At 43.0% G+C, this 72,089-nt stretch overlaps 1 protein-coding gene and 1 long non-coding RNA gene across 2 annotated transcripts; one reads left to right on the plus strand and one right to left on the minus strand.

Annotated features, from left to right (window-relative positions):
* Positions 1–1,811: 1,811 nt before the first annotated feature.
* On the minus strand, positions 1,812–48,305 carry LOC115464377 (vomeronasal type-2 receptor 26-like). Its single transcript, XM_030194763.1, has 7 exons — positions 48,253–48,305; positions 40,627–40,918; positions 32,805–33,599; positions 16,694–16,921; positions 15,271–15,397; positions 7,613–8,482; positions 1,812–1,849 (listed from the first exon to the last, which is right to left on the minus strand). Exons 1-7 carry the CDS (start codon positions 48,303–48,305, stop codon positions 1,812–1,814), a joined length of 2,403 nt encoding a protein of 800 aa, XP_030050623.1.
* An 8,233-nt stretch (positions 48,306–56,538) lies between these two features.
* Positions 56,539–71,550, plus strand: LOC115464977. The gene is made up of 3 exons (XR_003941299.1): positions 56,539–56,843; positions 59,932–60,030; positions 70,083–71,550. It is a non-coding gene; the product is annotated as an uncharacterized LOC115464977 (long non-coding RNA).
* The last annotated feature ends 539 nt before the right edge of the window (positions 71,551–72,089 follow it).

A 72,089-nucleotide genomic window follows, 5' to 3' on the forward strand; every position in this document is an offset into this window, starting at 1 on the left:
AGTATTCTGCTCAACATTTTATTTCTTTGATGTATCTTTTGAATAAATGCAATAAAAAAATGTTAGCATGTACTATATAGAATTAGGCCCTACTTATTTTATAAATTAATGATCCTGATTGAAGCCATTTTAATTAATGTAGCTTTAATTGTTACAGCATTTCAAAAAACATTAATTTTTCTGTTTTAAATAACATTTCCTGTTATTCATATCAGGCCTCAATAGAGTAATGTAACATTTGGGGATAGAGATACAACCCAGTAGTCCAGCACTGAATGCTTGGAGAGCAAATATCTCCACTGCTACCATGTACTGACTACCCATGTCTATGCTCCTCGGCTCACTAGAAGGTTCCATTTTATGCTTCCCCATAGACCCAGACCCAAGAAAGGAGGGGGTACTGTCTTGACTGTTCATGCCCCATGTCCCCACTCACTTTGTGGCCTCTGAAGAGGTCAAGATTGGATGCTGTGCTGCAGTTCTGGCACATCGGGTTGCCTTGCCAGCCCAGGCAACTTTCCCTTGATGTCGGTGCCTGCCAATGCCACTTAGTGCTGCTTCCCTTAGACATGTGCACGTATGCACCAGAACTCCTGTTTCCACTCCTGCCTTGTCTCCAGTCCATTCCAGCCTTGTTTCCTGGTCTCCTTCCTTGTTTCCAGTCTGTTTCAGTCTGGTCTCCAGGTCTCCTACCCTGTCTTCAGTGAGTTCAGCTTTGTCTCTAATTGTCTTTACCTTGTCTCTTGTCCACTCCAGCCTTGTATCCAGGTGTCCTGTCCTGTCTCCAGTTCATTACAGCTTTATCTCTGGTTGTTTTGCCTGGTCTCTAGTCCATTCCAGCTTTGTCTCCAGTTGCCTCATCTTCAGTTGTTGTTCTCTTGTCTCCAGTCCACCTCAGCCTTGTTGCCGCTTGTGCCAGCCTTCTACCTGTCTTCCTTGCTATCCTTCTTATTCTAGTGATTCCTGGTCTGATTCTGTCAGGCCAGCTCCCAAGAGCTCTTCTCAGAGCTAATCCCTGGCCCTGTCTCCATCAGCCAAAAAAAGATCTCTATTCAAATAACACGACAGTGGTGTAATGCTTTTTAGGGAGGAAAAGCCTCAAATGGTGATAGGATACTCCTTTGTTGATCACTTATTCAACCTAAAGGAGCTCCATCCATTCATCACAAGCTAAAAAAACCTCCTTGTCTAAACATATGATCCCCAACGAATACTCGATTCTGCATTTTGCTAGTGTTATGGGGTACACTTATCTCTCCAGCTGTCCAGTCTCTTATCACCATCCACGGCCCAACTTCGACCTGAGTTTCGATTCCTGCATCAGGGTCCGTGGTGCCCATCGACTGTCTTCTGCAAGAGAGTAATCTTGTTACACACACAGTCCTCAAAATCTGACCTCTCCCTTAATCCCAAGTCTCTCCTCACATTCAATGCTGGCTCCTCTCTCAAGCCACACCCATCAATTTTAAATCCATCTAATCATATGACGGAAATAACAGGGAAACCTCCTCTGACAGGAAGACGTCACCGGGGGCTAATATCCCTCCTTGGTCGCTCGAGCTGTCAAAAAACTTTTTATCAGAAAAACTGATTCCATTCAATCTTGGTGTTAAGTTCATTCGGTTGTATAGTTTTCAGGCGGTAAATCCATCTTTGTTCCTGTTGTAGCAGAAGAAGTTTTTTTATCTCCACCTTCGATGTTCCATCTGAGTTGTTGTAATACCACACATTTTAGGGATTTAAAGATATGATTTGCACTGACACAGTGTGCTGCTAACGGTGCTGTAATCTTTTTAATATTGATGTTGCTTTTATGTTCTGTGAGTCTTATTGCTAATTTTCTGGATGTCTGCCCTATATATAATTTGTTGCAAGGGCATATAATACCATATACCATCCATTCGGATATACATGAGGTGTTGTGATAGAGTGTGTAGCTTCTTCCTGACTGTGGGTCAATAAATTTTTTATATTCAGCATAATGTCACACATTCCACAATTGATCAACAAAGGAGTATCCTATCACCATTTGAGGCTTTTCCTCCCTAAAAAGCATTACACCACTGTCATGTTATTTGAATAGAGATCTTTTTTTGGTAGATGAGATAATAGTGTGATACTCTATTAGCTCTGGGTTGGTGTTTAGATTTTCTCCTGTCTCCATCAGGCCAGCGCACAGGAGCTCTTTTCAGAGCTACCCTTTGGGCCTAGTCTTTGTCAGGCCTTGACATCTGTTGGCAGCTGAGGTCCCTCCTAGCATTTGGATTGGGTAATTTGCTCTGAGTGCAGTCCAAGGCCTCACTCACCCCAAGCAGTGACACATTTCTAGTACAGGTAGATCTATTACTACTTCTTCCCTAAAGACCAAAGCAAAGAATTCATTCAGTCTGCCCACTATGGCTTTGTCCTCCCTGAGTGCCCTTTTTGCTCCTTCATGAACTAATGGTCCCATGTATTCCCTCACAGGCTTTCTGTTTCTGATGTACCTGACAAAGTTGTTACTATGAGTTTTTGCTTCTGTGATAGTTTCTCTTTATATTTTCTTTTAGACTTCTTTATCAATTCTTTCATCTTGCCTGCCAGTCCTTAGATTGCTTCTTATATTCTTTTTTTTTTTTAATTATTTATTTATACATTTTTCATTTTACATTCATGCATTGAACATAAACATATGGAAATTCTGAGGTATTTCAAATATTTTGCAATATCATTAAAGAAAACTATTTCAATATTAAGTCCACAAAATGATCCAAGTATAAAGAAAAATATACAATATTTCTTAAAGAAAAAAGAAAATAATAATTAGAAGCAGAGGGATATACACTTTGAGCGCAGGCGATGCATAGTATTACCATCCAGGGATTGAAACATCACTCTTTACTAGATATAAATTCAAGTAGCTTCCCAGGGTTAAAAAAAAATGTAATTTTGAAGAATTATATACAATAACACATCTACAGGGATACTTAAGCAGAAAAGTCCCACCTAAATTAAGCATTCTAGATTTCAACTGCAGAAATTCTTTTCTTCTTTTCTGCGTGTCCCTGGACAGGTCGGGAAATATTTGAATCTTTGACCTAGAAAGTTATCATTTATATGGCGGAAATACAATTTAAATATATTATTGCGATCAAACTCGAGAGCAAATGTCACCAACATAGTAGTTCTTTCTGTTATTATTTCTAGTGAGTTTTGAAGAAAATCAGTTAGATTCATATCATGCGCTGTAGAATCCTTTGCATTTCTAACACCCAATATATATTGAACCCTTGTTATGGGTGGAAAACTATCAGAGGAAATAAGTAAAACTTCTGTTAGATATTTTTTAAACACCTCCAATGGAGGAATTAAAGATGACTTAGGAAAATTTAATATTCTTAGATTATTTCTTCTAATTTGATTTTCCAAATACTCAGTCTTTCGAAACTGGAAAATGTTTTCCTTAGAAACAGCCGAGGAAAATTTTTTAAAAGTTTGCATATCATTTTCCAGTACCTCTAATTTGGTATCCAGAGTCTCGAATCGAGTAGTAATCTGTTCCTGTATCTGTTTGATCTCCGCTATTTCTCCTCTCATAGAGGTTGTGTTTTGTTGTAAAGTTCAGGCCCTGAATTGTGTTCCATATACTTTCTAGTGTAATTACAGCCGGTCTTGTTAACCCTTGAACACCTCCGGAAGAAATATCCTGTGATAGAAACGGTAAAGGCAAGGGAATCACACCCTGTCTTTCCAAATCAGTTGGACTCACAGGAGAGGAAGTGGCTACGGGGCCTCTTGCTTCAGCTACCAGGGCTTGGCCATCTCCAGATGCTCCTGGTTGCTGTTCCACCGACGCCGCTCTTTCACCTCCGGGTCTCGGGGGAGGGGGGCTGTATACAAGGGAGGACTCAACGTTACTCCCTCGATACTATGTTCCAGGTCTTGAGTTGGTTTCACCGAGGCGCTCACTGTAGATCCCGGCGCTCGTAGCACCATCGTATCCAGGGTCGCCTGTCGCATGGTTGAGGAGTCTGTTCGGCCCGAGGAGGTAGGCACACCAACTTTCCCCTTCCTTTTCCCCATCACTGGTTTGGAGGAGACCCCAGGCTATTGGCACTTCTCTGGAAATCCGGAGCTACCGCAGTGCACGTCTGCTTCAGGCGCCATCTTCCTTATATTCTTCATTTGGATCCTTTTTCCTTTCTTTGATGAAGGATGCTCATTTGGCTCTAACAGCCTCTTTCACCTCACCTTTTTAACCATGCTGGCTGTCGTTTGCTGTTCTTCCCACCTTTGATAATACATGGAATACATTTGGTCTGGGCTTCCATAATGGTATTTTTAAGCAATTCCCATGCCTGGTTTAAAGTCCTAACCTATCAATTTTCCTAATTTTATCATAATCACCCTTTTGAAAAATTAAATACTGCAACAGTAGACTTCCTTAGTGACTTCGGCCCAGATAGCTCAAATTTGATCATGTTATGTTCCCTGTTTCCCAGCTTACCCAATACCATTACCCCTCATACTATGTCCTGCATTCCACTAAGAACTAGATCTAAAATAGCTCAACCTCTTGTCAGTTCTTGAACCAGTTTCTCCAAGAAACAGTCATTTATTATGTCTAGGAATTTTACCTCCCTAGCGCTCCTTGATGTAACATTTATTCAGTCAATAATGGGGTAATTGAAATCACCCATTATTATACTGCTGCCCAATTTGCCAGCTTTCCTAATTTCTGTACACATTTCTTCATCTATCTGTTTGTTCTGTCCAGGTGGATGGTAGTACAGCCCTACCAGTATACCCCTTCCATTCACACATGGAATTTCTATCCATAAGGATTCCACACTGCTATCCATTTCATGTACAATATTTATTTTGTTTGACTCAATTCCCTCTTTAACATATAGGTCAACTCATCTCTAATTTGATCCACTCTATCATTGTGATATAACTTGTACCATGATAACACATCCGTTGATTGTCCTTCATCAATTTAAAACTATGGGAACAAGGATTGTACTCTATGGAAACAAGTTAATAAAGTTAGCTTTTTTTGCATCCTACTTTAGACACCTATTTATAGAAATAATCCCTAATATACACACATATGCTTGTATCTTGGTAATTTACATATGAATTTAAAAGAAAGAAACATAAAAAAGGCAGATAAAGACCATATGACCTATCAAGTTTGCCAATCCATACCATCTACTACCCCTTCCTTTCACCTAGAGATCCTGTGTACCTATCCCAAGCTTTCTTTAATTCACTGAGAGGCCATTCTATGAATTCAACACCTTTTCCATAAAGAAGTATTTTCTCAGCTTACTTCTGAGTCTATCCTCTTTCACCTTCCTCCTATGCCACCAAATTGGATAGCTTCCTAAAAGAAAAGTCCATAAGCCATTATTAAGATGAAGATCCACTGCTTATTTCTAGGATAAGCTGCATAAAATTTATTGTACTGTTTTGCTATCTTGCCAGGTACATGTAACCTTGATTGGCCACTGTTGGAAACAGAATGCTGGGCTTGATGGCCCTTCCCAGTATGACAACACTTATGTACTTATACACATTGAAGAGCTTACTATCAGTTGAAAGATACACTTGCCTCCTGTGCACTTATGCCTTATCCTTTTTGGTCCTGTCTGTTTGTCCTGATTTAGATTGTAAGCTCTTTTGAGCAGGGACTGTCTTTCTTCTTCATGTTCAATTGTAAAGCGCTGTGTACGACTGGTAGCGCTACAGAAGTGATGTATAGTAGTAGTTGAAAGATACTTGCCTCCTGTGCACTTATGCCATGGAGGTATTTAAAAATCTCTATCATATCTCCTCTAAAACTTCCCTAAGCACCAATGGATATATGTCATCTGACCCCATTGTTTTCTCCACCTTTAGTTAGCTCCTCATGAACACAGTCCTCTGAAAATTGTTAAGGGTCTACCACACTTCCATTCCTATTTGTGTTTGTCTTCTACTGTCTTGCTCCTGGCCCTTCAGCTTTGAACACAAAACAGAAACATTTGTTAAGCAATTCCACCTTATCTTTATCAGCTTCTACATATTTTCTCTCTTTCACCTTTGAGCCTCACAATGACACTTTTGTACTTCTTCCTATCACTAACATATCTAAAAAAAAAAAAAAAAAAAAAAATCTTACCCTCCATTTTACTGTATTAGCTTTTTTCCCTCAGTTGTATCTTTGCATCTTTGCTTTCCTGACTACTTTACCAGCTTCTTTTAGTTTTTTCAGATGTTATCATCTTTTTCAGCCTCTTCCAGTTTATGAAGGCTAATCTTTTCTTCCTTACCTTTTCAACTACTACCAGCATTGGTACCTTCAAAAGAGATTTACTGCATAAATGGAAAATGGGAACTGAGAATAAGAATTTCCTTTCTTTGAAGAAATTTTCCCCTCAACATTTAGTCGGTGGCGGGCAACATTTTTGAAGTGCTAACCATGGTGGGGATGGCTGCTGGGGCTTATATGAGTTCTGGTTAATATTCAGCCAGGGCCTGTATAAGGCAGTTATGCAGACCCCGGCTGAATATTGACCAGGCCCCACATAACTTTTAATGTGTTTTTAATGCCACCATCCCCTCCTTCCTTCCCACCCTCCCTTCTTGCAGTCCAAGCCATTTATAAGCCAACCCAACAAGAAGGACACCAGACCCCAACTCCCAATCCCCCACCTCCAATACCGGCAGTTTACAAAGCCACTCCTTGGGCCTACCTCTGCTACCTGGTGGACCAGTGGATGTTTAGGGGCAGGAATGCAGCCCCCTTGTTCTAGCCCCTTGAGGCTGGACTGAGAAAATGGCTGCTGTGACCTCTCTTGGCAGTTTATGGCCGCTTATGGCTGATGTGACCTTTCATGGCAGATTGGGGGGGGGGAATTGATTGCTTGGTTTATACATGACTCGGGCTGGAGGGAGGGAGGAAGAAAGGATGGAAGGGGGCTGGGAGGGGGATCATGGCAATACAAATGCTTTTAAAAAGTTAATCAGTTGCTGGCCAATATTTCATGCAGGCACCTGTCTCTCTCAGCAGCCTTAGGGAGCAGCTAGGGGAAGTCCTGGGTTATGAGGTGCAGAAATTGAATATTAAATGCATCCTCATAACCCAGGGCTTCTCCCTAAAGCTGCTCCCCATATTGTTCCTAATCTACCTGTTATTAGCAGCAGTCAAAGGTGATATTCAGGGGCACATTCCAGTTTACTTCTACTTAATATCTAGGTTAGGTGGCCCCAGGGGATTTAAAAGGGATTTGAATATTGGGACATAGGAGCGAATGCAAGACTAAGGGATATATGATAGATCTTGATCTATCTGGTTTGTCTCTCTCTCTTCATATAGATATATATATTTTTAGAAAAACCTAAGCATTATTATCCCCCCCCCATTTACTATGTTGTGCTCCTAATGCTGACATAGTCCACTCACTTTGAATGGGTTGTGTAGGCATAGTTGCATGGCAGCTGGTAGTGCTGCTTAGTAAACATTGGGGTATATGAATTGAAATCTAAATCAAAGATAGTTCCACAAATTAGAATTAGCACAGTTTTAACTTCCACGACATTAAAAATAACCATTAATTTCAGTTACTTTTTGTTAGATATTTCCTGCTATTCATATCAGGCCTCAATAGGATAATGCAACATTTGGGCATAAAGATACATCCCAGCAGTCCAGCACTGGAAGCTTGTATGGCAAATATCTCCACTGCTACCATGTATTTTCCTCTTGTGCTCAGATATGTTGGGATAAATGTTACCCAAACGCTGCAGAACACCAGCATACTGAAAGTAATGTACTTGGCCTCATTGAAACTGTCAGGAAGATTTCTTGATAAGAACGCAATGATGAAGCTGATAGAAGCCAGAAATCCTAGGAAACCCAGAACACAGTAAAATGCAAGCACAGATCCTTCATTACATTCAATTAGTATTGCCCCAGTTTCTGATTGCATATTATGATATGGGAATGGGGGAGCAGTAAACAACCAGATGAGACAGAGAATAAATTGAAAAAGAGAGCAGGAAAGTATTATGGCATATGAGATCCTGGAGCCCATCCATTTCCGGAGCTTGCTTCCAGGCTTGGTTGCGTGAAAGGCCATAACCACAGTGATGGTTTTTGCCAGTATGGTAGAGAGTGATATAGAGAAAGTGATCCCAAAGGTGGTGTTGTGGAGAATGCAGGTCACAGGGTCAGGACGGCCAATGAAAATTAAGGAGCACAGAAAGCAGATCAAAAGGGAGATGAGGAGGATATAGCTGATGCCTCGGTTATTGGCTCTCACAATAGGTGTGTCTCGATAATGGATGAAGATTCCCAGAATGATTGTATTGATAAGAGAGAAGAAGATGCTGCTGGTAGTCAAAGCCATCCCTAAAGCTTCTTCATAGGACAGGAAAATTATCGGTTTTGGGATACAGGTGTCTCTCTTATGATTGGACCAGTGGTCCTCTCGACATTTCATACAGTTGTCCATATCTGAGAAAGATGAATATTGTCTCATTATCACTGGTTTGGGGATAGTGCGTGAACATTAAATTAATTTTCTATACTTCAGACTATAGCAGATAATGTTTCTCTATGATATCCTGATGTTTAGATTGGTGAAGTAGTTTTGATTCACATCAACCAGTTAAAAATCAGAATCAGTAAGTACAGTAGACAGACACTTTGAGGGGCATAATCGAACGGCGCCGGACATCTATATGGCCGGCACCGCAAAGGGCGGTCTCGAACCGTATTAACGAAAAAGATGGCCGGCCATCTTTCATTTCAATAATACGGTTGGGGCCGGCCAAATGTCAGAGATGGCTGGGTTTGAGATGGCCGGCATCAGTTTTTGCCGATAATGGAAACCGAGGCCAGCCATATCAAACCCAGCCAAATCCAAGGCATTTGATCATGGGAGGAGCCAGCATTTGTAGTGCACTGGTCCCCCTGACATGCCAGGACACCAACCGGGCACCCTAGGGGGCACTTCTAAAAATAAAATAATAGCTCCCAGGTGCATAGCTCCCTTACCTTGGGTGCTGAGCCCCCCCCCCCAAATCCCCCCCAAACCCACTCCCCACAACTCTACACCATTACCATAGCCCTTATGGGTGAAGAGGGACATCCTACATGTGGGTACAGTGGGTTTTGGGGGGGGGGGGTTGGAGGGCTCCCATTTACCACCACAAGTGTAACAGGTAGGGGGGGGATGGGCCTGGGTCCACCTGCCTGAAGTGCACTGCACCCACTAAAAACTGCTCCAGGGACCTGCATACTGCTGTCAGGGAGCTGGGTATGACATTTCAGGCTGGCATAGAGTCTGGCAAAAAAAGTGTTGTTGTTGTTTTTTGGGTGGGAGGGGGTTGGTGACCACTGGGGGAGTAAGGGGAGGTGATCCCCGATTCCCTCCGGTGGTCATCTGGTCAATTGGGGCACTTTTTTGAGACTTGGTCCTAAAAAAAATGAACCAAGTAAAGCCGGCAAAATGCTCCTCAGAGCCGGCCTTCTTTTTTCCATTATCAGCTGAAGCCGGCCATGTCTTAACAACGCCCCCATCCTGCCTCCGTCCCACCTCCCATACCCTTCTGAAACACCTCCTTTAACTTTGGCCGGCTCTGCGACGGAAAGCAGTTGGAGCTGGCCATAATCGGCTTTCCATTATACCGATTTGTTGGCTTCAGGAGATGGCTGGCCATCTCCTGATTTGTGTCGGAAGATGGCTGGCGATCTTCTTCGAAAATAATCTGGTTTGACAATTTTAATTTCAACTCATCTCACTAAATGGAAAGCATACTTTTCTTTCTTTTGTTTTTCATCTATTTGCTAGAAAATGAGCAAGATTAACACTGTAAGGTTGATATTCAAAATGATTTAACCAGCCGTAAAAGGTTAATGCATCTGTGCAGGGCTATCTGCTGATATTCAGTGGCATTAACTGTTAAGTGTGCCCAAAAAGGGGGGTGGCCATGGGAGGATCAGGGGTGTTCCTTTAATTTATGTGCATTATTAGGCAATAAAGGGGATCCGTGCCTAATTTAGGCACAGGGATTTATAGCAAGTTTGTATTAGTGTAAATGGTCATGGCCAAGTGTAGTTGCAGATCATGGCATGAAGCACTATTCTATAAATTGCACCTAATTTTGTGCGCTGGACCCGATTCTATATATAACGCATTATATCTAGTTGTGTCTTAAATTCAGATGTGGTTTATTAAATACGCTTAGGCCGGGTGGATGAGTATAGATTTATGTGCGGCTTTTACGCTAGTGAAAAGCTGATGTAAATGCCTACGCATAAATCTAAGCCCATATGCCTGAATTCTATAACAACACACATACATTTAGCTGATGGAACAGACACGCCCTAGCTCCTTCCATGACCACACCCCCATGTTGGCTGTGCGTATTAGAATTTACGAGTACCTCTTTATAGAATACGCCTAGAAAGAAGCACGCTTAATTTCCAACTAAGTCCAATTAGTGATTATAAGTGGTCATCATGGGCTCATTAAACAATTTAGTAGCGTGTGTAAATTGGCGGCTACTCTGCGTTCCGTATAAAAAATCTGGCAGTAAGTGCTAATTCTTTCAGCACTGATTTTTTAAAGCAACATTTATAGAATTTGGTCCTATACGCTCCTTTGTTGGCATATACATATAAAATAACTTTTATTAAACACCCCCCAGGAGCTTCATGTTATGATCCTTCTCAAATTTATTTCCCAATGACAAGTTAATAAATAGGAATAAAACAAAACAGAAAAAAGAAAATAAGTTGATATCTTTTTTTATTGGACTAACATTATATTTTTGATTAGCTTTCAAAGGTAACCCTTCTTCTTCAGATCAGAAATAAAGAGCAGACTAACATTTACTCAATGAAAAGTTGTAGTACCCATGCATTCTTTTTACTTTTTCTATATTTGAATGTCAATATCACCATCCTCTTTGGATTCACATATTTAGGTATTTGTACAAGAAGCCCTAGGTTTTCACCAATGACAATTATTTAACAAATTGTACAAAATATGAAATAAATTGACCAGATGGACAATCCCAGTCATAAGCCTGACATTCCCATTCCACAATGAACTGGTAGGTTAAATCCAGCTGAGAGGGAAGATATCAATATAGGCTACCATTATGACAGGTTATTTTCTAGCTAACGTGTTATTTTAGCACAGGTCCCATTTTATGCAATGATACATAGGGGGAAGTTATCAATGTGGTATACTGTTAATCTGGTTATTTTGCCATTATATAACATGGGACCCTATGCTAAAATAATCAAATTTAATTGTAGCCCACATAGATAACTTCCCCCTCTATTTATTAATGGATTAAAATTCCATATATAAAGGGGAAAAGAAAAGTGACAGGACTGTACTACCGTCCACCTGGCCAGGATGAACAGACAGATGTAGAAATGTTATCAGAAATTGGGGAGGCTAACAAACTGGGCAACACAATAATAATGGGTGATTTCAATTACTCTGATATTGACTGGGTAAATGTAACATCAGAGCATGCTAGGGAGGTAAAATTCCTTGATGAAATCAAGGACTGCTTTATGGAGAAGCTAGTACAGGAGCCAACAAGTGAAGGAAAAATTCTAGGCCTAGTCATTACTGGAGCGCATGATGTGGTGCAGGAGGTAATGGTGCTAGGGCTGCTTGATAACAGTGATCATAATATGATCAGATTTGATATTGGTTTTGGTGTAAGTACACACAGGAAATCCTATACATTAGCATTTAACTTTCAAAAAAGAGACTATGATAAAATGAGAAGAACAGTGAAAAAAAACTTAGTGGAGCAGCTGCGAAGGTCAAAAAATTTACATCAGGCGTGGATGCTGTTCAAAAATACCATCCTGGAAGCCCAGGCCAAATATACTCCATGTATTAAAAAAGGAAGAAGGAAGACCAAACGACACCCAGCATGGTTAAAAAGTGAGGTGAAGGAAGCAATTAGAGCTAAAAGAAAATCCTTCAGAAAAGAAGAAGAATCCAACTGAAAATAATAAGAAACAACATAAGGAAAGTCAAGTCAAATGCAAAGCGCTGATAAGGAAGGCAAAGAGGGAGTTTGAAAAAAAGATTGGAGGCAAAAACACACAGTAACATTTTTATTAGATATATTTAAAAGCAAGAAGCTGGCAAAAGAATCAGTTGGATCGCTGCATGACTGAGGGGTAAAAGGGGCACTCAGGGAAGACAGAGCAATAGCAGAGAGACATAGCCATAGAGGAGAGATTAAATTAGTTTTTTCAGTTTTCACTAAGGAAGATTTGGGAGAGATACCGATAGAAAAATGGTATTCAAATCTGACAAATCAGAGAAACCATCAAAATCTCTATAAACCTGGAGGATGTAATGGCACAATTTGACAAATTGAAGAGTAGCAAATCGCCTGGACTGGATGGTATTCATCCCAGAGTATTGATAGAATTGAAAAATGTACTTGCAGAATTATTGTTAGTAATATGTAATTTATCTTTAAAATCAAGCATGGTAATGGAAGATTGGAGAGTGGCCAATGTAACACCAATTTTTAAAAAATGTTCAAGAGGTGAACTGGGAAATTATAGACTGGTGAGCTTGACGTCAGTGCCTGGCAAAAATGGTAGAGACTATTATAAAGAACAAAATTACAGAGTATATTCAAATGCATGGATTAATGAGACAAAGTCAACATGGATTTATTGAAAGGAAACCTTGTCTCACAAATCTATTACATTTCTTTGAAGGGGTAAACAAACATATGGATAAAGGTGAGCCAGTCAATATTGTTTATCTGGATTTTCAAAAGGCATTTGTCAAAGTACCTAATGAAAATCTTCAGAGGAAATTGAAGAGTCATGGGATAGGAGGTAGTGTCCTATTGTGGATTAAAAACTTGTTAAAAGATAGAAAACAGAGAGTAGGGTTAAATGGTCAGTATTCTCAATGGAGAAAGGTAGATAATGGGTGTTCCCCAGGGATCTATGCTGGGACCACTGCTTTTTAACATATTTATAAATGATCTAGAGATGGGAGTAACTAGTGAGGTAATTAAAGGACCCTCTTACTACTACTACTACTACTACTATTTAGCATTTCTATAGCGCTACAAGGCGTACGCAGTGCTGCACAAACATAGAAGAAAGACAGTCCCTGCTCAAAGAGCTTACAATCTTACTAAGGCACGAAGGCACCTATGAGCGTCTAATGCGCTTCAATTTAGAACTACCTGCCGGCTGCCTCGTGCCCCGGGCAGTAATTCCATTTTATGTGCATCCAATACGCATGAAAGAAAATATTTTTTTATTTTTTACTGCGTGGCGCTAACCAGGTGGTAATCGACAGTGTATGCGTGCGCTATGTGCATCCTAAAAATAATTTTTATATTCTGGCATGCGTCAGCTATGCATGTAGGTCATTACCGCCTGGTTAACACATTAGACCTTACTGCTAAGTCAATGGGTGGTGGTAAGGTCGCAGGCCCAAATGGGCGTGCGCCAATTTTTATTTTGCTGCACATCCATTTTCGGCCCAAAAAATGGCCTTTTTTGCAGGTGCACTGAAAAATGGACCTGCAGATGTCCAGTACATGTGCCTTCAACAGGGCAGGCCATTTTTCAGTGCACCTTAGTAAAAGGACCCCCTAAATTTGCTGACGATACAAAGTTATTCAAAGTTGTTAAATCGCAGGAGGATTTTGAAAAATTACAAGAGGAACTTGCGGGACTGGGAAACAGGGCTGGTCAAACCGGGTAAGCGGGGTAAGCACCGCAGGGGGGCACCTGCCTTCAAGGGCACCGGTGCAGTGCTGCGCTGCCATACCATGCCGCCCTTGGGGGTTTAAATCTTTTATTTACCTCAATCCCAGCGGCCGCGTCATTTCAAAGCCTTGCCTGTCTCTAGCCTTCCCTCCCTTCGTGAGTTTCTTCCCACAGGGTCCCGCCTTCTGACATCATTTCCTCTTTTCTCGAGGGTGGGACTCTGAGGGAACAAACTCACAAAGGGAGGGAAGGCTAGAGACGGGCAAGGCTTTGAAATGACGCGGCCGCTGGGACGGAGGTAAATTAAAAAAGACTTAAACCATGCAGGGTAGCAGGAAGAAAAAGGGGGATGTTGGGGGGAGAAGAGGGCGGAGATGGTGGCGGGGGGGGGGGGGGCACCAAGAGACCCTAGGACCGGCCCTGCTGGGAGATTGGGCAAACAAATGGCAAATGACGTTTAATGTGATCAAGTGCAAAGTTATGTATGTGGCAAAGAGGAACCTGAACTACAGCTACATAATGCAACATTCTGCATTAGGAGTCACCAACTAGGAAAGGGATCTAGGCATCATCATTGATGATACATTGAAACCCTCTGCTTAGTGTGCGGTGACGGCTAAGAAAGCAAATAGAATGTTAGCTATTATTTGGAAAGAAATGTAAAACAAAAATGAGGACGTTATAATGCCTTTGTATCCCTTCATGGTGCAACCGCACCTCGAATATTGTGTCCAATTCTGGTCACCGCAGAAGGTGTGGATTGCTTCCTAAAAGAAAAGGCCATAAGCCATTATTAAGATGGACTTATGGAAAATTCACTGCTTATTTCTAGGATAAGCAGCATAAAATATATTGTACTGCTTTGGGATCTTGCCAGGTACTTGTAACCTGCATTGGCCACTGCTGGAAACAGGATGCTGGGCTACTGTCATTGTCACCTTTGTCACCACTGTCGCTGAAAAAAACTGTTATGTTTTGGAACACGCGTGCCGTTTGTTATAAGTAAGGTCATTCCTCATTTGTAGGATTACGACCCATGCTGGTTTTTTCACAATTTTGGTGAAGCTGATCAACATCAATTGTTGGAATATACTACAACCTTTTCACAAGTATCCTATAATACAGTTCATTCAATAGCCCCTGACGCAGCCTTGTTGGGCGAAACATGGCTTGTGTCGGGCAATATTCTTGTTTGAAACACCACCAATAAAGTTTATTTATATCTACTACTGATCTGCTTTTCTGTTTTCCACCTTTTTTTCTATTCCATTTTAGCAGTAAAAACATGCAGATTTAAAGCCCACCCGATCTCGCCTAAATCATACCTCCAACATTAGATGACCTGCAGAATGTAACATCCCAATTCTGAGTTTTGAAAATCGTGATTTAGATATTTTGGCAAGAAAAATGTCCGTCTGCCACGTTGTGCCACTTTTGAGAAGTTTTTCTCTTTTAAAAATGAGCACCATAGCAAATAACCCACAGTCACTGACATGTCACATGACATCACTCACCACTTTGGTTTGAGATTTCTCCCTGTGAACACGGAATACAGTCAAAGCAGCAGATGGGCTCTCCTTTCCTGGTTAATTTCATGAACCCAGGAGGGCAGCTCTCACTGCATTTGGCTTGAGGAGGTGTCTAAGTATTGAAAGAAAAATCTGGATAATTTGATATAACATTCACCTGTGATTGTTAAAATGCAAGTTTCTATATCTGTCTACCTATGGGCCAATTCATATTTCAAGTCTCTTGAATCTGTCGTGTGTACTGATCTTTCTTATTTTACAGGTTACTTTTAAAATTAATGCCCCTCCTTACTAAGCTGTTCACATCCAATTATTCTGCACCCTTCTTTCTTTCTTTCAATAATTCACTACAGTTCTGAGCCAGCAACTTGACTTAAAATGCATCTCTTTCAGCAGTAAAGGACTGGCTATAAAGATGATATTCTTCTCCTCCTCCCCTTCAACTGTCTTGGCTTAGTCAGAAATAGGGATGGACAGCTCACAAAATAGTTTCTTTGTTTGTTTGTTTGTTTGTTTCATTTCCCATGTTGTTTGCACCATTATATATTTTGTTTTCATTTGAATAGTCTTCATTTTTATTTAGGGCAATGTCGTTAAGAGTGTGTATGTTTTGGAACTAGTGTACTGTGTTTCCAAAGAGCGGACACTATTTGTAAGTAAGGCACACTGTTTCAGAAAAAATGTACACTCTTCCCTGATAATGTTGTACATGTGCAATGGTTGAAACATGCACTGTGGTTTTTACATTCCCACGCTATTGGAAAAGTCCAGAGAATGGTAGTCAGGTTGTAGAGAGAGAAGGGGTGCTGCTAGACACTGCTCTTCTCAACAAACTCTTCTACACTGCCCCAGACCTGGTGAAAAGTATCCCTTGGCCGAGAAATACCAAATGACCACATTAACATATTTTTAAATGTTAATACCTGCAATGAAACCATTTTAGCATTGCTTGGATATTAAAAATGTGTGAAATCCACATCAATGCTTTGCGCGTCTGCCCCTTTAGCCCAAACCATCCTTCTACACCACTTTAACCATCCAAAACCTTATCCCTTAGATCCTACAAAAAAAAACCAACATATTTATCTGAGGCAATTTTCATGGACTTTGGTCTATCTAGCTAAGTCTTAGACAAATGATTCCGTTGAAAACTGACCTTCTTCTCTCTAATCTAGTCTCTTTTTGACCTTTTATAATATTCTCTTCCAGAATTGTTCTTATCCTCAGCTTTCTCTGAACATAAATATTCATGCCTTTATCAATTCAAAACCTATTTGCAAGGTCTAGTCCTCTATTATTTTTGCATCATGTAAAATTGTGATAATCCAGTTATACAGCTGCAGATAACATGCATGATGCAACATGGTCCAGTGTCTTCCCTCATTCTCTAATATTTCTTAAATCTGACCTGGGTGAATGTATTCTCCCACACGATTGCCTTCTCATTGATGATGAAATCTTGCCCTTGTGAAGCATAAGGATTATAACTTCCAACAATTTCACGTTGCAGCTCTCCATTGGGTAGATGGACCAGATTTATAATATTGTAGCCAGTGTTCAGGTCTCTATTCTTATTAAAAAATATCTCTTCATCCAGATTGTTCTTAAAGTGGACGTTCTTCAGATAATGATGAAGCTAAAAATTAGAATTTCAATAGTGAATTTATCTGTCAAGTTAACTGTCAAATTATTCAAACATATTTCTGTTCAACTTTATCATTATTATTATTATTATTATATAATTCTGTACACAGTCTACAAGATTTTAGAGACTGGATGTAGATCTCTAGATATTGGTTCAAAGAGCGACCAAAATGATGAAGGGGATGGAACTCCTCTCATATGAAGAAAGGCTACAAAAGTTAGGATCCTTCAGTTTGGAAAAGAGACAGCTGAAGGGAGATATGATTGAGGTTTACAAAACTCTGAGTGGTGTAGAACGAATAGAATTGAATTGATTTTTTTTTTTACTCTTTCAAAAAGTACAAAGACAGGGCAATCAATAAAGCTACATAGAAATACTTTTAAAACAAATAGGAGGAAATATTTTTTTCACTCAGAGAATAGTTAATCTCTGCAACTCATTGCCAGAGGATGTGATCACAGCAGTTAGCATATCTGGGTTTAAAAAGGGTTTGGACAAGTTCCTGAAGGAAATGCTCATAGTCTGCTATTGAGATAGATATGGGGAAGCCACTGTTTGCCGTAGGAATGGTTGCATGGAATGTTGCTACTATTTGGGTTTCTGACAGGTACTTGTGACATGGATTGCCCACTGTTGGAAACAGGATACTGGGTTAGATGGGCCATTGGCCTGACCCAGTATGTCAGTTCCTAGGTATCATCATAGGATATGGTTTGTGCCAAGTAGTGCTGCTTTTTGAAGTTGACAGCTGGAAAAGTTATTAATACCTAACACAAGGGAGGACAACCACAGTCCTCAAGGTGCACAACCTAATTGGGTTTTCAAGATCCCCACAATGAATATGGATGACATTGATTTGCATGTACTGGTTCCACTGTATGCAAATAGATTTTGTGCATATTTGTTGTGGAAAACTTGAAAACCTGACTGGATCATGGTCCTCGAGGACCATGGTTGCCTACCCCTAGTCTGTTGTGTTTAGATAGTTGTCCAGGTTATTGGGAATTGTACCAAAGGTGCTGAATACTACTGGCATTATTATTGCCTTTTTCCCCTATAGATATTTCTCTTTAATGTCACTCAGCGATTCATACCTGCTTTTTTCTTATCTTAAAATCACTGTTAAATCATATTTAATATGTGCTAGGTGCTTGTCCATTTGTATCCTAAAATCCCTTATCACATTATATACCAGACTGAACAGTGTTTGAAAAAACAGGACAATCAGATGTGAATCACTGACATATCGATACCAGGTGATAATATGCTATTATGAAAATATAAAAAAAAATAGAGAGAGAGGGCTATACAAGAATCAGATATTTAAAATCTTATTTCTAATAACCTGCTTATTTAGATTTCACAGTCTGAAAAAATGGAGAGAATGAAAGAAAAATAAAAACAGAGAAATGAGAAAGAAAGGAAAAGAAAGAGAGAGACCAAGCTAGAAATATTGAGGGTGATTGTCAAAGCAGTTTACATGGATAAATACTCATTTACTTGAGTAAAATAACTGAGCTGACAATCACCCTCCTCTAACTTGCAAAATGTTCATGACGAGGAAGAGCTAGGGAGCTTGGCCCAGACAAAAGCTTGGTGTGAGAGCAACAGTGACCATTTTGTTAGAAAACAGCTGACTTTTTCACCAAACATATCAACCAATAATATCCCTTCTTTTCTATCATGGTTGAGTCCAAGAACTCTAAATCCGAAGAACTAGTCCTTGTCGAGATATAGACGCTTATGGACATGCTTAAAATGTAGTTAGAGCTCACCAGAGATATGCAAAAAGAGCTAAAAAAAAATTTAAATTCAAAGCTAAATATTTCTCAGCACCAAATAGATGATCTAGAGCACAAATCTCTCAACCTGGAACACATCATGCAACTTAGCAAGAAAAAATGAAGCCGAGATCAGAAATTTACAACTGGACCTGGAAGATCTTTCAAACAGAAGCAGAAGAGGTAACATCAGAATCCTGAGTTTACCAGAATTATCTGAGGGAAATGATGGGATTGCATTTCTAACTGCATGGTTACTGAACTTTCTGGAATTCTGCTTTGAACCTGATCTGGAAAGAGATAGAGAGCACTTAAAGCGACCGCTAGGTTGCTTACAGGAAATAGACATCCAAGACCCGTAGTGAAAACAGTTCTGCATTACTACCACACTTGAAGGATTTTAACAATAGGTCAACATTTTAAAAACGGTTGCTGTTTAAAGGTAAGAAGGTATTGATTGTACCTGATCTTGCTTAAACAACCACTCTGAAGTGTAAATCTTTTTGTTAAATATGAAAGCTAATCTTAAAGATCTGGGTGCAAAATGTGGGTTGCTTTATCCACTGAGAATGCTTGTGACATGCTAACAAAACTATCTTGTATGTAGATCTGGGAAAACTACAAAAATATATAAACAAACATAAGATGTATTTATTTATTTATTAGGATTTATTTACTCCCTTTTTGAAGGAATTCACTCAAGGAATAAATCAAACATAAGCAATAGGCAATTACAGCAGTAAAAATACTCAAATAACAATACAAAGTATTACAATGTCAACACAATACGTAATAGAACATTTTAAAAGACAGTGTAGGGTATAAGCAAAGATGGAACATATAGATAGGTAAGCGAGTAACAGGAATTAGAAAATAAGGTGACTAATTTTTTAAAAAGTTGCATGTGAGGTCAGAGAGATGGTTAAATATTATCTCAGCTAGGGTAGGAGTGGATAAGCATGTCCTTCTGCAGTATGTGCAGCCCGTGTCACTCCTTGTATGTGTGAGTGAGACTAACAAGTTAGTTACTTCTTTCATTAAAGGCCTAGTTGAAGAATCAAGCTTTCACCTGCTTCCTGAAGTAGAGATAGTTTTGTGCTAAGCGGAGCCTTTCCAAGAGTGCATTCCACAGTGTGGGAGCTACTTCGGAGAAGGCTTGCTTGAGGGTATCACATCATGTAATGTCTTTTGGAGAGAGTAATGGTTAATGATAGTCCTTGAGAGGACCTTAGTGTCCTTGGAGGTGTGTAGAGGATCATCCTATTCTTCAGGTAAACGTGGTCATTTACTTTAAGGGTCTTGAAGATCAGACATACATTTAGCCCTGTATTGTACTGGTAGCCAAAGAAGTTGTTGCAGCATTCTGAATCAATTGAAACTGGAGCAGGCCCTTTGTAGTCAGACCTTTGTGGATGCATTACAGTAATCTAATCTTGATGTTATCATGGCATGCACACCTGGGATAAGATTTACCTTCTCGATGTAAGGAGAGAGGCAGCGTAGTTGTCACAAATAGTAGAAGCAGCTTTTGAAGGTTGCTTGGATTTGGGGAATCAGAGTAAGTGTTGAATCTAACTGTATTTCAAGGTTACTGACTTGTGATTTGAGGGGGAGTTTGTACATCCCAAAAATAGATTTTGATATCAGTTATGTGTCTATTTGTGTTAGGGTCCCAGAGAAGCTTGGTTTTTCTTGGGTTCAGGCATAGTTTGTTGTGTTTAGCCCATTTTTGAATTGATGTTAGAGAGGTAATGTTGCGTTCTCGAGGGCCTTGGCATTCTGTCAGGTCCTCGAGGCAGGACTGGAGTTCTTGAGCCCTTGGGCCACTGCCGAGGAGTGGCAGCGGCAGGCAAGACCACCTCGGGACTGGAAACACAGAAGAGCAGTACTGGAACTCTGGACTGGAGTAGTACAAGGCAGGCAACTAGAACAGATGAAACAGGAACAGCTTCTCATGCATTTAGCCACCGTTCCTCCGGAGTTGAGCTCCGAAGTGCAGGCGGCCGGCAGGACTTGCAGGACAGGGCCGGAACTGGAGAACCAGAGGACCCACCCTGGGTCTAGAAAACACGAGGGAGACCAGACTGGGAACTAAACACAGACAGTGTGCTGCTGCACAGCCACTAGCAAGACCCAGAAGACAGACCAAGGAACACAAGGCGTACAGAAGCCTAGCAGGAGCAAGGGCTAGGGCAGCATACACACTAGGCAGAACGGGGATCCGGGAATACCCACAGGGTAAACCCTCTAGCTAGGTGGAGACAGGATACAGGAACAGCCACCCAGGAAATACACACTAGCTAGACAGATCCAGGATCCAGGATATACACTCAGGATATACAAGCAGGGTAGGCACACAGGCTAGGCAAGGCAGGACCTAGGGTAACGAGAGCAAAGCAGGAATAACAGGCCAAGGGTCTTGGGCAGGCAGCAGAGCAAACAGAGTAACCAGGAATATCAGGCCCAGGGACTTTGGGCAGATAGGAGAACAGACAGAGTAAACACGGACAGAGGCTTCACCCCAAACACAGGGTAAGCCAGGAACAGAGGCTTCACCCCAAACACAGGGTAAGCCAGGAAGGACCCGCAGTCCACAGACACACAGTGGCAGGGAGGAACCCCCCACAGGAAGACAACAGACACAGAGTGAAGCTGGGCTGGAACCCAGAGAAAGGCTAAGCAGTAGTGCAGCAGACACTTACTAACCTGACCTGGCCTAAGAGCATAACACTTATGCAAAGGCCCTGACTGCAAGCACAGCACCTCCTTATGAAGGCTCTCACTGATGAGTCACCAGCAGTAGGGCAGAAGCAGGAAGTACACAGAACTCAAAGAGAGGCTTGACACACATAGGAAGTGAGCCCACAGGAAAGACAAGCAGGAGCCATCTTGGAAGCTGGCACAGAGCCGGTGGCAGCCATCTTAGATGCTGGCTCCCTAGAGAGGCATAGCCCACACAGGTGAGGTCTAGTGAAGCAATCAGCCCAGAGACTAGAGACAAGACAAACACAAACACAGACAGAAGCCAGCAGAGCTGCTGACCCCCAGAAAGAAGGTAAGGCTGAGGGTGGTCACGGCCACAGATGTGACAGGTAATCAGTTTATTCAGGGCTGTAGGTAAGTCAGGTTCAATGGGTATGAGTAGCTGCACATCATCCGTGTAGATGTAGAACTGAGTATCCATTGACCGAAACAGCTCAGCTAGTGGCTTGAGGTAGATATTGAACAGAATAGGTGACAGTATCGATCCTTGTGGTACCCCACAGGTAAGTGCCCATGGTGATGATGAGTTGCTGCCAAACATTATGGATTATTGCCTGTCTGATAGACAGGATCTAAACCAAGCAAGTACTGTCCCATTGATACCTGTTTCTGTGAGTCGTGCTAGCATGATATCATGATCCACAGTGTCAAAAGCTGCTGAGAAATCTAGCAGTACTAACACCGAGGTGGATCCCCTCAGTTTCTGTGAAGATCATCTAGTAGGGATACGAGGACTGTTTCTGTTCCATAACTGGTTCTGAATCCAGATTGACATGGATCTAGCCAGTTTTTCTCTTTTTGCCAGTCACTGAGTTGAACACACACTGTTTGTTCTATAAGTTTCCCTAGAAATAGGATGTTGGATACTGGCTGGTAACTTTCAAGTTTGTCCTGGCCAAGGTTGTTTTTCTTTAGCATGCTTTTCTTTAGCTAAGGGTGAACCACTGCCCTTTTTAATGCTGTTGTTAGTTGCCCTTTAGAAAGAGAGGAATTCATAATTTTTGTGGCACCTTCTATGAGGCCCATACTTGCCTGCTGCACTGTCTTTGATGGGCAGAGGTCAAGGGATCAGGTAGCTGGTCGAAGGTCTCTTAGGATTTTGACAAGGCTCTCCTCTTGTTATTGGGTTAAAAATGTCCCATCTGTCTCTTTCAGGAGGGGGCAAGTTTGTGCACTCCTGATTAACTGATTGGAGACTGGGTGGGTTTGCTTGTAAATCCTGGTGGAGACTTTAATTTTGTTGGCAAAGTATGCAGCAAAATCATTGCAGTTCAGTTTAGATTGGGCACGCTGGTTCTGTTGTGGGGGTTGCAGTAGGCTGCTTGGTTGAATTGGCAGCCTGTGCAATGCATTGAGAGAAATATTGTTTTTTTGTTGCTGTTAAGGCATGGCGGTGCTTTGTCATGCGCTTCTTACAGTTTAGCCTGTCTTCATCCAGGCGAGATTTATGCCATCTCCTTTCCAGTTTCCATCATTTGTGTTTAAGGATCCGAAGTTCTGGAGAAAACCAAGGTGAGCGTTTGTGAGTGGGGCATAAGACCTTTTTTAGTGGTGCCACTTTCTCTAAGTTCTTAGCGAAGTGTGTATTCCAAATGTCAACCTGTTCTGACAGTGTAGTCTTTTCATCCACATGTGGATAGTAATGTAGATGCAATGTGCTAGATGACATCTACATTGCAAATGCTTTCTCTGTAGCAACGTCTGTAAGTGGTTTAGTTTAGTATAATTGGCTTACTCTATCATCCTGATCGGACGCCAAGACGGGACCTCTGCGGAGGATCGCTGGGATCTACTGGAGATCGCGATCGAAGTAAACCCGCTGCACACGGGGAGGTGGAATACCTCCACGGGACGGGATCGCCTGCTCGGGAGCAGCGAAGGAGGATCGTAAGGCACGAGCTGAGAGCCAAGAACGAAACGGAACGGTGACTCGCAGCGACCTGAGATCTTAGGCCATGAGGCAATCAACTGCCCGACTCTGGGGATCGGCACTCCAGCTGAGCATCCAACCGAGTCAGAGGCCTTGAGCTGCGGCGATCGAACAGAGAACGGCCGAGAAGTAGGGGCCAAGCGCAGCCACTCACCCATCTTGGGGCCTGACTCTGATCCGAAACCAGAGAGAAGTCCAGTGGCCGGACGGAAGTCCAGCCACGCCAAGACCGCACCGGATCGGTTGACTGGGCGACCAGAGACTGACGGAAGCTGTCTGAGTGACGTGCCTGCGACCCGAGGAGAGACGCCGACCGCATGACCCGAGGAGACCTCCATCGCAGGATCGCCACCCGGCTGCTCGACGACACGAGGGGCGGCGACTGGCCGAGACACGGAACCGCAGTGCATCCGGGCACTCACCAGAGCATCGAGCCACAGGTTATCCAGGCGCATCGGAAACAACAGCAGCCCGTGGATCCCTAAACCGGAGACACTGCCGAGGGTGATGAGGCCAGGCTGGGTGAGATCCTGTTGACTGAATGTGGGCACTGGAGACCCGATGAGAACGGCTCTCACAGCTACTAGGCCGCACTTGACTTGCCTGCTTTGCCTGCTTGCTTCTGATTTATGATACAGCCTTTGCCTGCTTGCTTTTAATTTTTGCAATATTGCCTTCAAACGCAGACTAGGGGCCCCTCATGCTGTTCTTCCTCTGGGCTTTGCTTCTAAATGCCTTACTTGCTTGCTTTTGCGTTTTGCACTATTGCCTTGCAACACTACCTTTTTGCAATACTGCCTTCAAACTCACACTCATACTGTTTGGCTTCTAAGCTTTGCTTCTAAATGCCTTACCACTTTATGTTTAAAGGCAATTGCAGGCTAGCCTTGCTTTGCATTGCTGCCAAGCTTTGAATTGTTACCAAACTTGCTTTGAATTGTCGCTACGCTTTGAATTGTCACCAAACTTAAATGCATATGCAAGCTTTATCTCGCTTTAAACTGTAGCCAAGCTCAAACGCAAATGTAGACTTTACCTCGCTTTGGACTGCCAAGCTTAAACGCAAATGTAAGCTTAATTCGCATGAATGTAAACTAGCTGAATGTCTGCCACAACGCCTTAGACATAGAAATGAACACCAGTAAAACACTCCTAATCATCCACTGTCTCTCCCTACTCATACACACAAACACAGCCCACAACCCAGATAACAACAACCCCATTACCCACAATTCACACAGCACTCATATATACACAATGCCCACCCTAAAGAATATCCAGAACAACTCACTCACAATACACCAATCCTATGTACAAACTATCAACAACCCACCAAACCAAAGACATAATAAACAACCAAAAAGGAATAATCTCCGGATATGAATACCACCGACAAAAAGAAGAAAATAACAACAACAACAAACTCAACTACCGAAGAAAAAGACAACTAATAAAAATAAATACATCGAACACCCCCACGGAACCATACCACTCAATCCAACTAGGATACATCAATGCAAGATCAGCAGTAAGCAACTCAGTAGACATACGAGACTGGATTACCACAGATAACTTAGACCTTCTATTTATCACAGAAACATGGTTCCATAGCCCCACAGACCCCGCCATCCTAGAAACATGCCCACCAGATTACAAAATCACCCACTGGACAAGAAAAGGAAAAAAGAGAGGAGGCGGAATAGCTATTATTCACAAACCCGAATTCACCATCACAATCACGGGTGAATCTACCTCACCACAACTTGAAATTGCATCGACAAGAATTAATCACCCAAACCTAATAGGACACCTTAACACAATCCTATTCTACAGGCCACCAGGAAAATGGCAAGACTCCCAAGCACAACTCATGGACTTCATCTCGAACTCCTGCGAATCTGCCTCAAACATCCTTATATTAGGAGACATCAACCTACACCTAGAAGATGACACCTCACCAAGCACACGAGAATGCAAAGTATTCCTAAAACTCTGGGACCTGCAAGAACCCAACATGCAACCAACACACAAAAAAGGACACACACTAGATATTATAACAAACAAATTTGAACTGGACTCAACTATCATACTCACTGACACAAGATGGACACCTACATTATGGTCAGACCACTACAAAGCAAATGTCTTTCTCTGTTGGCAAAAAACACACATAAACACAATCAATAAACATGAGCGAACAACATACACAACAAGAGGAAAAATAGACCCCACAATATTCTGGCAACAGATCTACCAGAATGAATGGTCAACAAACGCTGACACCACCCAATTCCTCCAAGAATGGGACGATCTATGTACAACAACATTAGACAGAATCGCCCCAATCCAAACCAGAACATTACACAGGAAAAAAGCAAATCCATGGTTCACCGAAGAGCTGAAAAAACTTAAAACACAAGTCAGGAAACTAGAACGAGAATGGAACAAAAAGAGAGACGAACAAACACTAAATGCCTGGAAACTACTTCGGAGAAAATACAAATATACCATAAAACAGACCAAAAGACTACATTACAAAACAATAATAGGACCAAACTACAAAGACACACATAAACTCTTCAACCTTGTGAACAAACTGCTAGACACCACACCAGTTACAAACAACGACAAAGATATACCAGACGTTGCCAACCTTGCGAAATACTTCAAAGAGAAAATAATACAACTACGACTCAAAATACCCGCCAGCCCTATTGAGTACGCCACACTTTTAGATTGTCTAGATCCAGAAGAAGGAACATACCCAGCAGACAGAACCTGGACCGAATTCGAAACACTATCAGAAAACCTCATCTCCGAAACTCTCAAAAGATATGCTAAATCCCATTGCAAACTAGACATATGCCCAAATAACCTCATGAATTCTGCTCCTCAACAATTCATAATAGACCTAACGAACCATGTAAACTTCATGCTACAAAACGGACTCTTCCCAAAAGAAAAAGGAAAAATCTTACTCACCCCAATTCCTAAGGATACAAAGAAAAGCACGAGCGAAATAACCAACTACAGGCCAGTAGCATCCATACCACTAATAACCAAAATAACCGAAGGAATGGTAACTAAACAACTCACAAACTATCTAAACAAACACTCAATATTGCATGATGCCCAATCAGGATTCCGGTCGAATCATAGCACAGAAACAATATTAGTCACCCTTATGACTAAATTTAAACAAATAATTACGACTGGCAACAATATACTCCTTCTACAATTTGACATGTCAAGTGCCTTCGATATGGCTGACCACGGAATCCTGCTACACATACTTGAATACTTTGGCATTGGAGGAAATGTCCTGAACTGGTTCAAGGGATTCCTAACCCTACGTTCGTATCAAGTCACATCACATTCAACCACGTCTAAGGCATGGACACCTGAATGCGGAGTACCACAAGGATCACCCCTCTCACCAACCATTTTTAACCTAATGATGATCCCCCTGGCTAAACTCCTATCAAACCACAACCTCAACCCATATATATACGCTGATGATGTTACAATATACATCCCTTTCAAACAAGACATCAACGAAATCTTCAATGAAATCAATCAAAGCCTACACATCATGAACACATGGGCAGATGCATTTTGTCTGAAATTAAATGCAGAAAAAACTCAATGCCTGATACTCACCTCCCAATACAACACAAAGGAATTTACCGCTATAAACACACCAAACCTAAACCTTCCAATCTCAGAAACACTAAAAATCCTTAGAGTCACTATTGACCGCCACCTAACACTCGAAACTCACGCAAACAACATAACTAAAAAGATGTTCTACTGCATGTGGAAATTGAAAAGGATAAGACCATTCTTCCCAAGATCCGTCTTTCACAGCCTAGTGCAATCCCTCGTACTCAGCCATCTGGATTACTGCAACTCACTATACGCAGGTTGTAAAGAGCAAATACTGAGGAAACTTCAAACAGCCCAAAATACAGCAGCCAGACTCATCTTCGGAAAACCAAAATATGAAAGTGCACAGCCATTAAGAGAGAAACTACACTGGCTACCACTCAAGGAACGCATCACTTTCAAAGTATGCACATTAGTTCACAAAATCATTCACGGCGAAGCCCCAGCCTACATGTCTGAGCTAATAGATTTACCACCCAGGAACGCCAAAAGATCATCTCGAACTTTCCTCGACCTTCACTTCCCCAACTGCAAGGGCCTGAAATATAAGACGTTACACGCGTCGACCTTCTCTCACAGAAGCACGCAGTTTTGGAATACACTGCCGCGCAACTTAAGAACGATCCACGAACAAGCTTCCTTCCGCAAATTATTGAAGACCCATCTTTTTGAAAAAATATACGGAAAGAGCCAAAACACATAAAGTCCATACTCACTGTTCACTAATGCATCATACATCCAACTCCGCAATCTCATCCCCGTAATCTCACATCATTTCTACCTCCAATCAGAGAAATATGTATACCACTAGGAAAAAATGCCCGTTTCTGAGCGGAATGAAACGGGCGCTAGCAAGGGGCCCCCTCCCTCCGTCCCTCGAAGCTACTTGCCTTGTTCGCTGTGGGCCGTTTCGGCCCTCGAGTGTCAATAGCTCCGCCCTCGACGTCATGACATTTTGACGCGAGGGCGGTGCACACACTCCAGGGCACACCGGATATCTTGGGCGCCTCAACTTCCGTGGAGGCTTCAGAACGTTGGGGTTGCCTTTTATATATATAGATATGTCTTCATGCCTTAATATGGCCCTTTAAGCCTCTCATTGTCCCCTTCCAAGGTTTCAATGTCTGTGTTCCATTGTTATATTTCATAACGTTACTTCGATTGTCTCGCTTAACTCTACACAATGTAATCCATAACCAAGTTGTAACAAATTGTATTTCCTTCACTTATATCATATTGTAAGCCACACTGAACCCGCAAAAAGGTGGGAAAATGTGGGATACAAATGCAATAAATAAATAAATTACTACCATTGATTCCTCAATTGTTTTACTTTATATTCAGTTTCATCTAAACAATCAAAAGGATTACTACTACTACTACTTATCATTTCTATAGCGCTACTAGACGTACGCAGCGCTGTACACTTGAACAAGAAGAGACAGTCCCTGCTTGACAGAGCTTACAATCTAATTATGACAGACAGACAGGACAAGTAAGGGATAAGGGTTAGGACAGACAGGACATATCAGGGATAGGGGACAGTTGAAGGTTTAGGTTTAGGAATTAAAAGCAACATCGAAGAGGTGGGTTTTTAGCCTAGATTTGAAGATGGCCAGAGATGAGGCTTGGCGTACCGGCTCAGGAAGTTTATTCCAGGCATACGGTGCAACAAGATAGAAGGAACGGAGTCTGGAGTTAGCAGTGGAGGAGAAGGGTGCAGATAAGAGAGATTTACCCAGTGAACGGAGTTCCCGGGGAGGAGTGTAGGGAGAGATGAGAGTGGAGAGGTACTGAGGAGCTGCAGAGTGAATGCACTTATAGGTCAATAAGAGGAGTTTGAACTGTATGCGGAAACGGATAGGAAGCCAGTGAAGTGACTTGGGGAGAGGGCTAATATGAGCATTACGACACTGGCGGAATATTAGTCATGCAGCAGAATTTTGAACAGATTGAAGAGGAGAGAGATGGCTAAGTGGGAGACCTGTGAGAAGTAAGTTGAAATAGTTTAAGTGAGAGGTGATAAGAGTGTGGATGAGGGTTCTGGGAGTGTGCTCAGATAGGAAAGCACTTGCTGCATAGCCATTTCCTGCAGGAAAGAGAGACTTCCTACCCTAGCTGAGATAATACTTAACCATCTCTCTGACCTCACGTGCAACTTTCTTCAAATCAGTCACCTTACTTTCTAATTCTTCCTACTTTCTTACTCATCTATCATGTTACAACTTTGCCTTACCCTTCACTACCAATTATAATGTTCTATTACGTATTGTGTTGTCATTGCAAGTAGTATACTATGCCATACTTTGTATTGTTACTTGAATATTTTTACTGCTATAATTGCCTATTGCTCATGTTTGATCTATTCTTACTGTACACCGCCTTGAGTGAACTCCTTCAAAAAGGCGGTAAATAAATCCTAATAATAAATAATAAATAAATACATAATTTCTTCCAGCCTTATAGAGCAGAAACAGCAGGTACTGGAGCTACGCCCTCAGAAGCAAATTCCTTAACATTGAGAAATGATCTAAGCTGCTGAGGGATGAAAAAATATTGTACATTATCATATTTCACCAAACATTTACAAGAAAACCATAATTGAAACACTGCGCTAAGAGCAAAAGTCTCCTGGTTCATTGCCAAAAAAACATTTTTTGTCTCTCTTGGGTAGCCCTAGAGAGGTCAGGAAAAACCAAGAGCCCCTTTTGCCAAGCTGCAGCAAAAGGGGGCCGACGCTGGCATCGGTGCGTGTTTTACACATGCGCAGAGGCCCCCTTTTACCACCGCTAGTAAAAGGGAAGGTCTCACTTTCCTGCAGGAAATGGCCAGGCAGCAAGTAAAGCACTTGCTGCATGACCATTTTGGGGGGAGCCCTTTCTGCTACCCATGGAGTTGGCGGTAAAGGCTCCTGCGCTAGCCCAGCTGTAACTGGGCAGCGCGTGGCACTGTCCAATTACCACCGGGTACAGTCCAGCCATTCAAAAATGAATACACTTTTGTAGCGCCGGAAATGATGGCACGGTAGGGGTGGGAAGTACTGCCGGCCTGCTGCGGTAGCCTGGCGGTACTACTACTACTACTACTATTTAACATTTCTAAAGCGCTACTAGGGTTATGCAGCGCTGTACAATTTAACATAGAAGGACAGTCCCTGCTCAAAGAGCTTACAATCTAAAGGACACGTGAACTTCCATTATAGCAAGTGGTAAGCCCGCGTTGGGCTTACCGACACTTAGTAAAAGGAGCCCCAAGACTCTTTGTCCATCATACAGACTTGGACCCTTCCGAAAGTATACGCATCAAGGAGTTCAGGTCCTATTCAAACACAAAGGTAACCAATAAAGTAGCTCTTTCTACTAATGCAGTTGCAGCTTTTAGAACTCCAGATGTTTCCAAACTATTCTATGAAGCTGCTGAAACATTTATCATTCCCAACGTACAACCACTTGCACCTTCTTTCTTCATAGGCAAAAAATAAATTTTGCATACTGGTGGAAAAGCTTCCGGAGGATATTCTAGTACCTTCAGCAATACAATCCCCCTGCTAACTAGGCTTCACCGGCTACCTATAAAGCCAGAGTCCATTTCAAGATCTGCGCTTTTATTCATTTAGGGCCCCTTTTACAGCATGCTAGCATTTTTTGCGTGCTCTAAACATTAGAGACTCCCATATATTCCTATGTGCATTTCTAGCATTTAGCATGCACTACTCAGCATGCGTTAAAAATGCTAGCGCGACTTTGTAGAAGACCCCCTTAATAATTTATGGAATGACTCCAAACGATATGCTATTATTCATAGAACTTCCCTTAAAAAATGCAGTCTCTGGAGCAAGAGACTTTCTCGCTGTGTATTTCCCCAACTGCAGAAAAATTGTTTATAAATCTTTTCTATCAAAAGACTTCACCTTCTCCTCCCCCCCCCCCCATGGGTCCTTGCTTCTCCTCACCTAAAATCCAGTGTCTCTTCCTCCCTCCCTCCAAGATCCACTAAAATTGCTTCATTCCCTTCCCCAACGCCAACTGTGATTAAGACACATTGCTGTGGATGGCATTGTAGCCTTCCCTCTGCCAGTTCTGCCTCGGTGCCTTCCAGTTGAGGTAACTTCCTGTATCCACATGGGCAGAACCAAGGCAGGACTGGCAGAGGGAAGGCCCTGATGCTAGCCACAACACAGTGTCTTAATTGCAGCTATCGGTGTCGGGAAGAGAGTGAAGCAACTTTAGTGGATCCAGGAGGGAGGGAGAGAAGCTGGATTTCAAGTAGGGTGAAAGAGAGAGGGACACACCAAGGCTGGTGTGGCTCGGGGCCACTTGGAGTGCGAGGCCCTGTGCGATCACCCCTGTTGCCCCTGCCTAAGGCTGGCCCTGGTCATATATACACAGATCATGGATAGAGCCTCACCAAATACAAAATAAATGACCACAAATTACTTCATACTGCTGTTGCCATTATGGATACATAGTTCAAAGCATCCCATCACATATCAGAAAAACAGCGCAGGCATAAAAGGGAAGGCATGTGACTGAAATGCTACATATAAATCCAGAGTAATTTTGAATATACATACCTTTCACCAAGTTTCACAAGAAGCTCCAGATCTGAGTAATACCATGAGCTGGTTCAGGTTCAGTGTCTGAATTTTGCTAGTCTGGTTTGTGTCATCCCTCCCCTTCACACCATATTCTAGCATGTTTCCTTCTCTCTTTCCTCTCTCCCCTTCACCTCATTATCCTCTTACCCTCCCATTTTCCAGTATCTCACCATCCCTTCCACCTCTGCCCTAATATTTCTCCCTATTCTTTGCTCCCCCTTCCCCCTATTGTCCAGTATGTCTCTCTCTTGCTCCCCACCATGTTACTAACATTTCCCCATCCAATGGCCCCCATAAGAACATAAGAATAGCCATACTGGGTCAGACCATCTAGCCCAGTATCCTGTTTCCAATAGTGGCCAAGTCCAGTCACAAGTACCTGACAGAAACCCAGCATGTGTTCCTCTCTCTTTTGTCCCTCCCTTTCACTCCATGATTCAGCATCTCACCATTCTATTCTCATATTTTCCAGTATCTCGCCTTCCCCTCCACCTCTGCCCCAGGTACAATATCTGTCCCTATTCTTCACTCTCCCTTCCCTCCTCATTGTCCAGTATTCCTCTCTCCTGCCAACCCCCCCATGCCTGGTTCTGCTAAACATTTCCCCATATGTGGTGCAAATGCAAGTGCCTACATTTAGGAATGGAACCTTCTTATTCTATATTTGCACACATAACCCAAATCCACGCCCACGCTCTGCATGAACCTCCTATTTTTGTGACCCCTTTTCCAGGACATGCATAATATTTAGGTGCAGATCATGCACATACATTTATGCATGTACATCTTAATTGATTCCAATAATTGCTTGTTAAAAAGCCAATTATTGGTGCTAATTGGCTTGTCATTCAATTAAGATGTGCACTCCTTTCATAGAATTAGGGGGTATCTGCGTAGAAAAGGTGAAAAGAATTCCATTAGCCATGCTTTGTATGATTTCCCCATTTCTCTAGCTGTTCTTCTTGTAAAGAATCTTATCATGAAAACGTTCTGTGATTGTGGGGATTCAGTGTCTCTCTGGGATCATAGAGTCTCCAGTACACCTGGCCTCCTTTTCCTCAAAGTCTGTCCTTTCACATTTTGCTTTGTCTCATTTTCTCTTTCTTCTGGACAACACAACATAACAAATAAGGTTACCTTCCATGGCAAATAATCAGATAATTTCCACATTTCTCTACTCCATGTGATGTTGTTAATAGAGCCAGACATGAGCATGTCATGCAGTGCGTTTGCCAGGGCGTACACAGCGTTATATACACTATTGCTTTTCCCAAAGTACTTGGTGTTACAGGGTAGAACATATGACAATTTAACATCAGAACTGCAGGATCTTTTTATGTCTTTTGAACACTGGCTGTCACATAGGCCTGTCCACCACATCTTAGTTAGATGATCACTTGGAAGCAGGGTAAAGTTCACCTCCTGGATAAATTTTGTAAAGCTTGAGATCTTCCTCTTTACAATTGCAAATGATAAAGTGTTATTCTTTATATCAGTTTTTCCTTCAACTTTCAAGGGCAAATTCAGTTCAGTTTTGGTGATCCAGACCTTGCCAGGGAACAGCACAGGACTGGGCAGATAGAATATATTCTCTGCATTACTATAGAGAATGATCACTTTAATTGATTGCATCTTGATGATCTTTTCTATTTTAGATGTTTTCTCTATTGGTATGAAATTGCTCTGAGTGTGACTGACAGTTTCTATGAATGCAATGCAGCCACCATTCTGCTCACTCCCTTCTCTCAGGATCTGAATCGCCTTCAGGCTGCTTTCGTCATCCGATGCAATGATACCAACCCAGGTCCAGCCAAAATGCTTCAGTAACCTGATAATCCCAGCACAGACGTGCAGTTCACTGGGAACAGTCCGGTAGAAAAAAGGAAACTTAGCTGTGTCACTCATTAGAAGACTCTGCGAGATGAAACTGATCTATTCAACAGTAATAATAATAATAATTAATCCATCATCATCATCTTTGTCACTGTGAGATTACACCTTAAATAACTTCTACAAACTTTTAAGCTCCTATATTTAGGTGATTTTTAGCAGAAAACCTTTACAAAGCGATGCTACAGATTAACGAAAAAGCGTGAGTGCCAAAAAGTGAGGTGCAGGATCCACACCAAATGTTATTCTACAAAGGGTGTGTTCCCTGTATAGAATAAGTGCATAGTGCTCAATTTTATCAACACCAATTTTTCAGCGCAGTTTTCAAATTCCTTCATTACTGATTTGTACAGGAATAGCGTGTGAGCTCTTACCACCCAATTCCTTTTTTTAATGGATGCACACTAATGACAACATTATACATGAGGACCCTTCAAGAGTGGGAGTGTCTCAACCTTGCTTCATTGGTCAGACTCGACACGGTCCATGTTTCAAAAGATGCTTGCATCAGGTGTCTAGGTAAATGAACATAAATAAGCATGTACATAGAGCAATATAAAAATCCATAAATAATAAAAAAACATAAATAATGAGAACCATGAAGATTATCATAAACCTACATAAATAAATGACATGTGAATTATATACACCACATAGTTGAATCAAAATATAGTTTAAGAATCTTACAAAAGAATGTATATGTATGAACAGATATGCAATTAATAAACACATGTATAACTAAATTACTAAACGTGTAAAATACAAACAAATAGAAACTGCATGTAGCTCATATCTAATAATTGTATCTGAATCCAAGAAAATAAATCATTGTTTTAAAAAAGAAACACCCTTGCCTTTAAAGAGAAACAGAAAACTGAACAATATGACCGAGAGAAAGAGAGAGAGATCTAATGAGGCAAGCACTTTACATAGCAGGGGCGTAGGCAGACCTGCCATTTTGAGTGGGCCCAGAGTTAACCTGGGTGGGCCCTTCTCACCCCCAATGCTACCCCTGTACATACATACAATATAGTGTGTGTGTGTGTGTGTGTGGGGGGGGGGGGTTAATGACCCAACATCTGCCTGTTTCTCTCTGAACCCCCTCCCCCGGTCCTACCTCAGAGCCATTGGCTGTCGCAATTCCTATAGGCATCCTGCGCCGGCCCTGCAGGCTTCTCTCTACCACATTCCCACCAAAAAAACAAGAAGTGACATCACTGAGGGCAGGACATGATAGAGAGAAGCCTTCAGGGCCGGCACAGGATGCTGCCAGCAGTAGCTCCGAGGTAGACTGGGAGGGGGTAGAGAGACGGGCAGATGCCAGGCCACAAGTGAAGAAGGAGAGAGAGTAGTGAGGTGCTGCCACTGAAGAGTTATGGGGGCCTCATGGGCTGCTGACTGGGTGGGTCTGAGGCAAGAATGGGTGGGCCTGTGTCCACCCAGGCCCACCCTTAGCTACGCCACTGTTACATAGTGAGACTGTGTTAACATATAAAATAACCTTAAATAGAGGGATCCCATAGAGATGTGAAGTATAGTGATAGAGTGAAACATATATGAAAGACTGTGTGAAAAAAGTGATAACTACGGGACTCATTTTCGAAAAGAGAAAATCATCTAAAAAGTGGCATAAAGCAGCATTTGGATATTTTTCTCACAAAAACATCCAAATCAGTATTTTTGAAACCTATTTTTTCAGATGTTTTTCTATGCTGTTCTTCTGCAGTGCGTCTAAATCTCAAGGTTGCATGTCACGGACATGTTAAGAGTAGGATTTGGGTGTTCCTAAGATTTGGACATTTTTCAGCCATAATGGAACAAAACAAAACTGTCCAGGACTAAAACAAAGATGTTTTCAGCTAGACCTGTTTTTATAATGATTAAGGCACAAAAAGGTGCCTTAAATGACCAGCCTGCTTATTTTCAAAAGAGATGGCCAGCCATCTTCTGACACAAATCGGAAGATGGTCGGCCATCTCCTAAACCTGGCCAAATCGGTATAATGGAAAGTCGATTTTGGCCGGCTTCAACTGCTTTCTGTCGCGGAGCTGTCCAAACTTCAAGGCGGTGTGTCGGCAGGGTACAGAAGGCGGGATGGGGCATGGTTACAAGATGGCCGGCTTCGCCCGATAATGGAAAAAAGAAAGCCGGCCCTGAAGAGCATTTGGCCAACTTTACTTGTTCCATTTATTTTTAGGACCAAGCCTCAAAAAGGTACTCCAACTCACCAGATGACCACTGGAGGGAATCCCTTACTCCCCCAGTGGTCACCAACCCCCTCCTACCCTAAAAAGGTTTTTTAAACATTTTTTGCCAGCCTCTATGCCAGCCTCAAATGTCATACCCAGCTCCCTGACAGCAGTATGCAGGTCCCTGGAGCAGTTTTAGGGGGTACTGCAGTGCACTTCAGACAGGTGGACCCAGGCCCATCCCCCCCTACCTGTTACACTTGTGATGGTAAATGGGAGCCCTCCAAAACCCACCTGAAACCCACTGTACCCACATGTAGATGCCCCCTTCACCCATAAGGACTATGGTAGTGGTGTAGAGGTGTGGGAAGTGGGTTTTTGGGGGGGGGGGGGGTTGGGCGGCTCAACACCCAAGGGAAGGGAGTTATGTACCTGGGAACAATTAATGAAGTCCACTGCAGTGCCCCCTAGGGTGCCTGGTTGGTGTCCTGGCATGTCAGGGGGGCCAGTGCACTACAAATGCTGGCTCCTCCCATGACCAAATGCCTTGGATTTGCCCGGGTTTCAGATGGCCAGCCTCAGTTTCCATTATCGGTGAAAACCGAGGCCGGCCATCTCAAACCCGGCCAAATCCAAGGCATTTGGCCAGCCCCAACCATATTATCGAAACAAAAGATGGCCGGCCATCTTTTTCGATAATATGGTTCGGACAGCCCTTTGCGGTGCCGGCCATATAGATGGCCGGCCATATAGATGGCTGGCGCCATTCGATTATGCCCCTCCAGATGACCACTGGAGGAAATAAGGGGTGACTCCCCCCAGGGCCGGTCTTAGCAAGTGCAGGGCCCAATGCAGACCAATTTGATGGGGCCCCATCCTAGCCCAGCCCCACCCTAGCTCCACCCCCACCCTAGCTCCAGGGGCAGTCACTCCTCTCTCTGAGCTCCAGGGCGGCCACCCCTCTCTCCGAGCTCCCTCCCAGCATGCAGATCCCTGGAGTAGTGTAGTGATCGGTATAGTGTAGTATGGAGTGGGAGGGCTCAGGACTCTCTCCCTCTACCTGTCACATTTGTGGTGGAAACTGTGACCCCCTCCCAAAGTCACCACATATAGGTGCCCCCTTCACCTATAAGAGCTTTTGTAGTGGTGTACAGTAGGGGATAGTGGGTTTTGGATGGGATTTGGAGGGCTCAGGGGACAAGATAAGGGAGCAAAGGTGAGATATGTACCTGGGAGCCCCATTGCTCTCCTCGGATGTCTGGGGGACCAGTCTACTAAAATTACTGGCTCCTCCTACATCCCAAGAGCAGGAATCTCTACATCTTGCACTTATTTTAAAAAATGAACCAAACAAAACTCATCCAAAACACAAAACCTTGTTCGAAACAGTTATTTCAAAACAAAAGATAAACGTTTTTCTTTTTCGAAAATGACCTTCTTTCCTGTTCGGATTTTGGACATTTTGTGCAAAACATCCAAAATCGGACTTTGACGTCATATTGGGTTTTGGAGGGCTCACATTTACCACCACAAGTGTAACAGGTAGGGGAGGATGGGCCTGCCTGAAGTGCACTGCACCCACTAAAACTGCTCCAGAAACCTGCATACTGCTGTGATGGACCTGAGTATGACATTTGAGGCTGGCATAGAGGGGCATAATTGAACGGCGTCGGCCAAATAGTTTGCTGGCGATCTATTGTGGTGGCGGCGCTACAGCTGGCTGGAACCATATTATCGAAAAAGATGGCCGGCCATCTTTTTTTTCGATAATACGGTTTAGGCTGGCCAAATGTCAGAGTTCTCAGGGGTTGAGATGGCCGGTTTTGTTTTTCAGCGATAATGGAAAAAAATGCCGGCCATCTCCAACCCGGCGACATCCAAGGCATTTAGTCGTGGGAGGAGCCAGCATTTGTAGTGCACTGGTCCCCCTCACATGCCAGGACACCAACTGGGCACACTAGGGGTCAGTGCGGTGGACATCAGAAAAAGCTCCCACATGCATAGCTCCCTTACTTTGGGTGCTGAGCCCCCCAACCCCCCCAAAAAACCCACTACCCACAAATGTACAACACTACCATAGCTCTTAGGGGTGAAGGGGGCAAGTACATGTGGGTACAGTAGGTTTTGGAGGGCTCCCATTACCAGCACAAGTGTTACAGGTAGGGGGGGATGGGCATGGGTCCGCCTGCCTTAAGTGCACTGCGGTACCCACTAACAGTGCTCCAGGGACCTGCATACATGCAGGCCTCTAGGACTTATTGCTGCTGTATAACCTTGGCACACCAGTTGACTAATCTCTTTGAAAAAGTCCTTTATTTGAATAAGCACGTTTACTCACAATTAACTGCAGATCAGAGGTTGTGCCCCACTGGCAAAGAGTCTCCCTGGTACTGAGATTAGCAGTAGGTCAGAGCTGGCCGAATGGTGTACAATGCCCTCTTAATAACTAACGTTCTCTAACAACGTGGGTAACACATGAAAGGGATCTAAAACAGGAGGAGTGGCCTAGTGGTTAGAATGGTGGACTTTGGTCCTGGGAACTGGGTTCAATTCCCACTGCAGGCACAGGCAGCTCCTTGTGACTCTGGGCAAGTCACTTAACCCTCCATTGCCCCAGGTACAAATAAGTACCTAAGCCGCATTGAGCCTGCTATGCGTGGGAAAGTGTGGGGTACAAAAAAAAAACTGGCTTACAAAAATGGCCACTACCTCATGGACTACCGGAAACAAAACAGGGCACACTCTGACCCAGTTAGCAGGGGGGAAAGCACCATGGGAGTAGAGCCCACTACCCTACACCCACCACAATGCATTGCTGATGTGACTCTGCAGTGCAAAAAACAGAAAAGGTGTCACACTCACCCGAGAGCCACATCACAAGCAGGGAAAGGATGTCAGAGGATAGAACACATTCTGCTGTCATGGAGGTGGGTACGGCATTTGAAGCTGGCATAGAGGCTGCCAAAATATGTTTATAATTGTGTTGTTTAGTGTGGGAGGGGGTTGGTGACCACTGGGGGAGTACGGGGAGGTCATCACCGATTCCTTCCGGTCATCTGGTGAGTTGGGGCACCTTTTTGAGGCTTGGTCGTGAAAATAAAAGGACCAAGTAAACCCGGCGAAATACTGCTTAACGCCGCTTTTTTTTGTTCCATTTTCCGCGAAAGCCGGCCATCTGGTAGCCACACCCATGCCCGCCCATGTCCCGCCTTTGCTAAGCTACCGACACGCCCCCTTGAAATTTCGCCGGCAAAGCAATGGGAAAGCGGTGATGCTGTCAAAAATGCTGCTCTCGAATTTTGCCGCTTTTCAGAAATTGCCAGCCATCTCCCGATTTATGTCGGGAAATGGCCAGCGATCACTTTTGAAAATAAGCCTGATAGAGGCTAGCACAAAATATTTTTAAAGATTTTTTTGAGGGTGGGAGGAGGTTAGTGACCACTGGGGGAGTAAGGGAAGGTCATCCCCGATTCTCTGTGGTGGTCATCTGGTCAGTTCGGGCACCTTTTTGTGGCTTGGTCGTAAGAAAAACACGACCAGGTAAAGTCGGCCAAGTGCTCGTCAGGGACACCCTTTTTTTCCCATTATGGGTCAAGGACGTCCATGTGTTAGACATGCCCAAGTCCCGCCTTCGCTACACTTCCGACATGCCCCTGTGAACTTTGGCCATCCCTGCGACGGAAAGCAGTTGGGAACGTCCAAAATCGGCTTTCGATTATACCAATTTGGACGACCCTGTGACATAGACACCCATCTTCTGATTTGTGTTGAAAGATGGGTGTCCTTCTCTTTCAAAAATTAGCCTGATAGTATTCTTTGTTCATGTGTGTGTCTGGAACAGATGCGATGCAAGTGCCAATATTAAGTATAGTGTATAACAAGACACCACAGCTCAAGTATATCATGAATAAATGTGTGTTATTTAAATGTGAGGTAATCATTTAAAGTGATTAAACCTATATAATTGAGACAACATGTAGTGAAAACAAGTGACAACTAAGTACAAAAGTAAAAAATCATAAACAAAGCCTCATAAGTACTTTCAAATAATGGAGTGAATGGAACAGTGCAAAAACTGAAATAGAGGGATGAAATCAGTTAACTGTATAATGGACATGGCAGGATACCTGCCAAAACCTTTCTTCCCAAAGCTTGCCCTCATTAAACAAACGCACTGTATATTGGCAAACAAATGTAAAAAGGAGGGAGTGGAAAAGGCTAAAAATCTCACGTGTGACATCATTCTGTAGCAAAACTTGGAAGCTAATTGCTACATGCAAACACACTTTCTTAGGAAAATACAACACGTTTTTATTTTCAAAATTTAAAACTGAAATATTTAAATAGTGATGTATGATGATTAAAGCGAGAAACTGCTGTGATTTTTTAGTTACATTTGTACCCTGCGATTTCCCACTTATGGCAGGCTCAATGCGGCTTACATGGGGCAATGGAGGGTTAAGTGACTTGCCCAGAGTCACCAGGAGCTGCCTGTGCCTGAAGTGGGAATCGAACTCAGTTCCTCAGGACCAGAGTCCACCACCCTAACCACTAGGCCACTCCTCCACATCAATGCCGCATCGATATATATTAAAAGAAATTAGAAAACGGCTATTTTTATAGTGGAGGTTAAAATGTCCTCAGCATGGAGGAAAAACTCAAGCAAAAGACATGCTAATGCCACTTTGTTATGCAGCTTAGTAAAAGGGCCCCTCGGTAAGCCTAAGGTAGGTACTGAAAAGAAGACCTGAATGCAATTAGCCATACTGTCTCCTCCTCCCAAAGGTCTTTTTAACTTAAACTGATGCTTCACAGCTTTCCCCATCCTTCTCTCTTTCTAATGGATCATACAATAAAAGAAAGCACAACAGTCCCTTTACCTGTGGATAGTGATACCTTCTGAACATATTGGACATCTGACTTGATTCCTCTGGTTGAAGACCTTCAATTATAGCAGCCAGCGTGCCAGATGTTTTGCATCGATAATTAGGAACCCAGGTGTCCATACCGGTAAATATACTCATGGCAGCTCCAAAGACAAAGAATGGATTGAGGTAAGATTCATAAAGATGAAATCCTAGTGTGATGTTGGGTAAGAGCTCTGAGCTATTGTTAATCTCCTCCACTGCAGAAACAAATGCCAGGTAGTCGTAATAGTTTTCTTCATGATAACTGTAAGACAATGAAGATCAGACAATTAATTACTCACTGAAAGATAGAAAGCTGTGGAACTATTTTCAAAGCCAATGGTCAGTGTGTGTTTTTAAAAGCCAGCTACAGAGTTTCAAAAAATAAATATATTAAGCACTGCTATATAGACAGGCAGTGTACAACTTCCAAGCTACTTAAATGACTCAATCCACTTTATAACGCACAAATGTTTTCTCTTTTTTCTTCATCATTTAGACAAAAATATCCATACTAAATAGTAAAAGATCAGTCTCATTCCTTCTTGTACAGAGAAAGATCATTCCATAAGAAAGTAAGCATATTTAGCTTAGCTTGACTTGTATCTTTGACTTATATCTTTAAAATTTGTCTTCACTCCTAAATAAATTTTTGGCTCTTATCTACATTTTGACTATGCACTATTAAAGATATTCATATAGTTCTGGGAAAATGCATACACAGAGTATCAGCATTTATTTATGACAGTGGCGTTCCGAGGGGCGCTGACACCCGGGGCGGATCGCTGATGTGCCCTGCTCCCCCGGGTGCAGCGCCCCCCCTCCATGCAGCGTGACCCCCCCCATGGCGAAGGGACACCCGCCACCCCTGCGAAAGAACCCCCCCCCGGGTGCACACCGCTGGGGGGGTGCCACGCGCCGGTCAGCGTCGTTGGTTTCCATGCTCCCTCTGCCCCGGAACAGGAAGTAACCTGTTCCGGGGCAGAGGGAGCATGGAAATCAACGACGCTGACCGGCGCGCGGCACCCCCCCAGCGGTGTGCACCCAGGGAGGACTGCCCCCACCGCCCTCCCCCCCTTGGTACGCCACTGATTTATGAACATATGAGTAAATATGCTAATATGCTAATCACTTACATGCATATTTGATACCGAAATCTTGGTGCCTTGTTTATAGAATTGCCCCACATAGGATCATTATTATTACTGACCTGGCTTTGTCCTTCCCTTACTCCCAGGATACATATATGTCAGTCAAAAATGCAACATATACTATCTGTATACTGTATTATAGTTATAAGGAGGAAGAATATGTGGTTGCCTGCTGCTAGAAATCACATAAATCCTTCTTAAAATTGATCTAAAGGTAGTTTTGTAGTCTTCAGAGAAATGTATAGATCTTTCCATCTGATAACAAGTAACAGGTTGGGAAATGTTACTCTCTATATATAGTTCAAATTAAATTGTCTTTTACTTTCTCTCTCTCTCTTTCCAGATCCCCTCTTTCTTCAGCAATGGCTTAATGGATACTAATGAAGGAAGTTATCAATGTGGGCTACCATTAAGATGGGTAATTTTACTGCTAACTTCTGTTGTTTGAGCAGAGGTCCCACTTTATGCAATAGTAACTAATAACCTGGGTTAACAGTAAAATAACCTGTCTTAATGTTAGCCCATACTTATAACTTCTACCTAAATTCCACAAAGTAGAAGCCAAACAGAAAAATGTTGCATGTCTAGGTGGTACTAAGTTGCATCAATGATGGTGGAGGTATGAAAAGCCACAAGGAATCTGATGAATGTTAAAGATGGGAAGATGAGTATGGGATGATCAAATCAGCCAAATGGGGAGGGATGCTGGTAGAGACAGGCAGCTCTATGGGCCAGAATCAAGAGTTTGAATTTGAAACATGGCTGGAAACCAGTGATTGAACAGAAGAGTGGTGTGGTATGATCAGATTTACGTGTATTTATTTTATTTATTTATTACACTGGCAAAGAAGTCAGATTGTGATATTTTGTACTGATTGAAGACATTGAAGAAGTAGCTGTGGGAAGCTGACATTACTCAGTGTTACAGTAATCTAGCTAAGATGTGATGTGAGCATGCAGGAACATAATCTGAGATTCTTGGTCAACATAACACCAAATTTATCTAACTGCTGCAATGCACATGTGCAAATATGAACAAGAGAGGTAGTGGTTGATGTATACTGCCTTTGCTTTCGCTTCTGTTTCAGCTGTTCCTCTGGTCCCGCCCTCATTTCCTGTTAACGGAAGGGTGGGACCAGAGGAACAGCTGAAACAGAGGCGAAAGCAAAGGCAGTCTGAAGCGGCGTCCATGCGTGCAGGATTTCACTGTTGGTGGCGGAGCAGGAGATAAAACGTTTTAAACAACAGCTGGCACTTACGAAGGGCCGGGGCACCCGCACACGTCCTGCTTGCACTCGGAGGCCACAGAGAGAGAGGGAGGGAGGCAGAAATCAGAGGAGAGGGGGGGCGTGAAACTCGGCCGGAAGTGGGGCTGTCGGACTGGAGTGGGCCCATGGAACTCAGACGGACAGGAGGGAGGGAGGTAGGTAGTGGGTCATGGAACACTGAGGGGGCGATTGTTTAGTCACCTCCAGTGGCTGCTGCTGGGTTCCCTTCCCTCTCACTTCCCATTGGTCCGCCCTGTGACTTCATCCCCAGGGCGGACCAATGGGAATTGTGTTACGTACCCAGGCATCCAGACAGAGGTGCAAATTATTATATAGGATGAGGCTTACAATCCGCCTCTTATCAAGGACAGAGTAAATCTCACTCAAGAAACTAGTCAGAATGGTCTGCGAGCCGTGGTCTACATATATTTGTGGCCTCAGCATGTCATAGGAGTTGGGAGAAAATTATTTTCTCAAAACTTTAGAAAGGAAGGACAGGCCTATAATTTGCTGGAATTTCAAGGTCAAGTGAAGGTTTCTTCAAAAGGGAGTTAATCAGGACCAAATGAGCTTTGGCGATTCAAAAGCAAATTAAAGAGGAAAATAAGCATTTTCTGGGTGCACATCCCTACAAGGTCCCTAAGAAACAAGGTCATGGAGATAACTAGAGGTGAACACACAGTAGAATCTCTTATGAACAGAAGGAATATAATACTCATGATCAACTAGACATCTGGAAATGAATAATGTGCTGACACAGATTTAGAATATGCAATACCGTTAGATAGATAAAAAGGATATTCTATGTATTACTGTAAGGTGATTTTCATTTGTGTCCTGGTAACTAAACACTGCACAGCTAAACATGACTGCATTTTGGAAATAAATGCAATCTTTAACATAGATCAGCTGCCTCCAATTAGTAATCGCTTGCATATCTTATCATTCAATAAATGTAGGAGAGGAGAACATATAAAGAATACTGAATGGCAAAATCTATGATGAAAGGATTTCTTTGATAAGCTGAATTTGGGAATGGGGAATGAATTATGCATGTGATATACTGCCTTTCTGTGGTACAAAGTAGTCTACATATCATATACAAGTAATTTCTCTGACCCTAGTGAGCTCACAATCTAAGTTTTGTACCTGGGGCAATGGAGGGTTAGTTGAAGTGGCCAAGGTGCAATGAGCCACAGTGGGAACTATTGGTTTTCAGTCTACTGCACTTATCATTAGACTCCTCTACTCACAGGGAATGTATTTGATACAGATGTGACACAAGATAGTCAATATAGGTCAGTGGTGAGACCCTCACTAGAGTGCTGTGAAGACCACAGGTGGAACAAGAGTGATAATACAGAGGAAATTCAAAGGAAAGTGAGCAAAATAGGATATGGATATTTATTTATTACATTTGTATCCCACATTTTCCCACGATTTGCAGGCTCAATGTGGCTAATGATAAGACATGTTTAGAGAGTCTGGAGAAGCTAAATCCCCCTCTTCCTTTCTCACTGACTTTGATGCTTGGCTCTCCTTCTTTCTTGAACCTTCTTCTCCTTCCCTCATTCTTTGGGATTTTAACTTTCATGCTAATGACCCCTCTGAATCTTATACTTCTAAATTCCTTGCCTTAACATCCTCCTTCAATCTTCAACTGTGCTCCACTGCCCCTACTCACCAGAATGGCCACTATCTTGATCTTCTACTCTTCTCCAACTGCTCACCCTCCAATTTCCTTGCCTCAACTCTCCCCCTATCTGACCATCATCTTATAACTTTCACACTTCAACACCCTCCTCCCCAGTCCCATCCTATTCTAACAAACACATTTAGGAATCTAAAGGCTATTAACCCTTCTACCCTGTCCTCCAGTATCTCAAATCTCTTCTCTACTGCTATGTCAACCAAGTCCGTCAATGAGGCTGTCTCTTCCTATAATACTATTCTGTCATCTGCTCTGGACACTCTTGCTCCTCCCGTGCCTCATCCCATTAAACGTACCAAACCCCAACCTTGGCTGACCCCTACTATCCGCTACCTACACTCTTGTGCCAGCTCTGCTGAACGCCTTTGGCTTAAATCTCATGCCCTTGCTGACTTCATTCACTTCAAATTCTTGCTGACCTCCATCCAATCTGCTCTCCAACTTGCCAAACAGGACTATTACATCCATTTGACTAACTCTATTGGTTCAAACCCTAGACGTCTCTTTACCATGCTAAACTCTCTCCTCAAAGTACCTTCTCCTCCAACTCCCTCTTCACTTTCTCCCCAGACTCTGGCTGATTACTTTCATGATAAGGTTCATAAGATTAAACTTGAATTCACTACCAGCTCTCCTCCACCCCTTCTTCCCTTAGTCCACTCTCTCAACCATCTTACCCCTGCCTCCTTTTCTTCCTTTCCAAAATCACTGAAGAAGAAACTTTACTTCTTCTATCATCCTCAAAACTAACCACCTGTTCCACTGACCCTATTCCCACTCATCTACTCAACACTATCTCTCCTGCTGTCACCCCTTTCATCTGTCATATCCTCAATCTGTCATTTTTCACTGCGACTGTCCCTGATGCCTTCAAACATGCTGTGGTCACCCCACTCCTCAAAAAACCTTCTCTGGATCCTACCTCTCCTTCAAACTATCGCCCCATCTCCCTCCTCCCTTTCTTATCCAAGATACTAGAACATGCTGTCCACCGTCGCTGCCTCGACTTTCTTTCTTCTCAACCTATTCTTGATCCACTCCAATCTGGCTTTCGTCCCCTTCATTCAACTGAAACAGCACTTGCTAAAGTCTCCAATGATCTATTCCTGGCTAAATCCAAAGGACTCTATTCTATCCTCCTCCTTCTCTATCTTTCTGCTGCTTTTGACACTATTGATCACAACCTACTCCGTTTCCATATAAAATTCAAGCTCCTCTTATTGACTTATAAGTGCATTCACTCTGCAGCCCCTCACTACCTCTCCTCCCTCATCTCTCCCTACACTCCCTCCCAGGAACTCCGTTCACTAGGCAAATCTCTCCTAATTGCACCCTTCTCCTCCATCGTTAACTCCAGACTCCGTTCCTTTTGTCTCGCCACACCTTATGCCTGGAATTGGCTTCCCGAGCCGATACGACTAGCTCCATCCCTGGTCGCCTTCAAATTCGGGTTAAAGGCCTACCTGTGTGATGCTGCTGCTAGCGCTATACAAATGATTTATAGTAGTAGTAGTAGTAGAAGCTAAAAATGTATTCTTAAGAAGGAAAATGGCAAGAGGAGAAAGGACACACACATTCAAATATATAATAGACTGTAATAATATGCCACAGGTACTACTACTACTTATCATTTCTATAGCACTACTAGACGTATGCAGCACGGTACACTTGAACATGAAGACAAAATAAGTATCTGTATATAATATGTAACCACTTTGATTGTAACCACAGAAAGCTGGTATATCAAGACCCATCCCCCTTTTCCTTGTTTCAATCACATTATCCATTTAAGTACGGCCGATGAATATGTAGTTATCTATTTAAGTTAGGACAGCTTCTTTTATGCAAATAACTCAAGACAAGAAATGTTTAACTCATCTAAAGTTATCATTTTGCTAGCCCCAAATTTAAAACAGACTAATGTGGTTAAAAATCAGAAGCTAACTGCTTAAATAATTTTGAATAACTACCTCTGTGTGTTTTGGTAATGGCAATTAATTTATTGACAGACCATGATTTATAACTGTAAACCCTCAAATCATGATTAAATTCCTAACATCCATTGAATAGTAATAGGCAAATGTAAAATCCAAAGAAGGTCTCCCTTATAGAAAGATCCTTCATTAAGCTACAAATCAAATTGGCAGTTTAAGTCAGAAACCATCCTAAACATATGAATCATAAGTGTGTCTCCAATAGGAACTAAGCCATTGTGCTACTTACACATAATTATATCTCCAAATGGGAAAAGTTGTATAGGACAGGGGTTTTGAGATTATTAAATTGCTTATTGTAACAATTCCCCCAATCATGATGTCTCCATCCTTGTGGTATCCTGGTTTTACGCTTTTATATTTCATTGGTGGACTCTGGCTCTCACTGGTCTTCCATTGGATATAACAAAGTATCATAAACAATACCAGAGGAACTACCATCTTTCAAGGTGTGAATCAGCTTTTCCTATGAAACAAATTCCTGCTTGACCTTCTCTGCAATTGTGGTATGAGGGAGGAAGTTTCACAGGTCTTGGATATTAAAATAATGTGCAAGAAAAGTCATATTATGACCAAGAATTTTCAAACTGTACACCTGTAAATCTGTGCAGAGACACACAGGAGGTTGAGGAAAGACAGCACATGTCTCATACTGATGTCACCCAAATCTCTGTATTATTAGATGTGATTCAGCAGCTGGTGAGGGCACTGTTAAATCTTTACAGAGTCCTGGTCCTCAAGGATTCAGCCTCAAGGGATGTCTTCTCCAGATTTGTGTCTTTGACATTAAACATGGGTTGCTTTCTTAATATATATCATAGAATTGCACATTCATTAACCAATAATTATTTATTATAGAGAAAGTTAGTGAGAAGAAAATAATTATAATCAGTGATAGCATACACACATCTACCATCAATTGTACTTTAACTTTTTTTGAAGGGTGGGAGGATTTTTCTTCCTTTACATATTCCTTCATATTTGTATAATGTAGTGTGTGTGGTTGTCATGTTTATACTTTTTATACAAGAGAAAACTTCATGATGGATAAAACAATAAACTTGATAACTAGAAAGAGAGTTTGAGACACAGATAGAAACTGTAACTTTCCTGCAAAAAAAAAAAAGGAAAAAATAGCTAAATTTCCAGAGGCTGGGGATGGGAGGAGATATGTTCATGGCTTGTGTCTGTCTGGCCTGGGGCCAGACTAAGAAGGCTGTCGGCATGGGTTTGCTATTGACCAGATATGTGTTATGGCAGGTTCAGATCTATTCATAGTTGCTCTCTGGGGTCCTTTTAGGAAGCTGCAGTAAAAATGGCTCTGTGTTAGGGGTGGGGGGCCTTTTTGCTGCAGTGGGTAAAAAGTCCCTTAGAAAGACATGGCTATTCGGTAAGATTATTCTTATTGTGTGGCCATGCTGTGGGGAGCATTTACCGCAACCCACTGAGGTGGCGGTAAGGGCTTCTGCTATAACCTGGCAGTAACTGAATAAGTGGCATTGCTCGATAACTGCCGGGATAGCGCCATGCTAGAAATTATGGAATTATTTCCCATACTGCTGGAAATGGTGCACAATCTTGTGAGAGGTTCCTACAGCACAATCTGCAAGGATTTGAGTGCCAGATTAAGATTCACTTCAGGAAATCACTAAAAACCTACCTGTTCAATAGGGCATACCCTACTGAACCAACTTAGATGCCTACACTCTGCAATCACAGCAAACTCAACGATCATATTGGACACTATTTAACCTTCGCTTTCTTGAACCCCCCCCCCCCCCCCATTGTGCCTGGAACAAGCGCACCTTTATTTGACCACAATATCACCTGTATTTGTTTCTCTACCGGTCTTGGCAAACGCCTTACGGTACTATGTAAGCCACATTGAGCCTGCAAATAGGTGGGAAAATGTGGGATACAAATGTAACAAATAAATAAATAAAATACAAGCAATCCACAAGGGAGAATGGAGATGAGTAACTCTTCAAGAAGTAGAGTACATCCGGGCGAGTGTCTTAGGAGGAGGTCTGCATCTGACCACTGAAACAAGCAAGTGCTGCCACAGAGCAAGTGGAGCTTCAAGGAGGCCAGAGCTAATCCCTTCTTCAGGCCTTTTTGAAGAAAAACCAAAATTTGAACAATGGACAATGACAATGAGGAAAAAGCCCTTTTCAAGCACCTGCTCTCAAAAACTCTCCACACTCTTACAGAGGCAACTATAGTGAAATGCTTCCTAATCTAAAGCAGGATAGAAATTACTAGCTCTGAATAACCTTTCGATCTCAATGTATTCCACTCCAAAGATAAGCCATAAGACCAAAGGGAGAAGGATCTTCCATGAAAATAGGACCCTGATAGAGCAGCTTCTAGTACTATAGTAGCTGTAGTGGCTAGTAGACCTGAAGCCTTAAAGGTCTGCATACCAGGGTCTTAAGGGGCCACTCAGGAACTACCAAGATAATGAGATATGGATGAGATGCAATCCATTGAAGAACTAAACATACTATTGACCATGGTGGAAATACATAGAGCAGGTTGTCCTGAGGCCACTGTTGAGTTAAGGTATCTAGATCCTTAGATCCATACTCCTTGCATCAAATGAAAAACCTCATAGCTATGAGATCTAAAGCTGTAAACAAAATCTTGTCCAGATGCACAGATGCTATTACTGAGTGCAGTGCTTATATCCTGAAATCTTGAACTCAAAGAGTTCGATTCCCTTTCTTGTAGTCCAAGATTGGGTGGAGGATCCCTCTTTTTGGGAATAATAAAATAGAATACCAACCCAATATTCTCTTGTTTTGGGCACTGGAACCTCTGCGTCCAGATCCAGAAGATTTTGCAAAGTGGAGCAAACTACTACTTTCTTACAAGGTGCTTTGCAAGGATATTTCAAGACAAACTTTCTAAGAGGGTAGGGGAAATCTAGCCTGTAGCCTTTCCTGGCCATGTCGAGCACCCACTGATCAAACATAATCCTCATCCATTCCTTGAGAAAATGGGGCAGTTGTTCTCCTATCAGCAACCTTGAAGAGTGGACCTGAATGCCATCATTGGCAAGTGTGGGAGGAAGTGGTTGGTTTAACAATTAACCCTCTATTTACTAAGCTGCATTAGGGTACCCTTTTACTAAAGCTTAATGTGAACTATTGGGCTTAGCATGTCCATAGGACTATAATTGTTCAAGGCAGTAGATGACGAGTGCCAGCTCTACTAAATGTTAGTACAAAGGGAACTAGGTCTTAATGCAGCTGTAAAATGGATGATTTACCATTTCCTCAATTAATGGCCACATGCTAATTTCCCAATTAGCACATGACCTTTAGTTCATGAGCCCTTATTGACACCTATTTAGTAGGCAGAAATGGTTCAAGTGCTAATCCTGCGCTAATTGGTATGCACACAGCAATGTAGCTGCACAGACTGATTAGCATTGGGTTCACTTACTCTCTACCCCAAAAGCTAAAAAATAAAAAAAGTGGGAAGTGTGTGCATATGCCCACACTACCATGGAATGCCTGAGCGTACACTGTGGTAGTGCATTTTCCTGCATGATAAGCACATCCTAGTGCTTACTGTCACTTAGTAAAAGGACCCCTAACTTTTCTGATGATACAAAGTTATTCAAAGTTGTTAAATTTTATTTATTTATTTATTTATTTGTATCCCATATTTTCCCACCAATTTGCAGGCTCAATGTGGTTTACATTTGTCGTAATGGCGGTTGCCATTTCCGGGTAACAGAATTACAAATGGCATTGCGTTTAGGTGCATACATGCATGGTAACATACATGGAACATGATATATATGGAACAGATCATGGAATATATATATATACCATGTGCATACATACATGGTAAGGAAGAATTACATTATGGTATTGCATGAAGGTTCCTGAGTAATAAATTGGATTGTAACATACATTAGGTCATCGGCTCTAGAGAGACCCTATTCGATGTAAGGTTTAAAGTGGTAGTGCTTGATCAATAATAGAAAGGGTTTAAGCAGTCATGCGATAAAAGGTCAGATTTGTATAGATCGTGTATAATGTATAATGTCATTATTTAGTATTTAAGATGATGTTTATGGTATGCCTTCTTGAAAAGATCTGTTTTCAGTAGCTTTCGGAAGATGGTTAGGTCTTGCGTTGCTTTTATGGCCTTTGGTAGTGCGTTCCATAGCTGCGTGCAGATGTATGAGAAACTGGTCGCGTATGTGGATTTATATTTTAGCCCTTTACAGTTAGGATAGTGGAGATTGAGGAATGTGCGTGATGATCTTTTTGCGTTCCTAATAGGCAAGTCTATAAGTAAGGTCTTACATGTAGGTCGGGGCTTCCCCATAGATGATTTTGTGGACCAGGGTGCAAACTTTGAAATCAATTCATTCTTTCAGTGGGAGCCAGTGTAGTTTTTCTCTTAGGGGTTTGGCGCTTTCGTATTTCGCTTTCCCAATTGTGAGTCTGGCTGCTGTGTTTTGAGCGGTTTGAAGCTTCTTAATGATTTGTTCTTTACATCCGGCATAAATGACGTTGCAGTAGTCTAGATGACTTAGCACCATTGATTGTACCAGGCTGTGGAATACTTCCCTTGGGAAGAAAGCTTTGATTCTTTTAAGTTTCCACATTCAGTAGATCATTTTCTTTGCTGTATTTTTCGCATGGTCTTCAAGTGTGAGATTTCGGTCAATTGTGACTCCCAGGATTTTCAGGCTATCCGAGACCGGAAGTGTGTAGTCTGGGGTGTTTATGGTATTGGGTTTGTTTGTGTTGTATTGTGAGGACAGGATGAGACATTGTGTTTTTTTCTGCGTTTAGCTTTAGTTGGAATGCATCCGCCCATGAAGATTGTTTTGCGTTCCTGGGTGGTAGATCTATTAGGTCTGACATGTAGGCTGGGGTGTTACCATGGATGATTTTATGGACTAGGGTGCAAAGTTTGAATGTGATGCATTCTTTTAATGGGAGCCAGTGTAGTTTTTCTCGTAGGGGTTTCGCGCTTTCGTATTTTGGTGTGCCGAATATTAGTCTGGCTGCCGTATTCTGGGCTGTCTGGATTTTTTTAAGTATTTGCTCTTTACAGCCAGTGTAGAGTGAGTTACAATAGTCCAGATGACTATTATATATATATATATATATATATATATATATATATATATATATATATATATATATATATATATATATATATATATATATACAGTGCAATCCGCTTAAGTGCAAGGGTCTGGGACCAAAGAAATACATGCAGTTAACCGGAGCATGCACTTAACCGTTATGACCCAAAGAAGCTTGACATCTGATAAACATATGTACAGTACTGTTTATTATACATACAGTATACAGTCTCCTTTAACTGACGTTAGGCTTACTTGAAGCAACCAGTCATAGTCCTCTGTACACTCTTGTGTCTGTGAGTTCCATAGACTACATCTGCCAGACGGTAAAAACTGTCATAGCACTGACATCCAGTGGCCTCCAGATAGGCCCGCATGGTGTTGAGACTCTCCAGCACTCTTGCAAAAGTGACAGGAGGTTGTTGAATTTCATCTGCGTGTAGGCGCATATCTGGACATCAGTGCTGTCGTCAGCTGTTTGTAGATCATAATCAACAGCTACGTAGTGATGAAACTCCTCTTCAGTAACACCGGCTGGGATATCAATAGCCTGTTCATCTGATGCGTTTGCAACAGCTGCATCTGTTTCATCCCTCTCCACATCCCTAGCAAAGCTTGCCTGCTTGTAGCAGTTCACAATGGTTGCCTGTGTAACATGATTCCAGGCTTCTTTCTGCATATGTAGGGAATCCAACAGTGATAGATTACGAGCCAGTTCAACAGCATGTTTATCCTTGCCAGTCTGTCCATCCATAATGCTCATCAGACGACATAGCACAAGAGCCCGATAATGTTGTTTGAAATTGGCTATTATGCCCTGATCCATAGGTTGGATCAGAGTGGTAGTGTTTGGTGGCAGGAAGACCACCTTGAAGTTACAAAGCCTGACATCATCACTGTGTGCAGCACAATTATCACAAAGCAGCAAAATCTGATGCTTTTGTGCCCACATTCTAGTGTCTAACTTCTTTAGCCACTGCTTCCAAATTTCCCCAGTCATCCATGAATTTGCGTTAGCCTTGTATGACACAGGAAGTTGCTTAACATTCTTGAAGCAATGGGGCTGTTTGCGAGTGGTTCCAACTTCTCACTCCTATCCATATTGCAGCAAAGGAAGATTGTCAGTCGGTCCTTCGACGTTTTACCTCCTGTAGTTTCGGCTTGTTTGAATGCAAGTGTTCCATCAGGAATCGCTCGCCAGTAGAGAACATTTTCATCAGCATTGAAAATGTCACGAGGTGCAAACTCGTTCAAGATGATAGGAAGAACTGAAGCAACCCAATTTTCAGCACCACAGTCATCAGCGTCTTGTTTTTCACCATGCTGTTTCTTGAATTTTATGTTGTTCCTCTCCTGGAGTGAAGGAGTAGCCTAGTGGTTAGTGCAGCAGACTTTGATCCTGGGGAACTGGGTTCCATTCCCACTGCAGCTCCTTGTGACTGAGGACAAGTCACTTAACCCTCCATTGCCCCAGGTACAAAATAAGTACCTGCATATATGTAAACCACTTAGAATGTAGTTGCAAAATACCACAGAAAGGCAGTATATCAAGTCCCATTTCCCTTTCCCTTATGGCAGGATTCAGCAATCAAGTCCCATTTCCCCTTCCCCTTCCATCTTTCCAACCATCCAACAGTGGCTTTGAATTCAGTTAGTCCAAGACTTTCAGCTAGCTGATTAGCTTTCTCCATAAGCAGTAGACCACTGACAGGTAACTGTCTGCTCCTGACTTGAGAAAACCAACAAAGAAGAGCATCTTCTACCTCCTCAGCTTTTCCCGCCCGTTTTCGTTTCCGGTGTGGATTTGTATTATTTTGCCAGTCTTCCAGAAGCTGGTCTTTCTGCTTTAAGATACATGAAATTTGACTGGGATTGACACCATATTCTTTAGCAATAGATGTTTGACTTTGTTTGTTTTCTAATTTTTTAAGAACTTCTATTCGTTCAGCTAGTGTTAAAGTCTTACAGTTGCGCAACAACGACGACTCCACTGTACACTCTAACAAAAATCTTTCACTTATTCTGCCTGTGGCAGTTAAAGGGGTGGTAAATTTGAAATCTCGTTGATTGTCACACGCCAATTGGCTTCCATATTCCATGCGCACGCTTATGCGAAGTCTTTCCTGCAGAGGAGCAGTCTTAAACCATGCATATAAGCGAATCTTGCACTTATCAGTGGTGCGCTAAACCGAAGTTTGTCCCCATAGAAATACAGGGAACATTACCAGACATCTGCAGAGCAGCTACTTGGTCTACACCTCACACATTTTTATGAAGCATTATTGTATTGACAATGCATCTCTAGCAGACTCTGCTTTTGGCCAAGTCATTCTGTCAACCACTCATTAAGGCGTCAACGTACCACCTCCTACTACTTCACAGGTACCAGCCTTTTTATTTATAGTCCTTTATGTTACTACTGTGTATGAGGTATACTATAATTATTATTTGATTTTCTTTACATGAACATACTGAATCAAAGTATTGAACTTGGTCAATTGTATAATTAAGTCTGGTTACTTGTGTGGCTGCAAGATTAGGCTGTCCATGGAGAAATAGACGTTGCTTACCTGTAACGGTAGTTCTCCTTGGACAGATAATCTTGCAGCCACACAATCCCTCCCTCCCTGCCCTTAAGTTGCCACCAGCTATTTGACTAAACTGAGAGGGGGAAGTTACTGTTTGTGTTTATATTACTGTAAGAAGTGGGAATGAACGTGCATGCATACTGTAAATATGTAAATTAAGTTTTAGCTTTGGCATTGTTCCGGGTCAATGACGTCGCGAAGGAGTCACTTCACTTGTGTGGCTTCAAGATTATCTGTCCAAGGAGAACTACCGTTACAGGTAAGCAACTTCTATTTCTCTCATGTGTACTGTATTTATTATTTATTTATTTATTTATTAGGATTTATTTACCGCCTTTTTGAAGGAATTCACTCAAGGCGGTGTACAGTAAGAATGGATCAAACATAAGCAATAGGCAGCTACAGCAGTAAAAATATTCAAGTAACAATACAAAGTATGGCATGGTATACTACTTGCAATGACTACACAATATGTAATAGAACATTATAATTGGTAGTGAAGGGTAAGGCAACATAGAGATGAGTAAGAAAGTAGGAAGAATTAGAAAGTAAGGTGACTGATTTGAAGAAAGTTGCACATGAGGTCAGAGAGATGGTTAAATATCTCAGCTAGGGTAGGAGTGGATAAACATGTCCCGCTGCAGTATGTGCAGCCCAAGTCAATCCTTGTGTGTGTAGGCCAAGACATCAGAAGCATATGTGAAAAAATAAGCAAGGTTCGTGATCAGCTCTGTTGTGGAGTAAGGGTAGAGAGTGCTGAGACAATTCTAGAAAACTGAGGAAGAAAAGGAGAAGAAATGAAATTGCTGAAGTCAAAACACCAATTTGAGAGAAAGGATCTGATCTAATGTACCCTTGTACAATGAACTGGGTCTTGTGAGTGTGTGTGTGTGCATGTGTGTGAGTGTGTATGAGTGTTTGTATGTAAGTGCATGTGCCTGTGAGTGTGCGTGCATGCGTGCATATGTGAGTGCAAGCATGTGTGCGTACATGAGTGTGTGCATTTATGTGTGAGTGCATGCATGTGTGGTTGCGCATCTGAGTGTACATGTGTGTGAGTGTGTGCATGTGTTTGTGATTGCGTGCATGTAAGTGTGTGTGTGTGAGTGAAAGTGCATGTGTGAGTGCCTGCATGTGTAAGTGCATGCATGTGTGAGTGTGTGGGTGTGCGTGAGTATGTGCGAACATGTGTAAGTGCATGCATATGTGTGTGAGTGTATGCATGTGAGTATGCATGTGTGTGAGTGCGCATATGTGCATGTTTGTGTGTGAGTGTGCATGTGGGTATGTACATGTGAGTGAATGTGCACGAGTGCATGTATGCATGTGTGAGTGCATGCATGTGTGAGTGTGTGTGTGTGTGTGTGTGCATGTGTTTGTGATTGCATGCATGTAAGTGTGCATGTGTGTGTGTGAGTGAAAGTGCATGTGTGAGTGCGTGCATGTGGAAGTGCATGCATGTGTGAGTGTGTGGGCGTGCGTATGTGCATGTGTTTGTGTGTGAGTGCATGTATGTGGGTGTGTGAATTTGAGTGAATGTGCGTGAATGTGTGCATGCGTATGTGCGAGTGTGTATGTGAGTGTGCATGCGTGTATGTTTGTGCATGAGTGTGCATGTGTGAGTGTGTGTGTCCATCATTTTAACAACTGAGCTCACTTTAAACCTGGGACATTTCTTCCAGGTTTTGGTTTAGCACCGAGAAGCTGTGAATGTGGTAGTTTTGGCTTAATTCTATAGGATATCTGTCCAAAGAGTAAGAGGATTTTTCTAATCCCTCTTCTCCCACTCTCTTTCCCTGATCATGGGATACTAAAATAAGGACGTTGCCAAATCCTGTGATGTCATGGCACAAGAATGACAACTCCGTACAGACAAAACAATTCAAACATAGCACCAGTGTCCTCCTCACCATTTCCCTCCTTAGGAAAACTGGCACCGTCCTCTTTTACAGAGCCTACTTATTTCACAGGGAAATTAAAGGATCATTACATCTGAACAAAACAGAGTGTTCTTTCACTTGCCATTACTTATTCTCCATATCATGGCAATACTTTTTAAGGATGATTGAAGAAACTGTACATATTGTGCTCTGTTTACAAGAAAGACATTAATTATTTTTCTTATTTACATTGTCATGTGATGATCAGATCCAGGAAAAGAAAAACACCTGACTTGCTGCTGCTACCATTACAGGATATAAATTGACATTAACCAACTCTTCAAGCAAGACAGAAGATTGTTCCTCTGACTCTACACCAAGGGCTCAGCTCGCCTGAGGGATTCTTCCTTCTTTTGCCAAAGAGAAAAAGATGACCAGAATTATATTTCCAGTGCTTCTCATATTCTCCATCATTTCAAGTGGTAGGTTTGGAAAATGATTGTAAACAAAAAGACCAGGTGTATGAGAATATCTATATATATAAAAGGCAGACCAACGTTCTATGAAGCCTCCAGCCGGAAGTGTGAAGCGCCAGAGATATCCGGTTTCCCCATGAGTGAAGGAAAACAGCACAGCACGAAATCCCTCTCTCTGTAACAGTGAAGGACTCAGAGGGGGAGGGGAGAGAGATGCCCTCACTCTCTCTGTAACACAGAACAGCAGGAAACTTAACACTGAAGGACTGGACTCCAAGGGGGGAGGGGGAGGGAGAGGGAGAGGGAGAGAGGAGAGAGGAGAGAGGGCAGAGGGCAGAGGGCAGGGACACACACTCCCACATGCACACTCTGAAGAAAACCTTGCTAGCCCCCGTTTCATTTGCATCAGAAACGGGGCTTTTTTACTAGTTATATTATAAGTACTAAATTGTAGTGGTACAGAGTGCTAGAAGCTGGTTTGGTCTTTAAAAAACTTAAGGGCCCTTTTACTTTATTTATTTACTAGTAAAAAAGCCCCGTTTCTGATGCAAATGAAACGGGGGCTAGCAAGGTTTTCTTCTGTGTGCATGTGGGAGTGTGTGTGTCCCTGCCCTCTCTCCCCTCCCCCCTCTAAGTCCTTCACTGTTACAGAGAGAGCTATTTGATTTCGTGCTTTGCTGTGTTTTCCTTCACTGACTGTTTGTGTTACAGAGAGGGCGGGGCAGACACTCATGGGGAAACCGAATATCTCTCCCCCTTCACATTTCCGGCTGGAGGCTTCATAGAACGTTGGTGGTGCCTTTTATATAGAGAGATTACTAAGGCATAGGAGCCAACTTTTAAAAATGATTGGGGGTGCTGAAATTTTTTTTATTTTACAGGTGGTGCACCCCCCTCCCAATCCTCTTCCTCCCACTCCCCTCCCACTCCTCCGAGTTTCAGGCCCTCCTCCCTCCAAGTTCCAGACCCCCCTCCTTCCCTCCGAGTTCCAGGTCACCCTCTCCCTCCGAGTTCCAGGTACCTCCCTCCCTCCGAGTGCCAGTCCCAACCCCAGCCTTACCTCTTCTCCTACAACAGTCCTCTGCCGGTCCGCCCTCGCCTTCCTGTGTGCTGCCCAGAATTTTTAAAACTCATCTTAGCTCGGGGTCCCGGCGGCAGCAGTCAAAGGCGAGCAGGCTCGGCACTTCAGCATTCCCTTCTCTCTGAGCTCTGGTCCCGCCTTTGCTGCCGCAGGGACCCCGAGGTAAGATGACTTTTAAAATTCTGGGCAGCAAGCAGGAAGGCGAGGGCGGACCGGCGGAGGACTGTTGAGGGAGAAGAGGACAGGCACCTGGCAAGTCAGGCTGGTGAAGGGAACTTCCGGTTCCAACTTCCGGCGGGTGAAATATTGAGGGTGCTCAAGCACCCACGGAGTCGGCACCTATGTACTAAGGCACTTAGGTGCCTAAGCATGGCCAACACGTGTCAAATTGGAACTACTGCTTGGCTACCACATGCCCTGGGCGGCAATTCTATTTTTGATGCGCGTCCAAAACACATAGTAGAAATTTTCTACCACATGGCGCTTACCTGGCGGTAATTGGCAGTGTATACACGCTGACAATTACTGCCCAGTTAACGCATGAGACCTTACCGCTAAGTCAATGGTGGCAGTAAGGTCTCAGGCCGAAAATGGACATACGGCAAAATTAAAACCAGCACGCGTCCATTTTCGGCCACAAAAAAAGGGCCTTTTTTGCAGGCACACTAAAATGGACCTGCGCACGTCCAAAACACGTGCCTACACCAGCGCAGGCATAGTTCTGAAAACCTTAAACTATGTACACTGCTGCCTTCCATGTTCTATCTCTCCTGGGAATGCTCTGATATAGACTGGTAAAAATACAAGTGCTTTTGAACATTTGTATACTTTGATCTGCACAAAGCAGGGCCACTGAGGGGGCAAGATTCCCCCAGACCCAGCTTCCAAGGGGGGCCAAGCGCCAGCAGCCCAGCTGAGATCCAGCATATTTCCCTTCCTTGCACCCCCCCCCCCCAGTCCTCTATTTGCCTGGAGTCATTGACTGGCAGGCAGCAGTGATCGAGAGACACTGCTCTGCCGACCACTGGTCCTTCTTCCTGTTGCATCCTGCCTCCTGTGAAGTAACTTCCTGTTTCCACATAGGGAGGATGCAGCTGGAGGAAGGACCCATGGCTGGCAGAGTACAACTTAAACAAAAGGTAGTGGTGCTCAATAAAGTACAGACAAAAGATTGCTGTCGCCACGAAAGAACTCTGTCTCAATGAAATAGCCAAACAGACAAACTGAAAACTGTGCCACTCACCTCCCCCTTTTTATTTGGCGTGGTTTTCAGTTTGGTTGTTTCACCGAGCCAGAGTTCTTTCGTGGAGACAGCCTGCCCGGCACTATTCTCACATTCCAAATTATGAAGGAGGGGAAGACATCTTAAGAGAGTAAAATGTTAATTAACAAAATGGTTGGATTGTTGGTTTAATCATTATCTTAATGAATGTGACAATGCTTAGGCCATAATAATAAAACCATTCTTCAGACTTATCAGCATGGTCTTGTGATATTGCAGCATCACAGAGAACTATCTATATGTGATAGGCATGGTAAGAAATTGCCGTCTGCCCCTGTGGTGATGCCAGTGTTCAACCATGAAGGAGTGCAACCTGTACAAAGTGGCGGGTGCGGGCTCTGTGTTACGTGGACTTCTGCTTTGAAAATCCATCAAAGTAGGTACAAAAAAATAAAAATGGGCCTGCTCTTTACTCATGCATGGAGTTATAGAAGCATTCCCTTACAGGGTATTTTTCAAAGCCAACTCCATGAAAAAAAAAAAGCAAATGCTTTACCCTGAGAAATGAGCTTGTAAAAAATTGCGTGCCTTATGTGCATTGAGTCCCCACTTTCTCATGGACTATAATTGGGAATCATTAGAATAAATACAGTACACTGAGCTTTCACTTTGCTACTGATCGGTAATTGTCAATAAATTTGTAAAGTCTTCCTGATACTTTTTCTCCTTATGGCATTAATGATAAATGGCTAAAGCAATCTAACAGTGTGTCTAATTTCTGGTGTTTTCAGTGACTGGACTTCAGTGCTTTGGTGAATCCTTTGAGGAAATTCAAACCTGTGTTGCAGGAGAGAGATGCGCTATACAAACCTTCAAGCGCATTTCTGATTGTATGTATTGATAACCTCTTCTGTCAAAGTCATACGTTTTTATTCAGTATTTACTTTGAAGGGCTCCAGGCGGCTCAACAGTGCTAAAACATATTAAATGGATAGCAGCTGAGGGCCCCTTTAACCAAGCTGCAGCAAAAGGGGGCCGGCGCTGGCATCGGCACATGTTTTACATGCGTGCCAAGGCCCCCTTTTACCACAGCTGATAAAAGGGAAGTCTCACTTTCTGACAGGAAATGGCCAGACAGCAAGTAAAGCACTTGCTGTGCAGCCATTTCAGGTGGGGGAGCCCTTACTGCCATCCATTGAGGTGACGGTAAGGGCTGCCACATTAACCCGGCGGCAGGGCCGCTGAGAAGGGAGGCAGGGGAGGACAAAATTCCCCAGGCCCAGGACTCCAAGGGGGGCCCAGTGCCACAGTTCCATCCGCCCGCCCTCGGCTCCGTCGTTGACCGTCTACCACCGAGCCGGGTCCCCTGCATTGAAATCACAGCACCTCTTACCTCTGTGTGAAAGTGCTGCAGGCAGCAGCAGATCGCCTCCCTTCGGGCCTCCTTCCCTCCCTGTGTCTCGCCCTCGTCTGATGTAACATCTGCGAGGGCGGGACACAGGGAGGGAAGGAGGCTCGAAGGGAGGTAATCTGCTGCTGCCTGCAGCGCTTTCACACAGAGGAGAGAGGCGCTGTGATTTCAATGCAGGGGGCCCGGCCCCACGGCGACCTTGGAGGGGTGGTGGGGGCAGAGCCTCAGGCCCGGCCCAGTCTCTTGGTGGCCCTGCCCAGCGGTAACTAGACAGCGTGCAGCACTGCCTGATTACCACCAGGTACACTCTGGCACTACAAAAATAAATACATTTTTGTAGAGCTGGAAATGACGACGTATTAGGGGTGGGAAGTACTGCCGGGCTGCTGCGGTACACCAGTGATACTTCCTGTATAGTGAGCAGTAAGCCCGTGTTAGCAGGGCCGTGCCGATGCGGTAAGCGGGGTAAGCGCCGCAGGGGGGCGCCCACCTCTGGAGGGCGCCGCCGCGGTGCTTACTCTCGCCCCGCGCCGCCGAGGCCTTTAAATCTTTTACCTGGTCGCAGCAGCGTCAGTGAAAGCGCTGCCGACGTCTCCCTTCCCTTGCACTCATTGGTTCCCTCAGTGTCCCGCCTTCTAGAAGAAGGCGGACACTGAGGGAACCAAGAGCGCGAAGGGAGATGTCGGCAGCGCTCCGCTTTCACTGACGCTGCTGCGACCGGAAGTAAAAGATTTAAAGGCCCCAGGGTGCGGAGGAAAGAGCAGAGGCATAGGCGCCCCGTATAAGAGGCTTGGGGAGGCTAAGCCTCCCCAGCCCAACCATGACCTTTAAAACCGGCTCCGGTCCCCACCTGGCAGTGTTGACGGCGTCCCCTGTGCCTTTGAGCAGCTTACCGGCACACGCAGCACTTCTCTTGTTTCTCCTCTTCGTTGCCGTCGCGTCGTCCCACCCCCCCACCCCCCCTTCACGCGATTTGCGAACCGCGCTGCCGCTTAGCACTGCTTAAAAAAAAAATTTACACGTCAGCAGGAACAGGCTGCTTCAGCCAATCCCAGGAGCCTTCCTTCAGCCCTTGGGCGGAACACGCTGAAGGAAGGCCCCTGGGATTGGCTGAAGCAGCCTGTTCCTGCTGATGTGTAATTTTTTTTTTTAAGCAGTGCTAAGCGGTTCGCGAATCGCGTGAAGGGAGAGGACAATTTGCTGGAAATGGAGGGGAAGGGAGAGAGAGGAGGATTGCTGGCTATGGATGGAGGAGGGAAGGGCAGAGGGGGACAAGGATGGACATGGGGGCCCAGGGAGAGGACAATTTGCTGGAAATGGAGGGGAGGGGAGAGAGGAGGATTGCTGGCTATGGATGGAGGAGGGAAGGGCAGAGGGGGACAAGGATGGACATGGGGGCCCAGGGAGAGGACAATTTGCTGGAAATGGAGGGGAGGGGAGAGAGGAGGATTGCTGGCTATGGATGGAGGAGGGAAGGGCAGAGAGGGACAAGGATGGACATGGGGGCCCACGGAGAGGACAATTTGCTGGAAATGGAGGGGAGGGGAGAGAGGAGGATTGCTGGCTATGGATGGAGGAGGGAAGGGCAGAGGGGGACAAGGATGGACATGTGGGCCCAGGGAGAGGACAATTTGCTGGAAATGGAGGGGAGGGGAGAGAGGAGGATTGCTGGCTATGGATGGAGGAGGGAAGGGCAGAGGGGGACAAGGATGGACATGGGGGCCCAGGGAGAGGACAATTTGCTGGAAATGGAGGGGAGGGGAGAGAGGAGGATTGCTGGCTATGGATGGAGGAGGGAAGGGCAGAGAGGGACAAGGATGGACATGGGGGCCCAAGGAGAGGACAAATTGCTGAAAATGGAGGGGAGGGGAGGAGGATTGCTGGCTATGGATGGAGGAGGGAAGGGCAGAGAGGGACAAGGATGGACATGGGGGCCCAGGGAGAGGACAATTTGCTGGAAATGGAGGGGAGGGGAGAGAGGAGGATTGCTGGCTATGGATGGAGGAGGGAAGGGCAGAGGGGGACAAGGATGGACATGGGGGCCCAGGGAGAGGACAATTTGCTGGAAATGGAGGGGAGGGGAGAGAGGAGGATTGCTGGCTATGGATGGAGGAGGGAAGGGCAGAGGGGGACAAGGATGGACATGGGGGCCCAGGGAGAGGACAATTTGCTGGAAATGGAGGGGAGGGGAGAGAGGAGGATTGCTGGCTATGGATGGAGGAGGGAAGGGCAGAGAGGGACAAGGATGGACATGGGGGCCCAAGGAGAGGACAAATTGCTGAAAATGGAGGGGAGGGGAGGAGGATTGCTGGCTATGGATGGAGGAGGGAAGGGCAGAGAGGGACAAGGATGGACATGGGGGCCCAGGGAGAGGACAATTTGCTGGAAATGGAGGGGAGGGGAGAGAGGAGGATTGCTGGCTATGGATGGAGGAGGGAAGGGCAGAGAGGGACAAGGATGGACATGGGGGCCCAAGGAGAGGACAAATTGCTGGAAATGGAGGGGAGGGGGAGGAGGATTGCTGGCTATGGATGGAGGAGGGAAGGGCAGAGAGGGACAAGGATGGACATGGGGGCCCAAGGAGAGGACAAATTGCTGGAAATGGAGGGGAGGGGAGGAGGATTGCTGGCTATGGATGGAGGAGGGAAGGGCAGAGAGGGACAAGGATGGACATGGGGGCCCAGGGAGAGGACAATTTGCTGGAAAAGGAGGGGAGGGGAGAGAGGAGGATTGCTGGCTATGGATGGAGGAGGGAAGGGCAGAGGGGGACAAGGATGGACATGGGGGCCCAGGGAGAGGACAATTTGCTGGAAATGGAGGGGAGAGGAGAGAGGAGGATTGCTGGCTATGGATGGAGGAGGGAAGGGCAGAGAGGGACAAGGATGGACATGGATGGGAGGACAGGACCCAGGGAGAGAGAAGAAATTGCTGGAAATGGATCTAGAGCAAGAAATGAAGAAGAAAGGAGGAAAGTAAAGAAATAAATGGAAAGGAAGCCCTGGAAATGGAGTTAAGAGGACAGATAGCAGCAGACTCAGATACTGGGCCAGCATGATCGGAAAAAGAAAGTCACCAGACAACAAAGGTAGAAAAAAATCATTTTATTTTCATTTTAGCGTTTGGAATATGTCTACTTTGAGAATTTACATCTGCTATCTTATTTTGCAATGTATAGCAATTTGTTTCTAAGAATATTGCTGACAATTCCTGTCAGTGTAGCAAGTGGTGAGCGATCATTTTCACTGGGGGGGGGGGGGGGGGGGGGCGCCAACTGATAGTCTGCAGGGGGGCGCCAGAGACCCTAGGCACGGCCCTGCGTGTTAGGCTTACTGCCGCTTAGTAAAAGGAATCCTGAGTTACCCAGTGCTGCTGAGGAAATGCAGTATGTAATGATTAACATAAAAGAAAACGATCAAAGAGAAATAAAACTTTGTAAAATATATATTATATTAGATTTGTATTGGAAGCCATTGGCATATACAATGGTTTTTGTTTTAGAATTAGGGAAAAAACACATACACATTTTTCCAGCTCCAGCTCTTGAGTTTGCTATTTAAGAGTTGGCCAAGAGCTAAACAAGGAGTCCCTAGAGTGCTCCCCTACGTGGGTCAAAAGTCGCCATAAAACACCGTGTGTATTTATATCTGCGATTGAACTTTCCAATTTTGAAACAGTGATTGATGCTCAAATGAAATTGCATGCAAATGACATGCGTAGAAATTCTGCTCGGTAGGGAAAGTGCCTAACACGTGGGTAGAATAGCCTTGATGCAAGCGTTAATGTGTTATATGCATGCTCATTAGAGGCATAGCTGGGGGGGGGCGCCAGGGGAGCGGCTGCCCCCCCCCTAAACGGACTTCCGCCGGCGCCTATTTTTTTACACAATCTGTTGCATTTAAAACATGCACCGGCGGAAGTCCGCTCTCCGCTCCCCCCGCGCCTTCAACCTGGCTCCGCTTCTGATGCTCATGTGATGTCACATGGAGTTTCCTCTTCTTTTTTTGTTCCACAACCACGTTTTAATACTGATGTTATCTGCGGGACACACACATATTCGTATATAAATACATGCACATGGCACATTTCACACACGCATTATAGCGGTCCCTTTCCGCTGTACTGTTTAATGTGTGTTTGAGGCCCTTATATTCACTGTTTAAAATTTATGGAATGTGCTATCGAATTTATGAGGATGATATTCAGTTTTTTTATTTCAGTAAAATTGTCCATAGCGGTTGTAATACTACAGACACAGGCGGTGTTTGAGGGAATTCTGCAATGGATAACTGCTAATCGCTTGCGGTTAAGTGTGGGGAAAACAGAAGTATTATTTGTCTCTTCTCAGGCCTCCACAGAGCTTCCCTCAACCATTTCCCTGGCTGGGGTTACTATTGCAAAGTCTGACATTGTGAAAAATTTGGGTGTCCTTTTGGATGGTTCAATGACGTTTTAAGCCTCAACTTCAAGTTGTGCAGACTATGATCTTTAGTGTTTTGGATAATTGCAATATTGTGTATCTAGGCATTACAGATGGTCCAAAACTCAGCTGTCCGACTGGTGACTGGTCTTGAGCAGTTTGACCATATATCACCTGTATTGTGACAACTGCGCTGGCTACCTGTGGCACAGTGGATCAAATTCAAATTGCTATTACTGGTCCATCAGGTTTTATATCATAACTCTAAATGTTTTTTATGTACTGCTTTCCAGTACTATGCAACATCAAGAGTGTTGTGCTCAGCTGATGCTGGTTTACTCATAATACCAGACCTGAGGTGTCTGAGGTTACGACTCACTAGAATTGATACTCTCTGTGTCGGCTGGACCTCAGGCATGGAATAAACTGCCTTTTCTTTGAAACCACAACAGAATACTACATTATATAATTACATAAGCATTGCCATACTGGGACACACCGAAGATCCATCAAGCCCAGCATCCTGTTTTCAACAGTGGTCAATCCAGGTCACAAGTACCTGGCAAGATCCCAAAACAGTACAATACATTTTATGCTGCTTATTCTAGAAATAAGCAGTGGATTTTCCCCAAGTTCATTTTAATAATAGCTTATGAACTTTTCTTTTAGGAAGATATCCAAACCTTTTTTAAACCCCGGTAAGCTAACTGCTTTTACTACATTCTCTGGCAATGAATTCCAGAGTTTAACTACACGTTGAGTGAAGAAATGTTTTCTCTGATTCGTTTTAAATTTACTACTTTGCAGCTTCATTGTGTTACTCCTAGTCCTAGTATTTTTAGAAAGAGTAAGCAAGCGATTCACGTCTTCCCATTCCATTCCACTCATTATTTTATAGATCTCTATCATATCTCCCCTCAGTCATCTCTTTTTCAAGCTGAAGAGCCCTAGCCGCTTTAGCCTATCCTCATAGGGAAGTTGTCCCATCCCCTTTATCTTTTCCGTCGCCCTTCTCTGTACCTTTTCTAATTCCACTATATCTTTTTTTGAGATGTGGTGACCAGAACTGAACACAATATTCAAGGTGCAGTCGCATCATAGAGTGATACAAAGACATTATAACGTCCTCATTTTTGTTTTCCATTCCTTTCCTAATAATATCTAATGTTCTATTTGCTTTCTTAGCTGCTGCTGTAGACTGAGCAAAGGATGCCAACATATCATCAACGATGACACCTAGATCCATTCCCTGTTCAGTGACTCCGAATGTAGAACCTTGCATTATGTAGCTATAGTTCAGGTTCCTCTTTCCCAAATGCATCACTTTGCACTTGCTCACATTGAACGTCATCTGCCGGTCTCGTAAGGTCCTCTTGTAATTTTGAATAACCATGTCATCAGCAAATTTAATTACCTCACTAGTTATTCCCATTTCTAGATCATTTATAAATATGTTAAAAAGCAACAGTCCCAGCACAGACCCCTGGGGAACCCCACTATCTACCCTTCTCCATTGAGAATATTGACCATTTAATCCTACTCTCTGTTTTCTATCTTTTAACCAGTTTTTAATCCACAATAGAACACTACCCCCTATCCCATGACTCTCCAATTTCCTCTGGAGTCTTTCATGAGGTACTTTGTCAAGTGCCTTTTGAAAATCCAGATACACAGCATCAACTGGCTCACCTTTATCCACATGTTTGTTCACCCCTTCAAAGAAATGTAATAGATTGGTGAGGCAAGATTTCCCTTCACTAAATCCATGTTGGCTTTGTCTCATTAACCCATGATTTTGAATATGCTCTGCAATTTTGTTCTGTATAATAGTCTCTACCATTTTGTCAGGCACCGATATCAGGCTCACCACTCTATAATTTCCCGGATCTCCTATGGAACCTTTTTTAAAAACCGGCATTACATTGGCCACCCTCCAATCTTCCAGTACCATGCCTGATTTTAAAGATAAATTGCATATTACTAACAATAGTTCTGCAAGTTCATTTTTCATTTCTATCAGTACTCTGGGATGAATACCATCCAGTTCAGGTGATTTACTACTTTTCAATTTGTCAAATTGCGTCATTACATCTTCCAGGTTTATAGAGATTTCATTTAGTTTCTCTGACTCATCAGCTTTGAATATCTTTTCTGGCACTGATATCTCTCCCAAATCTTCCTTGGTGAGGACCAAAGCAAAGAATTTATTTAATCTCTCCAGTATGGCTTTGTCTTCCCTGAGTGCCCCTTTTACCGGCCCCCCCCCCCCCCCCCCCCCCCGATCATCTAGCGGTCCAACTGATTCTTTTGCCGGCTTCTTGCCTTAGTATACCTTTAAAAGAAGATGTTGAAGTGCTACCTGTTGAAACCATTTTGCTGATTAATAATGCTTTCTGGTGTCCTTTGCTGTGGTATTAGTGCGGGACTGATGTTATTGTATTGATTAGTAGTCTGTACTGTTGTATAGTTTTGCTATTATATTCGTTGTGTTGTGTTGTTGCCCACCTTGGATAAAGGTGGGATAGAAATAAACAGATCCTATTAACAAATGTTCCATGTCAACTTTTTAACACTACTGTTACATGTAGAACACACACATATAATACACAAATATGTTGCATTTCACACACACATGCAGATACTATTAAAAAAATGCATGCAGACTGCTCCTCTGAGAAGTCACCATCATACAACAACAGCTCCAGACCTGCCAGGCCATTTTGAATGTTAAAAGGTAGGCACTCCTTTCTGTGCTTTACAGAAAATGCTAATTTTAATACTAACGAGCTTGTTGTAATATATATCCATAGGAATACTGGTAGCTGCTACCACGAACAATAAAAATGGTGCAGAACCACTTTCAGGTGAATTTTCGAAAAAGAAGGGCGCCCAAATCGGCATAATCGAAAGCCGATTTTGGGCGCCCTCAACTGCTTTCCATCGCGGGGATGACCAAAGTTCCCGGGGCATGTCGGAGGCATAGCAAAGGCGGGACTGGGGCATGATTAAGAGATGGGCATCCTCGGCCAATAATGGAAAAAAGAAGGGAGTCTCTGGCGAACATTTCGCCGACTACTTGGTCCCTTTTTTTTCACGACCAAGCCTCGAAAAGGTGCCTGAACTGACCAGATGACCACTGGAGGGAATCAGGGATGACCTCCCCTTACTCCCACAGTGGTCACCAACCCCCTCCCACCCCAAAAAAATGTAAAAACATTTTTTTCCAGCCATTGGCAATGCGTAAAAGTTTGTTGACCCCGATACCAAAAAGAAGGCTTACAGTCTAATCGTTTATATGAAAGAACTTCGCCTATAGTTTTACCACGGCGATATGCTACTATAGGATGTTCAGAAAAACACACATGGGTAGATAAAATTTCCCAGTATTTATGTATGTGTTGTAACAAATATGGCACGTTTGTTAAAAGGAAGTACCACTTCTATTCGATCTTCTGCATCCTTAGAGCTGTATTGTAACAACAAATCTCTACTGGCAAATTTTGCTCTCTTGTAAGCCTTTTTGATAATAGATTTTGGGTACCCCCTTTCAAACAGCTGATCTGACAATTGCTTTGCGTGTAATTCAAATTGATCATTGGTGGAACAATTTTGCCTAATACGTAAGAACTGGCTGATTGGTAACCCTTTCTTAAGGCTGTAGGGATGGAAGCTAGTGAAATGTAACAATGTATTTCTTGCTACTGGCTTTCGATATAATGTGGTTTGAATTGAGGCATTCTGTCTATATATTACAATGTCCAAGAATTCAATATGTTCTCTATGAAAATTCATAGTAAACTGCAGGGAGCTCATTAAAGATTTAAGCCAGGTGATAAATTTTTTAAGTAAATCAATGGAATCTTCCCAGATGAAAAAAATGTCATCCAGAAAACGTCACCATAATTTGATCTTAGTGAACCAGTGGGATGTATATACAAATTTCTCCTCAAACTTTGCAACAAAGAGGGTGGCTGCTGAAGGGGCTAATGATGCCCCCTTAGCCACTCCCTTTGTTTGAAGATAGAGCACTTCATTGAAGAGGTCCATTAAATACTTCAATGAATGAGTGGATATGAGTAAATCTAGATATTAGGGAAGATACTACATGTTTGAGTTGGAATGATGGGCGTTGGGTATGTCTTCAAGTGATCTATGTTGTAATATAACCCCTGCCAATAGAAATATTGTTTGAAAGCTGATGAAATCCCAGTGGTAGATTTATCACATACATACAGACATTTACATGTGTATGTTTGATATGCTGTATGTTGTATTTTTTTTTGCTCAATCTTGTTTGTTTTACATGCAGTGTATGTGATATGTTATCCACTTCAATCTGGAGATAATGTGGAATATAAATACATTTTATTATTGTTATTTTTATTATTATTATTATTATTATTATAGTTTAGTTTTCCAAAAGTACGTGCACAAGTTTACTGGGAAAAAATATCTGCCTAAAAAACAAGTAGAGTTACCTGAGTGCAGTGATGTATTTAAACTAGGTGCATCACACACACCCTGACAGACCTGGACCCCCAACCTCCACCCCCACTTTAAAATCCTCTCTGCATGCAGTCTTCACCTGGGAAGTGGCACTCATAGGCTGCCCACAGCCTATACCGGGACTTCCTCCCTGAACAGTCCCGCCCTTCTTAAAACAGGAAGTTGTATCAGAAAGGGTGGGGCAGTTCAAGGAGGAAGTCCCGGTGCAGGCCACGGGAAGCCTATGAGTGCCACTGCCTGGGTGAAGACTGCAGCAGAAAGGATTTTAAGGTATGGGGGAGATGGTGGCATGATCAGTAGAATGAGTGCCAGGTATGGTTGAAAAGAAACACAAAACTAGGAATGGAGTTAACTAGATAGGCCCTCATGTGGTTGGAAAGGCTTTCAAGAACATATGCATTTTTAGTAACTGCTTGAATCATTGAGTGTCTTCACATGCTCTCAAGTATCCTAGTAGGGCACTCCACAAGGATGGGGAAGTGATGGAAAAGTCTCGTTGTTTTGTCTCTTCGCAGTTATACGATTTTGAGGCAGGTAGACATAGTTGATGTGATGTCTACCGGTACATCTTCAGAACGTTCTAAAATTATTTTCTTTTCTTCTTTTAGATGTCCGTCTCTTCTCTGGATGTGCAAGCCATGAAAAGTGTCTTGAAGTTTCATGCTGCGATACAGATTTATGCAATGATAAACCCCCAGTTTGGATCAAAGGTTTTGAATAATCAGCTTTTAAGCTTCTCACTTTTTGGTTTGGTACCCTAGACTCTTGTCGGTAACTGTATGCTTGTAGTATAGCCAGGCATTTCATTAAAACTACTTTTCTTTCAGCTCCACCTAATGGTTAATAGTCTTGTAAAAAATAGCATGTTATCAGTGATAAACTGGGGCATAGTAGTTAAAGATGTTGAGAAAATTACACTGATTACCTATGAGGCAAAGAATAATTTTTAAAATTCTGTTTTTAGTTTTTAAAGTTTTAAATGATCTGGTTTCTCCATTTTTATCTTCTACATTACGAATCTATCAGCCTGTAAGAGCCTTGAGATCCTCTGATGCTTGCCTTTTACAAGTTCCTTCTTTTAGGATAGTCAGGCTTGATGAGTATCGTGCTTCCATCTTTACAGTTGCAGTTGCCATTGAGTTTACGTACATTGCAGAATGTTACTCAATTCAAGAAGGAACTTAAAACATTTTTATTCCAACTGGCTTTTGATAAGTAACGTTTGTCTTGTATTAGATGACTATTTAAAGATTGTGCCTCAGTGTAGTGAGCATATGCACCATTTTGTTATATATGTATGTCATGATGTTACATTATGAGTGTAATATTGTAAACCACCGAGTACTTTTGGAATGAGCAGTCTATAATTCTTTTACATAAATAAATGTAACATATTTTACTTTCTGGTGCTTGTAGTGATCTCACAATGATGTTGAAACCTTCCAGAAAATATGTTTTTATTATTTACTGTGTTCTATTAATTTAAAATCTGTACAAAGAAATACTAGACAATATTTTTAATTTTTTTTTCAAAATATAGAATGTTGGAAAGTATTATATAAAAGGATTCAGTGTTCATCTGTCTGCTCTTCCATCCGTGAACGTGTCCATAGGCAAAATAACTACAGTACAGTCTCGATTATCTGACATCAACGGGACCGACCTGTTGTCGGATAAGTGAAAAGTCGGATAATACAGAAAACAATGGTAACCCCCCAAACAATGCAAAAACAAAAGGCATAGAGTTCCCGATTGCAGTGCAAAATATAATTACTGCTTTTTCTAAACATAATGACATCGCCAGGGGGGGTCTGTCGGATATGCCGGATGGTCGGATTATCGTGTCTGTACTGTATCTAAAAAAGGGAACAGGTAGTCACCAAATTTGGCATACAGAAAGAACCTGTGCAGATGTCAGACGAGGTCAAAAATTAGAAAAATTGGCTCAGTATTTTCAGAGAATCAAAAATCTGTGTTGGCTTCTGTGGAAAATAGAAGCTGTACAATATCCCCATTCCCTTTCGCTATTGAAAGCAATAGTAAAGGATTATTAGAAAATGCATGGTCCATCTGTAAAATGTCAAAAGCTATTCCAGTTGGATAGGCAGTGCCTTAAAAGGTGGAGGACAAAAGATTTCTTTTTACAATTTTACTTATTTGACAGCTTTTTAATTTATTTGAAAGTGTCCCACATGTAGATATAAATATCATGAAATCAAAACAGAACATCACTAAAACAGCTTCAACAATTATTGTAGCTGGTAGAAACAGAACTAATAACGGCTGTATTTTGTGCTCATTTTTCTACATTGTTCTATACACTACAATGACACGTGGCCAAATTTCAGTGAGGATATCCTGTGTACTGATGTGTTTATCTTAACTGTTGTTGTAGTCTGCCTTGGGAAGCCTGGTGTTATAAAGATTCAAGATAAAATTAAACTCTCCTTTCATTGGGGCACATGGAATCACCTCTTTACCTTGTCTCTTTTGTACAAATGGATTATTGTGTTTTGAGCATGTTTCAGGGACAAGTTGATTTCATAAGTCAAAATAATAAAAAATATTTTCTTTCATGTAGATCTCTCATTTGTTTAAACATAACTAAATGGGCT

The sequence above is a fragment of the Microcaecilia unicolor genome, chromosome 3, assembly GCF_901765095.1.
Source record: "Microcaecilia unicolor chromosome 3, aMicUni1.1, whole genome shotgun sequence".
Taxonomy (NCBI): domain Eukaryota; kingdom Metazoa; phylum Chordata; class Amphibia; order Gymnophiona; family Siphonopidae; genus Microcaecilia; species Microcaecilia unicolor.

Coding starts and splice junctions, on each gene's coding strand:
- LOC115464377 (XM_030194763.1), bottom strand. CDS start 48,305: ATGGCGCTATCCCGGCAGTTATCGAGCAATGCCACTTATTCAGTTACT. Junction 40,919..48,252: donor ACTTATTCAGTTACTGCCAG/GTTATAGCAGAA, acceptor ATTGTCTTACAG/TTATCATGAAGAAAACTATT. Junction 1,850..7,612: donor ATTGAGGCCTGATATGAATA/GCAGGAAATATC, acceptor TATATAGGGCAG/ACATCCAGAAAATTAGCAAT.